The sequence below is a fragment of the Pogona vitticeps genome, chromosome 5 (assembly GCF_051106095.1).
Source record: "Pogona vitticeps strain Pit_001003342236 chromosome 5, PviZW2.1, whole genome shotgun sequence".
Taxonomy (NCBI): domain Eukaryota; kingdom Metazoa; phylum Chordata; class Lepidosauria; order Squamata; family Agamidae; genus Pogona; species Pogona vitticeps.
The window spans coordinates 119259018-119331106 of NC_135787.1; the positions used below are offsets into that span (position 1 = coordinate 119259018).

Here is a 72089-nt window from a genome sequence, read left to right on the forward strand (position 1 = left end):
AGCCAGAGGAGTCCTTCTGCGTCTGTCCCCCTCCCTGATCGGGGGTAGGCGGGGTGGTGGGCCAGGCGAGGGTCACCCCGGGCCTCGACGAGGCGCTTCCGTCCCTAGATCGGTGTGTGTGTGCGTCTCTCTGCCTGTCTCCTCCCCCTCGCCTTGGTAAGCCGGTAGGTATAAGCCCCTTTGGCTGGCAGGCAGGCAGGCAGGCAGGCAAGCACAAAGCATCTTCCCTCCCTGGAGGGGCAAGTGGGGGGCGCGGGTGGGTGGGTGGGTGGGGGTGGTCTTCTGCTGCGGAAGATGACCCCGATGCTGGAGGGCACCGGGCGAGAGAAATGGAGCCGGTCGAGCGCGGCGGCGAAGAAGGCGGCGTGCTTGCTGGCTGCGGCGTACGGGCTGAAGCTCCTCTGCCCGCTGGTCTGCAGACGAATCAGGCGGGCGGGCTGCAAAAAGGACCTGCGGCAGCAGCGGCAGGTTGCTGGCCGGGCTGCAGGAGGGGATCTTCCCAAGGAGGAGAAGGAGGCGGTGGAGGCAGCGGCGCGGCTGCTGCAGAAGCAGGATTGCTCCGGACTGCCGGCCGGCAAAGCCTCGCCGGCGGCCGATGCGGAATTTTTCCGGCAGCTGCTGGAACTTCGCAAGATCCTCTTCCCTAAGTTGGTGAGCCCGGAGAGCGGGTGGCTGTGCCTCCATTCGGTGGCCTTGGTCTCCCGGACCTTCCTCTCCATCTACGTGGCCGGTTTGGACGGCAAGATCGTCAAGAGCATCGTGGAGAAGAAGCCGCGCAGCTTCGCCTTGAAGCTGATCAAGTGGCTCATGATCGCCATCCCGGCCACTTTCGTCAACAGCGCCATCCGCTACCTGGAATGCAAGCTGGCCTTAGCCTTCCGCACCCGCCTGGTGGATCATGCCTACCAGACCTACTTCGCCGACCAGACCTACTACAAGGTGATCAACATGGACAGCAGGCTCGCCAACCCGGACCAGTCCCTCACCGAGGACATCATGATGTTTTCCCAGTCGGTGGCCCACCTCTACTCCAACTTGACCAAACCCATTCTGGATGTGGTGCTCACCTCCTACACCCTCATCCAGACGGCCAGGTCCAGGGGAGCCAGCCCCATCGGACCCACGCTTTTAGCCGGCCTGGTCGTATATGCCACTGCCAAGGTGCTGAAAGCCTGCTCGCCCAGATTTGGCAAACTGGTGGCTGAGGAAGCCCATCGGAAGGGCTACCTACGTTACGTCCACTCGCGAATTATAGCCAACGTGGAGGAGATTGCCTTCTACAGAGGGCACAAGGTAAGATGGCCGGGAGAGAGAGAGAGAGAGAGAGAGAGAGAATGAGGGCCAGCTGAAATGCCAGACCGAAATCTCTGAGATGATAGAGACCAGTGTGGCAGCAGGCTGACATCTCTCTAGGGCTGTGGAGCATATGCTCCACACCTCTCTCCCTGTGGTGCCTCCTCTGTCCCCAGGAGAGCTGCAGTCCTCTGATACCCAGGCCTGTTTACCATGTAATAGTTGGTAAATGGGCCTCTGCTGGCTTAAAGAGCAAAAAGTGCTCACATCCTACCAATGAACCTTGTGTGTCTACCAGCAGACCCTTGAGATCGGGAGAACTTGTAAGGCAGCCGTTGGCAGTAACTGCTTGACATGGATCAGCTATCCCTTCATACTGTACTGTATAAATACCCCTTTACTTCAAAAAATTCTGTTTACTTTGAAGGGATGTTTTAATTGCTGCAACTCTGAAACATTTCAGAATTGTTTCAAGATTCATCTCTCCAGAATGAAAACAAAAGGTATCCCTATGTGGCTCTCATTCCCTATTCTTCCCATCAAGTGGCCCTGCAATAGCCTATTAATGTTTCTCTTTAGGCAGGTTAAAAACATAACACAGCTCCTTCGGAGGCTCCCCTTGTCTCCTTCTCTTCCAGTCCTTTTAATAATGACAGTGCAGTCTTGTAGACACCTACTTAGAAGTCAGCTCTATTGAGCTCAGTAGCACTTAACTACCACAGGAGTAAATGCAGGAAGAACATACAGGATTGCAGTAAGCCTGATCCACCACAAAACTCCTTTTCCCAATGAACGATATACACATTTTCCTCCTCTAAAATGTCAGATAAACTTAGCTAATTTTTCTTCTTAAAAATGGTTTATGAACAGCATAGTCCCATGAGTTCAGCTGTTGTTGTTTAGTCGTTAAGTCGTGTCCGACTCTTCATGACCCCATGGACCAGAGCACGCCAGGCCCTCCTGTCTTCCACTGCCTCCTGGAGTTGGGTCTTAATGGCTATACAGTATTTGAATGCATTTCTTAGGGATCATTTCTGCTTTTCTAAACATGTAGCTGCTTTCATGAGACAGCTTCTTTTGCTTTCTCCCTGATCAATGTGCTGATAATGTTACCCTCAGCACATGGCAGCATGAAAAAACTTTGGTCTGCCTTAGACAGCAGAGCAACCTTCGATACTGCTCTGCACAGCTAAGCAGCAGTGCAGCCCTGCAGAGTCTTTAAATAGCACAGGTCAGGAGGCAGTGTGCTCTAACAACGACAGTTACATAAAATGAATGAGCCTTTTAAAATGAAGAGGTGTCAAACATATGTAATAAAAGGTCTTTCAGTACCTTAGAGACGAATAGGTTTTATCTGGCTGTAATGAATGGCAGCCCACTTCATCAGGTGTAAAACTTGCTTTTGTCTGGGAATGAACAGAATTTTGTTCCCATTACATTCAAGGGAGAATAGAAGGGATGGCTTATAAAAAGTATGGCTCCTTATTTCTGGAGCAAAACCAAGAGAAGGGTCACATCTTTGAGAAACAGAGGCTTGCTCACTTGAAAGTGTAACGTCTGCCAGGAAATTTGGTACACATTAAGTGCTTAGAGTCAAATGGGGAGAAATTAGAATTGCACTGCCCTACAAAAGTAGGATTGAAAATCCTAACATTTGCTCCATAAGAAGGCTTTCCTTGTACAGTATTTCAAGAGTTATAGCTTGAGCTGGGTTGTGAACATTCTCTCTCTCTCTCAATGCTTCCTGTTTTTGAGATGATAATCACTATTCTGAGCTTCTTTTAAAAAAGCACTTTAGACTCTGGCCTGAGTAAGGTGTGCAGCTTGTGAGTCTAAAAGGAGACCCAAACTCCACAAAGCTGTGAAGTTATGATTGACATTCAGGTTATTTATGTTTAGGCTATTGACTTGCTCGTGTTTATTTTAATGGAGTAAAAATAACAACTTGATGTTTCAATGCTGAGGATGGGGGCGGTTACTAAAATGATTATTCATTCACTAATAGTAGTCCTGATCCATAACCATCTGTACTTGCCATAAGTGTATTGTTATTATCCGTGCTCTAAATGATTGGGTTAACATTGGGTTTATCTGGCCAGATGTTATGCTGGTGTATATTGGCATAAGTTCCCTGAGCCAAACAGTTTCTAGATATTTGAAGGATTATCATTTATTCCAAAGCAGACATGTATCACAGAATAAACAGTGAGTATCTGTTGTTTCAGAATACTGGTGCTTTTAAAAACCCCAGGGCACATTCCAAAAGTATGTGTTCTATGCTGATGTTGACTAAGAAGTTGCAAAATGTATATAGCTATAATTGCATAGTGTGATCACAGGAGCTGAGCTGAGTGGTAGAATATGTATGAAATCCCATGTTAAAATTTCAGTATTTCTATTGAAGATGAAAATGCAAAGTTGGGATGTGCTTCTCTGCCCTTGAAGTCTTCCGTCAGTGGAAGTTGGCAGTATCTGAGCACCTGCAGGGATTGCCAAGTCTGCCTATTTTGGTTCCTTTGAGTTTCTCACATTTATAGCCTTCATGCGGCCCTGATTCTGCATTGCTTTGTGGGCATTTTAAAAGTCTGTGTAAATTTATATGTATTTATCATAATATGTACATTTTAATGTGTAAATTTGCCCAATATATGCAGCTTTGCAAGCAGTTTTCCCTAACATAATTCAACTTTGCCTACCATTTCCCCATTTTTACCCATTTTATACATTTTCTTGTCAGAAAACTGCATCCTAGAATTTGCAAAATAACTGCATTATCATTCATATACTGGAAATAAACATACATTTTTCTCAGTGAGGTATCATTGGCATAAGAAAAGTACAGCTCGTACAAAATTTATATATGGCAGGTTCATGTGGACAATAGTTAGTGTAGCTGCCTCCAACTGGGTGCCCACCAGAAGTTTTGAACTTTGTTGTCAGCTTCAGCCAGCAAGGCCCTGGCCAAGAGTCCTGGAAGCTGTCGTGCAAAACGCTTGGAGGCCCCTCTGTTGTGGAGGGTAGAAGTAGAGGTTTGAGCTTCGATTGTGGAAGTCCTGTGAAGTTGCCTATATGACCTTGACCTGGTTAACCTCTTGACCTAATCAACTTCATAGAATTGTTGTGAGAGTAATAGGGATGGATCATGAATGCTGCCCCAGTGCTCCATGGAGGAAGGGTGAGATGCTAATGTAGTAAAAAAAATAGTACTCTTATTACCTTGTCCCTGTCTTATAAATCTTCATAATATCCAAATAAAGCAGGACATCTGTGTTCCCTTTTTACCAATCAGAAATGGAAGTTGGAATATTGTACTTTACCTTGTGCCACTGCCACATTCTAAAGTGTCCCCTTAAGATATATAATGCAAGCAGTCCCTGCCTAGAACACATACGTACAGGTTGCAAACTTCATATTTGTTGTCACATTCTGTAGGTACACTTGTCATAGAAAGTGGATTATTTGCAGAAGTAGGATTATTTACAGTGGTACATTTTGGTAGCTCCCGTTTTCATCTGTGAAATGTCTTGGTTCTTACATTTTGAATCAGATCTCTGGAAGCTCATTTTATTTTAGCATACTGATGTCAAACCTTGCCTTAAGGGTCTCTGATTTGACACAAAGAATCACAAGTGGTTATCTCTTTTAACATGCTTCTGCATCTTCTGTGAAGTCTATAAATAAGGAGCATATCTTTCCTCCAGGGAGACAACCAACCCAACTTGCTTTTTTTTTAAAATAGTGATCGGAATTACACAGAATACAGTATACCACCTGAAACTCTGCTTGGATGTGTTCCAGTGAAACCTCTAGCTATTGCTAGCTATCTGATTGATTGTAGATATTTATCTATGTGTCTCTGTCTATCTATTTTGATGTATATAAACAGATATACATACATATGGAGTTATGCAAACTTATTTGTCTTTACGCCTGTAAACATTCCTTATACATGCGTATGTCTTTCAGATGTTTGACTGTCAAAGGTATTATACTGTGCCAGTATATTTAATTTTGTTTTAACTTTAGGTAGAAATGATCCAGCTGCAGAAGAGTTACAAAGCTCTGGCAGATCAAATGAACCTCATTTTGTCCAAACGTTTATGGTACATCATGCTAGAACAGTTCCTAATGAAATATGTCTGGAGTTGCAGCGGTTTGATTATGGTGGCTGTACCAATCATTACTGCAACAGGATTTGCGGATGGTGGTAATAACATTTTTTTAAAATTCAAAACGCTTTGTGTGATGCCATTGTTTGATTATCTGAAGAGGGGACAAGAACCATGTTTACATATTCTTAGCTGCAGCAATGTTGTATCCTGTACTAATATTGCAAAAAGGTGGTAACACAGTGTAATTTCTTCTTTACCAAGCAAAGAAATCAAATGTATTCTTGAATGTTTTTACAGCCAGGATCCGATGGTTGTTGTAGGTTTTTCGGGCTGTTTGTCCATGTTCTGGAAGGTTTTCCCCCCTAACGTTTCCACAGTCTCTGTGGCCAGCCACAGAGACTGGGGAAACGTTAAGGCACTGGTTCTTAACCTTGGGTTACTCAGGAGTTTTGGACTGCAACTCCCAGAAGCCTTCACCACCAGCTGTCCTGACTGGGGTTTCTGGGAGTTGCAGTTCAAAAGCATCCGAATAACAAAGGTTAAGAACCACTGCGTTAGGGAGAAAAACCTCCAGAACACGGCCAAACCGCCTGAAAAACCTACAGCAACCAAATAATTCAAACCTTGTCAAACTGTAAACTCCAGAAATGAGGATTGTCTTTCCAAATAGATTCTCCAGGGGAAAACCTTTGAGTAGCACACCAACAGTAGTGTGCATGGCATGGTCTCCTTAAGAGACAGGCTTAACTAGTGGCTCCAGCTCTTTAGAGATCTGTGCGATAACTGGCTTGGAGGAGTTGGTCTGCTTTCTGTTGACTTCGGATGCTTGCTTTTTGCTTTGTTATTTATGCAGTGGCTTTTGAAAACATTTCTTATGTTAAGTCATTTGATGAAGACAGATTTTCTTTTCCAACACAGATGTCTATGTGTTTGTTACTTTAAAAAAAGAAGAGAAATTCACAAGTGGTGGGGATTACTCTTTGGTTTTAAGCAAAAAGATTATGGTTGAAGCTATATCCCCTAAAGCAAAGAAATTCACTGAACATGTGGACACATAGGTAAACTCTTCCCCCCCTCTTAATTTCCACCCCAAGTAAACACAAGGAACGTCCATTATTTGATTTCCCAAAGAGAGAAAAATAATCTTGTGCTCACCTAAGACTAAGCCCCTTAAAAGCAATGAAACTATCTTCCCCCACCTACCGCTCAGTTGGACTAGACAGGACTATAAACAAATATGTAAGTGTTGGTAGAACTGTGAAGTAGTTTTGTTGTTGATAGATGTCAGCACTACCAAAGCCAAAGTTTCATTTCACCTTTTCCACACTGTCAGTGATGAGCTATATAGGGAGAAGAAGTAGGAAGTGGGATTATGCCATAGTGTACTAGTAAAAGTAGCGTGGGACGTGGTGGTGCTGCGGGTTAAACCGCAGAAGCCTCTGTGCTGCAAGGTCAAAAGACCAGCAGTCGTAAGATCGAATCCACGCGACGGAGTGAGCTCCCGTTGTTTGTCCCAGCGCCAACCTAGCAGCTTGAAAGCATGTAAATGCGAGTAGATAAATAGGTACCACCATGGTGGTAAGGTAACGACATTCCATGTCTAGTTGTGCTGGCCACATGAACACGGAAACTGTCTATGGACAAACACTGACTCTATGGCTTGGAGACAGAGATGAGCACCGCGCCCTAGAGTTGGACATGACTGGACTAAATGTCAAGTGGAACCTTTATCTTTACCTTACTAGTAAAAGTACAAAAAGATGCATCAGTATTCCCATGTACTGAGTTAGGAATGTTGATCTCTGCCTGAATTTCTTTCCTTTTAGGGACATAGCTTCAGCCATAACTTTTAGCTTTAAATCATGCTGGGTTTTTTTTCTTTCAGCACACTTTTTCTTTTTTTCTTTTTAAGATTTTTCTTCCCTAGGAGGTGTTTTCTACAGTTGGCAATAATTTTGGATAATTGCAACTGGAAGAATAACCATTGGAGTCATGACGGATGGTTGCTAATTGTATCCATGTTTGATCCGTTCATTTGCCTTTAGGAATACCTGAGGACATGTAGCATATATATATTCCTGTCAGTCCTCAGATATTGTAAAGTGAAGACTAAGCCAAGACATTTATGTGATTAAGAAAAAATTAAGTCATTTTCAGTTTCTAAAATATATCTAGCTCTTTCCTATAAATATCAGTGACACTCTTGTTTTGTAAAAGTGGAATGTGCAGCCACATGTGCTGTAATGCCAGCTGTTCTGTTATTCTCCTGACTAAGGGCGATATGGTGTTTTATTTTTCTAGCATACTGTATATATGTTGTAAGGAGAAAAAAATCCAGGGTTAATCCCAACCTGATATAATTTCATTGATTTACACTAATTTGGGTTCAATTGTACCTGTCAAAAGAACCCCAGTTCCAGTTATACTGTTTTGGCCATTATTTGGATTGTTTCAAAATTTTCCATTCACCTGACACATGGCTAACATAGATTCATTTGCCCTGGCAATTGGTTTATTTCCTCCTTGCAGGGAAGGTGGTTTTAAATTGTAGTAGTGATGTATCAGTTCACTCCTTATCATTTCATTGTGTGTGAATGTTACTGTCAATTTATTTCCTTTGCAAAGGGATTCGGGTTTTGGGCACTATGGCCACTTCATGGCCACTGCACTTGTACCCTTAAAAAAAACCTTTTGAAAAAAAAGGGATATTGATAAATCTCTAATAACAGCCTCTGGCAGCATCACCACAGCAAACATTGCTCAGAAGACAGCCCTCCACGCCCTCCCTTTCAGGTGAAAGCGGGCTTGAACCAAGAAAGGGACATTTCCTGTTTTGAATTGTAAAGAAGGAGGAGGCATATCTCTTTTTTTAACGTGCTCTTCACAATACTTTGCAAGACTTAATACCCACTTCCTTTCCCCAATGCTGTGCAAAAGGGAAAAGAAACATGAAAGTCAAGAACTGAGAGGGAGAGACACATGGAATTAAGGAAAAGGGGAGGAGAATATAAGGCTCACACACTCTATCGATGTATCACCTTTGGTAATTTAAAAACGAAAAAGGACAAGGCCTGATTGCCTCAAGAAAGTATAGAGAAAATGAATCGATATAAAAGAAAAGAGCAGCGTAGCATGCTATAACAGTTCAAATAGAAGGTAATGAATCAACACAGTTCTAAACAATGTCAACACTCCCACCAATATATATACCACATGACCACTGGAAAAAAATGAATCAGTATAAGAAAGGGATGAAAAGGATCAGTATAATTGGGATTCTTTTATTTGTTCGAGCTCTCTGTTAATAAATTGAAAAGGCTTGCATAAGCATGTGTATCATCTGTATGATATCATGTATCCCTCTCTGATATTGGAATGTAGCAGTAGTACATGGAACCTAGAAGAAAAGAGCAATAGTGTGGAGTGGGTCCCTTCAGTGTTCCACTCAGCCATAGATGACCCATGTCTTCCCCCCTTTGATGAGGGAAAATAGAATTAATCTTTTCAGGGCATCCATGTTTGAGTGATTATATTTTCATAGCATGGATTTTGCTCACGTAGGTCTCATTTTTTTACATGGAAATTTTGTCTTGCCATATTATATGCTCCTTTTGCTCCATTTAAGTTTCCTGTTTTGCTTTTAGAATTAGATGATGGTCAGAAGCATGCGATGGTCAGCGAGCGGACAGAAACCTTCACTACTTCTCGCAATTTATTGGCCTCTGGAGCAGATGCCATTGAAAGGATTATGTCTTCCTACAAAGAGGTAGGGGATGAACTTACTCGTAAGAGGAAAAAAAAGTATTGTAGTGGCAATTTGGTGTACAGAGTCTTAAATCCAGTTGTACCGTTGGGGCAGAGTTCACAGCAAGCTTTTAGAATTCTTGGGTGTGAGGATTAATTACCAGAAAACAGTGTGTTCAATGAAAATTGTTGGGGCTTCTTTTTAAAATGAATGTATTGGTTTGGATCCTAAGCTGGCCCTTCACTCACATATGGGAGAGGCTGGTTTCTGCCACCTTGTATTTCACATATATCATACCACATTACACACAGTTCCAAGTCCCTCTCCACAAGCTCTAGGGCCAGCGTTTGGGAGACATGGGGTTGTGGAGAGAACATGAACATGAGAAATCAGCATTAAGTTGAATGCTTCTGAACATGGGGAAGAAAATTAGGATCCAAACCGTGTGTGTCTAGAACGAGCAGTAGAGGGAACTATTTTTTCCAGCTGTTTAAATTGTGTCCCCATATATATTATCTGAAATTGAAGATGTTGGTAAAATGATTAAACTTTTCTGTTATGAACAATTGTGTCTATTCTCTGTGCAGGAAATACTTTAATCTAATATTGGGTGGAGGTCCAGGCTCTCAAGCCCTAGAGTAGGATAACTCTGGTTAATTTGGTAACCCCTGAATTTGGATAACCACCTTTGCAATCTATTGCGTTAAAAGATTGATTCTTTTCTACAGATTTTTGCACATGTCATGTTGACACATAACATATTAGCACATAGTTTCAGCACATTCTTCTGAATATTCCAATAATCTTTATGGTTCTGTATTTTCTATAAGCGTAGCTGAAGTTCCTGTTAGCCTGATTATCAGATTCCTGCTGTCAACTAAAATGACAACTTCAGCTTTCACAAAGGTTCAGCAAAATTAAAAATGACTCACAAGGAGCTCGACTGTTTCACTGATGTCACCCCTAATGGCTTCTGCAAAGCCTACAGAATCTAGTGGCTGCTTGGGCTTAGCAGAAGCAGATCAGCATTTCCCAAGGAATTTTGTATTTCTCATTGCCAGATTTTGGACAAAATACTATTAGGATTCTATGTTATTGTAATGCAATTATTGTCATGTTTGGGGACAGATTGCTTCAGATTGCCACATTACAACTTATTCATGCCGTCACCAATACTGTGATATGCAGTGATGTCTGTACACACATGTATTTACAAAATTTCCCCTTTTCTGAAGGAGAAAGTCCACCAAATTCAAATAATCAAACCTATATTGTATGAAAAAGTTATTTTTTTAAGTGGGTGCTTAGAACACAATACATACTGAAACCTCACCTTACTCTTAAAAATGAACATTTGGATAGCAAGGGGAGAAGAATACAAAATAATGCAGTCATGATTTTGAAAGATACTTAGACATTACTGTGTATAATGGAATGTGGGCCTTATTTGGGCAATAAGCCTCAAAGGACAGTAGAGCTGTAATTATGACAGTGGATGGGGCCTACATGTAAGCCTTACTTTACACCACTTGTGTAGGTTATCAGAACTCCACCTGGCAATGGAAACACAACAGGCATGTTTAGCTGAATATGCTTGTTATTGACCCTGAAGACTTTTGCAATGAATACACAAATGCCTGCCTGTCATGTGGTACAGGAACATGATGGCTGGATCTTGCCACATCCCCCACACCCGTACACATTCAGACTTAATACCTGAACAGAGCTATGGAAGGATGCACATTCGATTGCACATTTGAATGTGTGTTCCACTGAAACACTATATGTTGATGGATGGCATTGCCCCTCACGTTGATGTGCTTTTGGATGCTCTTATCTGATCTATATCTGTATTTCCTGGTTCAACAGTTTACATGTGTGCAGCGTTCCTTATCTGGATTGTGGTACAGATTCTTCAAAAAAAAATTGAGATGTTAGGGCAAGGGCTTTTCTCAGTCCTGTCAACACAGAAAGAACCTGTGGTGAATATGAGATACAGTGGACCCTTGACTTACAGACGGCTTGACTTACAGACTTTTTGAGTTACAGACTTCTCTGGCCGCAAAATTTAGGTTTGACTTGCAGACTGAGATTTGACTAACAGACCAGAAAAAAACCAAAATGGAACAAAAACGGCCTGTTACGGGATTAATCGGTTTTCAATGCACTGTAGGTCAATGGAGACTTGACCTACAGACTTTTTGACTTGAGAACCGCCTTCCAATACGGATTAAGTTCTCAAGTCAAGACCCCACTGTAGCTTTCTTAGTGGCTGTTCCCACTTTGTAGACACTCCCACACATACTTCCAAAGGTTCCCTCACTGGTGTTGTTACGAACACATTTTTTGTCAGGAGGGATTTAGGGAATCCCTGTGGTTAAGGAAGGGGCTTTTAATGGGCAGGTGCTGGTCTTTATAATGGGCAGGTGCTGGCCAGCAATATATATATATTGCTGTGCAATTCATTTGTTTTTAATCCAGTTGTCCAATTGCATATTAGTATTATGGTTTTGCATGTTTTTTATCTATATCCTTTAATCCTGCTGTAGGCTGCTTTGAGTCAGAGTCTTAGAAGGAAGAAGGATATAGACCAAATAAATGAATAAAACTGTGTCATATGAATTGTAACAATACTCTTCAAAGTTATAGTGGGCCCAAATAGCCATGCCTGATTTGCTGCCCAATTTTTCCTGTGATGAGTTCTTTCAAAGCTATGGAGAGCCCATGATTTGGCATCAGAATTGTTGGAATTATAGTAACCTTCATCTTTTGCCTTTAGGAGGTTCAGATGGGAGGGACTTTGAGGTTGTATGTCAATCACACTGTAGCAGCCAATTGTTCCTTCTCTACCTCAGATTCCTTTTTCCACCTTTTTTTACTTTGTGTCAGGATTCGGTTGAGTGTCAGAGTTTGACAGTTATGAAATCAGCAGTTAGAATCTGAGTGAAGAGTTTATGTAACTAGTCAGTTAGTTAAATAATGAAGTTAACCGGCTAAGATCTCATACTATGTAGCAAGAAAATACATTCTGCATTCGCGAAGGCTTTCACAGCCGGGATCTAATGGTTGTTGTGGGTTTTTCAGGCTCTTTGGCCGTGTTCTGAAGGTTGTTCTTCCTAACATTTTGCCAGTCTTTGTGGCTGGCATCTTCAGAGGTTAAAACGACTGCTGACAGCTGGTTAAAACGACTGCTTTTTTAAATTTTCTGTAAACGTATGAAGCAAGTATACTTCAGATCAGCAGTTCTGATTGCTGTGTCTGAAAGAGAGATTAAAGCTGGAAAGATGCAGGAAGAGTCAATAAAAATGATCAGTTCTGATGAATTTACATGTGAGAAGAAGCTGCAATATCTGGAACTTTACTTATACAGTGGTGCCTCGCTAAGCGACGTTAATCCGTTCCAGGAAAAATGTCGCTAAGGGATTTTTAAAAGCCCATAGAAACGCATTAAAACGTGTTTAATGTGTTCCTATGGGCTTGAAAACTGACCTTATGCGAAGATCCTCCATAGGGGCGGCCATTTTCAGTGCCTCTAAAGCGAGGCAAAACAGCGGGGGGCAATTTTGTTTACCCGGCGGCCATTTTGGAACCGCCAATCAGCTGTGCTAAAACACGGGCTTTGCGATGATCGCGGGGAAGCGATCATCGCAAAGCCCCCTCCGATCAAGCCCCCATTTTATGCACAGCTGATCGGCGGGGGCTTTGTGATGATCGCGGGGAAGCGATCATCGCAAAGCCCGCATTTTCGCACATCTGGTTGGCGGGGGCTTTGCGATGATTGCATCCCCACGATCATCGCAAAGCCCCCGCCGATCAGCTGTGCGAAAATGGGGGCTTTGTGATGATCGCATCCCCGCGAACATCGCAAAGTGAATTTTCCCCATAGGGGCCATCACAAAGCGATCGCTCTTGCGATGGCAAAAAGTCCATCGCAAAGCGATTTCGTTGTAAAACGGAGCAATCGCTATGCGAAGCACCACTGTATAGAAAAGACAATATAAGCAGAGTGGGGGGAGTGGGAGGGTGTGATAAAACCATTTATAATGTAGTTATAACACAGAATTTTTAATCATATATATGAGATGGAGAAAATGAATATTCACCAGTTTTGTTCCATTTTTCATCCTACTTTATTTCTCATGTAAAAATGATTAGCAAAAGACCCACACAGACAAAATAAATTACTTCTTCACACACATGTCCAAGCTTGTCCTGTCTGCAGGTAGTGAATGGGATATGTAGTGGCAGGGCTAGCTTTGACATTAGACAGAGTAAAGCTAGGGCCTCAGGTGGCAAATGTTGAGGTAGAGTAGTGGCAGCACAACGAAAATCTAAACTATATGTGCTGGGTACTATCAGTGTTGCATCCCTTAAGTGTTGCTGCCCTCAAGTGCAGGGGAGAATGATATCCTATAATGGGTGTTCAGATAGCTTTTAACTGTCAAGACAGTAGATTTCTGTATGTGAAAGGCAAGGGCCAGACTGAATTGCCAGGGCTCTTATCTTAGTACCATTTAGCAATGGCACCCTTAAACCTTGAGCTGTTGCCATCTGTGAGGCAACACCCCTACTTGTACTTCATATTTGGCACTTTGGTTCTTTTTGGTATGGCAGTGGTCAGATCACGATTTCTACTTGCTGCTGCCTTGACCAAAAACACCAAACAAATGCTAAGATGAACCAGACAGGAAACCTGCTTTGCTCACAGAGGGCAGTATAGAAATAATTCATAAGACTGCTGGTGTTGCCTTGTCCCCACTCAGACTGGCCGACTTTTTCATATCTCCGCCTTCTGAAATGGCCGTTCTTCCTGTTTCAGTGCACATAACATAGAGTCATCTGTGAAGAGATTAATTTGTCAGCCCTAAATCAATTGATGGAATTTTATTCCTAAAAGCCATGGGGATGGCTTCTAGTTTAGATGGTCTGTAAAGAGCACCTGGACAGATGCAGGAGGAAGCTATCAGCTGCTACTCGTCACAATGGCTATATGGAGTCTCTGGGTTCAGAGATACAATGCCTCTGAAGAACAGTTGTTATAACAGCATTACCTCTAAGACGTTCTGTTGGATTTCTAGTAGCATCTGGTTGGCCGCTATGAGAAACAGGCTGATGGACTAGATCAGACCTGGGCAAATTACGGCCCAAGGGCCACATACAGGAACAGAAAGCCCTGCTGTTTTTTTCCTTTGAACAGGGGGGTCTTTGGCTCACAAAACATTAATTCAGTGTAGGCATTTGCTGTCATGCACTGAGTCACACAATTGGTGTGCAACAGTAAATGTCTGTGTCATCTTCCTAATTTATGATAATTCACCACAGAGATTTACACGGATGGAGTTGTGACAACTGGAGTAAGTAAGAAGATTCCGGCCAGTGACTTTTAAATAGTTTTGACCATGACAGCAACCAGTTGTTTTTCTGGGCCTTGGAACTAAAGTCGTCACTATATGGCCAACTTTGCCCTAAGTAGCTCACAGTTGACATGACTTGTTCAAAGTATATCACATTGGATGGAGGAATGTGATTTTTTAGAAAACCAAATGTTAGTAGATATTTAAAAGGAAAACGATGTAGCAAGCATGGAATAAATTTAATATTGCAATTAAATAAATTCCATGTTAGGATGAAATAATTAAGAATTAAATAAAAAGTAAAAATCACAAACTAAAAAGAACAATACTAACCCTCAGTAGTTTACCGTTGCTGAGTTTTCCTACCAGGCGGCTAGTTCTCTTTTCTTTTCTTGAGTGGTCCAAATGTTTTGGTCTTCCTCTTCTCTGCCAGCAGATGGAGACTAGACATTGCAGTTAGGGCTGGTCTCATTAGCCAGCCAGCTTGCCAGGCTTTTCCTTCCCTTCCAATTTCTTTATAAACCTGGGTATGACTTCCTGTATTGTTTAAAGACGGGCTAAACAAGGGAGAAAGGGCTGGTGCTGCAGGCACAAGAATAAATCCAGCAAATCCTGCTTGCAGAGGAGTCGTCGTCATCTGCCGTCTCACAGGGCACTGGGTGAGAGACAGTGTTGCTGCTGCTGCCGGCTCCTAGCTTCCCCTGTGGGATTTTGGCTCCTGACTCCTATTGCCTTGCAGAACTGGAACCCTGCAACTGGCTGCTTCTCACCCCCTTGTCAACACCGGCCACCCGGCTCCAAGTCAGAAGGGACCTACATAAGCAGAGCCTTTTCAGCAATGGGGTGGATTGGTGGGGTGTTGGTTGGTTGGTTTGGGGATTGAGAAATAAGGGTGAGGACCATTCTTCTTGTCTAGAGGGCTTCCTTTTTAATGGCCTGCCTGTTGCTGTCAGTCCGGGTGGTAGGGCTATATCTTTCAAATAAGGAGGTCGACGAGGGGGAGCAGGGAGCTGCCATTGGCATTATGCTGGGTAGAGGGAGATACGGGGGGGGGGGAAGGAGACAATAAAATCATTGTAGGAGAGGGGGAGGGAAGAGGATCTTAATCACCCCCCCCCAAAACTGTCTCCCAGTTTAGACAGCCTGGATACCCATGGCAATAGTCCCCCTGGGTTAAAGAGGCTGCAGCTGAATGCCAGGTCGATAAAAGAGAAAACATCAGCCATCTAGGACCCAATCCTCAAGGAGCAGGCTGACCTGGCCTGTATTACAGAGACCTGGCAGGATGAAGTGGGGGGGGGGGTAGTCTCTCCCGGCTTTACCCATCTGGGTTCTCTGTGCAGCAGCAGCAGGCCAGACCTGAGGGTAGGGGCGGGGAGGTGGAGTTGAAGTAGTTTATCATGACTCTATCCCCCCCCTCACCAGGTGCCTTGTCCCGCAGTTTTCTGGGTTCGAGTGTGTATACTTAAAGGTGGGTGCCTGGGGCAGAATAGGGATTCTGTTGGTGTACCGTCTCCCTTCCTGACCTGACTGAGTTGGTATCGGAGGTGATGTTGGAGGCTGATAGTCCTGGGGGACTTCCATGTCCACGCTGAGAGCAACTTATTAGGAGCGGCTGAGGACTTCATGTCCTCCATGACAACCATGCGTCTGTCCCAAGTGGTTTCTGGCCCCCACACCTATAGCAGGAGACACTCTGAACCTTGTATTTCCTTCTGGGCAGGATGATGGTGATTTGGGTGTGGAGGAGCTTTCTGTAGTTCCGTTGTCATGGACAGATCACTACCAGAACTCTTAATCTCTGCAGGGGTGGAGGACCTATTAGGATGGTCTGCCCCAGGAGACTGATGGATCCGAGTGGTTTTCTGATGGCTCTTGGGGAGTTTCTTGTTGCCTCGGCAGGCGATCCTGTCAAAGCTCTGGCTGATCTCTGGAACAGGGAAATGACCAGGGTGATGGACACAATCACTTCTAAGCAGCCTCTCTCACGAAGTAGAGCCAGGTAAGCCCCCTGGTTTACCAGGGAGCTGGCAGTGATGAAAAGAGTGGGACGGAGACTTGAGCGACGATGGTGGAAAACTCAGAGTGAACCCGACCAAACACAGGCTAGAGCCCATTTGAAGGCCTATTTGAAAGTTCTTTGCTGCTGCCATTGCATCTGCACAAAGTTGTCCAGCAGAGTTGTTTCGAGTGATCAGGGCCTTAGTACATGCCCCACCAAAAGAACAAAATATTGACCATTCCACAAACTGCTGTGAGGAATTTGCATAACACTTCTCAGATAAAGTCACTCAGATCCGCTCTGATTTGGATGCTGTAATTGATGCAGACCCAGTGGATGTAACTTTGGCCCTGGCTTGTCCTGTTTTCAATTGGTGCAGCCTGATGATGTGGACAGGACTCTTGGAGAGGTGAATGCCACCACATGTGTGCTGGACCCTTGCCCTCCCTGGCTCATAAAAGCAGCTAGAGGAGGAATGGCCGATGGAGTATGGGGAGCAGGAAATACCTCCTTGCAGCAGGGTAGGATCCCTGCTTGTATAAAAGAGGCAGTAATAAGACTGCTCCAGGGATTCCTGGAGGAAGCAGATTATCTAAGCCCATTTCAATCTGGTTTCAGGCCTGGCCATGGGACAGAGACAGCTTTGATTGTGTTGGTGGATGACCTATACCGGGAACTGGACAGTGGGAGTATCTCCCTGTTGGTTCTGCTGGGTCTCTCAGCGGCTTTTCATACCATTGACCATGGTATCCTTCTGGGCTGTCTCTCTAGGATGAGACTCAGAGGCACTGATTTACAGTGGCTCCAGTCCTTCCTGGAGCAAAAAACTAAGAAGGTGGTGCTGGGTGACTCCTGCTCAACGCCCTGGCCATTGGCTTGTGGTGTTCCTCAGGGTGTAGCTTTCTCATCCATGCTTTTTAACATTTACATGAAATCTCTGGGAGAGGTTGTCCGGAGTTTTGGGGTTTGGTGCCTAGTATGCGGATGACACCCAACTCTTATCTCTCCTTTCCACCTAATTCCAGGGAAGCTGACTCTAAAACAGTGCTTGGCATCACTAATGGGCTGGATGAGGGCAAGCAAACTGAATCTTAATCCAGACAAGACAGAGGTGCTCCTGGTTAGTCGGAAGGCAGATGAGGGAATAGGGATACTACCTGTGCTGGATGGGGTTACACTCCCCCTGAAAACCCAGGTCCACAGCTTGTGTGTACTCCTGGATTCATCCCTAAGCTTGGATGCCCAGGTTTCAGCAGTGGCCAGGAGTACATTTGAGCAGCTAAAGCTGGTGCGCCAGCTGCGCTCATTCCTTGAGATGTCAGATCTGGCTACAGTGACAGATGCCTTAGTTACATCCTATTTAGATTACTGTAATGCACTCTATGTGGGGCTGCCTTCAAAGACGGTTTGGAAACTTCAGCTGGTGCAAATCTGACTGGAGCCAGCTACAGGGAGTATATAACACACCTATTACAAGAACTGCATTGGCTACCAGTCTGTTTCCGAGCCCAATTCAAAGTGCTAGTCATTACTTATAAACCCTATACGGCTTGGGTCCAGGCTACCTGAAGGACCGTGTCTCCCTATATGTGCCTTCTCGGTGATTAAGTTCAGTAGAGGAGACCATTCTCTTGGTCCCATTGCCAGTACAAGCACAGCTGATGGGGACACGGGAGAGGGCCTTCTCTTTGGCAGCTCTCAGTGTAGTAGAATATCACCTTGTTGAACGATTCTGTAGTGAACTTTGTTGTTTTGGGGAGAGTGGGAACCTTGAAGTATACATATTTTAGGCCTTGGAGGCATACATAGATTGAGAGGAAGGGAGCCAAACATCTGAACGGCATTCATGGTTGAGGGCAGTCTAACCAAGAGACCACAAAAGACTGCCTCCATTTCCCAAATGAGTTTAAATTTCATTCATCTAAATAAAAACCAAAAGAAAAATTTTAGCGTCATAAGGAGGAAATGAGTCCTAAAATATGCCTAGCTTGAAAGTAAACAAATCAGCAACAAACTACTCTTTTGGTGGATAAAACTCCCCCCTCTGTGGCTGGCTGTTGTTTAAACACCTGATGTTTATTTATTTAAAAGCAAAGCAAAAAACGTGCTGCTTATATACCACCCAATAGCTCTTAAAGCACTCTCTGGGCAGTTGATAATCTCAATATACAGGCTACACACTGCCTCCCCCCTCCAGCAAGCTAGGTACTCAATTTACCAACCTTGGAAGGCTGAGTGAACCTGGAGCCGGCTATTAGGATTGAACCTTAGGTCGTGAGCAGTTTTGACTGTGGTACAGCAGCTTAGCCACTGCTTCACAAGGCTCCTATTTAAAATACAGTGGTGCCTCACATTGCGACGTTAATTCGTTCCGCAAAAATCACTGCAGAACGAAAACGTCACAATGCGAAATAAAAAAGCCCATACAAACGCATTAAAATGCAATTGATGCATCCCTATGGGCTTAAAACTCACCGTTCAGTGAAGATCCTCCATAGCACGGCCATTTCTGGTGCTTCTTAAGCGAGGAATCCGTCCCAGAAAAAGGCGGCTGGCCATTTTGTTTACACGGTGGCCATTTTGAAACTGCAGATCAGCTGTTAAAAAATCATTGCTTTGCGATGATCAGTGCCCGAAGCAGGGAACTGATCATCGCAAAGCAAAATTCCCCCATAGGGAACGTCGCAAAAAGTTCATCGCAATGCGGTTTTGTCGCTAAATGGAGCGCCCGTTAAGCAAGGCACCACTGTATTTTTTATCCCACCTTTCTCATCAAAAAGGACCCAAGGTGGCTTACATCATTAAAAAGGCAACATTTAAAAGCTAAAAACAGCAAGTATACAAACATTATACTTACTGTTAATAATTTTTAGAAATGTACAAGGCACCTTAGAAAATTGTGAGTGTCTTTGTGGATGTCAAGCAGGAGAACTGCATTAAGACTTGAGTTCCTTTCCCTGTCCGTCACCAGACACCAGCTGATCCCAAGTGAATGACACTGCACGTTTAAAGAGGCTGACATGGAAAATGAAAGAGAGAAGGAGAGTGCTTATTCTTCCTTTGAGGTCATCTCTGGCAACCTTATCCCTTTTGGAGCTTAGCCATGTTTTATGCAGCTGCATGGCCTATATGCCTGCAGAATTTGCTAGATAGCATGGTCCTCAAATCACCAATGGTCAGCTTAAATCAATTGGATTTGATGGCAGTAAGCCAGCTAAGGTGTAAATGTGCCAGCCAAATTAGTTAAATTGTAGACCTTTGTGTTGTAAAGTTGTGTGCTACCCATCTATACAGTACATAAAAAAAAAAAACAGCCACTGTGAAGCTTCTGCTCTCTTGCAATCTGTGGACGATAGCACCCCAATCACACCATGCAGTGATTGAGAACATGACCTTTTGCAGTTCTGTCCCTGCCTTTAGGGGAAGAAAATGGCAGGGTATGTATTAAGTCTGGATTCTGAGATTTCATGGGAGCATAACTGTTGTTCATCAAGAACTGAATTCAAAATTATTTTTGGTGCAATAATAATATATGTGGAATATTACTTTTAAAAATCTACATCATAATATTTGTTGTCTTGCAGGTCACGGAGTTGGCAGGCTACACAGCCCGTGTTTACAACATGCTTTCTGTCTTTGATGAAGTGAAGAGGGGCATTTACAAAAGGGCAGCCGTTTCTCAAGAATGTGAAAGTAACAACAAAAAGAGAGATAAAACAGAACGACATATTGATGGCCCCTTAGAAATCAAGGGTAATTAATACTACATTTTGAAAAGCCCCTTTTAACAACAGTTAAAAAGGGTTAACTCTTCTTAATGTGCAGCTTTAAAGTGAAACAGTGGAATAATTGTATAAGTAGATTCTTTGAACTCTCAGTTCAGTTCATTGCCATTGCTTCTGAAAGCAGTCCTGACAAGCGTAACTGGAAAAAGAAGGTAGTCACCCCATGGGACTTTTCATCTTGCAAACTGGCTGCTCTCAAATGCTGAGAAGCAAACTCTGTGTTCAGTATATTGCTTGGCTCCTGTACCTGTATCATTTCAAGATTTGAAGGTGAGAATATACCGGCATGTTCCACTTAGTCAGAATTTCCCTGCTTATGGCATGCTAGCACATCAAAGGGATGGTTGTAGTTTAGATATCTCCCTTCCATGCTGGTTTTGGACATTTTGTTAACTCTTCTATTTTATGGTCTCAAATTGGTGCAATCCAGGAATTGTGCATGTACAATTGGTAAACATTTGTGCCTCCCAATTTCCCTCCACCTTTTCCTGTCTCCCCTTTTCATGTTCACTATTTCCCACAGCATATGGTACTTCTTTTCTCCCAATATTCCTCTCCTCAGATATCTTTGTGGCTCTCTGCAATGAAGTGGAGACTTCACCACCAAAAGACTTTCTCTCTCCCATGTAATTTCCTATCCAGCTTGGAACATTTCATTTGGTCTCTGTCCAAGAAGGGTTTGCAAAGTGTTGTACTCTACCTTTTCTTTGCTTCCGGTGTTCTAGCCTTCTCTCAGTTGGTGGCCCCAATGTGTTGGACTGGAATGCCCCTTATCCTGAGTCAGCATGGCCAAGAATATCTTGAGAGTAATAGGTTGGTGAAAGACCGTGCACCCTTTCCCTCCCCCCCCCCCGCCGCCTTCTAGTTAATTTTCTGACTATCCTTACTGCAAGGAAAGATCCCAGCTTGGTGTTTTAAACATTTTGGTTTTTAAAGTACTGCCTTAAATATTTCTCAGTTCCTTCACCATCTTTAAGCTGTTTATGAAATTAGGTGAGAATTCTCATCATACTCACATGAGTCTGATTCTGCTGGAAACAAGAGGAAAAGAAATTTGGTGGATTGAGAATTCCTTTAATTCCTAAGAATTAAACCATTCTTACAAGACTATAGTTGTCATCTAACATAAATACATATAAACACTCAGAAAAGCATAAAATAATAATTGTCTCAGCTCCTGTGAGTTAATGAGGGACAAATATGGGGGCACCTTTCCGAAAGGCAAGAAAAAGCCTTTGTTTATCCTATTAAAGTGGCAACTAACCACAGACTTCATAGCAGTTTGGATGTCCATGTTGTATAGTCTTTTAATAGTTTCTTCTCTGGTAGCCTTTTATTCCTTCCTGTGGAGGTTAGCTGAGGAATAGCCTAGCATGAATATAACTGTGGATATTTTAGCTGCTGAAGAGTCCCTTCACATTTCTTCATAGGCCAGTGAAATCAGCAGTGAGGCCATATGGTAAATTATCTTGATCCAGAACAACATAGCTGCTTTCTTAGCGAGAGTACTCACAGAATAATATGATGTCTCATAATGTACTGTGGCCATGGAGCATACCCCTAATGCTCTGGTTAAAAAATTATGTTAGACAGATTCCAATATTGTGATGTTTGAAAGAGCCCAATCCAAGGCTCCATAAAGCATCTGAGGAAACAATTTATCTTTATACAGTTGTATTAAAGGCACCACAATTTTTCCACCTGGTCCAGAAGAGAAACAATAAATAACCTTGGTGGATACCTCAGCTGGCAGAGCTACAGATTCTGAGTGATCTGACCATGGTCCTAAACTTTAAAATGTCACTCCAAGGTATTTGGATGAGTTGGTCTGTTTGAGCAATTTCCTGTTCAGCTGCCATCTGTATTTCTTCCTCCTTTTCCCAAAAAACCCCAAAATTTTGGTTTTGGTGGCATTTATCTTGTAGGTGTTCCTTTGTACAATAAGCACCCTAGGCCCTTAATAATTTTCTCATAGATTATTAATGAATAATTGACACCGTATATTGTGTGCACATTTTCCCTATTGTGTGCATTTTTGTGTATATTTTTCCAGTTGCTACTGATTTTTGTGCACATTTTTGTACTTTCAAACTGCATTCAGAAAAATTAGAGTGTTTCTATATGGGTGCAGATGTTGGTGAAGCTTCACAAAGTGCACATTTAGTTAATTAGCATTAAATGTGAACCCATCAAATTCTCACTTGTGCCCAGTTATACGTAGAATCTGGGTTCCTTTGTTTAGAATTTCTCGGTCACAAAAATGGTTGAATTGATTTCTTCCATGTTCCTGCCCTCCGGATGATCTTACAGACTTCCTCACAAATCTTTGGAATGAGATATCCTTCATTACTATGTTTGGGAAACTGAAACTATCCAGCTTATAAATCCCCCCTATAAGTATTTTTAGAATAATGAAAATTAAAAAAATATAGCATTCTGTGCATGTAGGTCTTGGAAAGAAACATGTGTATATATGAAGTGAATGATAATTGAGAGATTGGTTGTCACTTGTATTATTGGCATTAGTTTCTATATCGCCATGGTGGTATTCTCTAGGTTTGAGTCCCAGAGCAGGGAGTAGTAATATTAAACAACTAGCATAAAAATGCAATAAATAAACATACAAGAAAACAGTCAGCAGAAAAAACAACAGAAAATGCAGTGATATTAATGGCCTGTCATCAATATTAAATATCTAGGGAAAATCTTTGCCTCATACCAGAATGACAATAAAGTTAAAGCCAACTTTAGACCTCCTAAGAATTATAAGTGCCTCCTGGAGGAGGAAATTCCAGAAATCAGAGTGTCCCCCCGCAAATGCTATACATCATGCTGCCATGATCTGCTCTTGATTAATATACATTGCACCTTTATTTATTTAGAGTTGGTACCAAATATTTAGAGTAAACATCAACATAAGACAACATATTTGTGGTTATATGATTGGCATATGATTGAAGTTGTTAAGAGCAATTAAAAGTAGCCATAAACCAAGAAACAAAAAGACATGTTTTCATATTTTCTACCGTCACTTGAAACACAGTATTTTGCAATCGAAGCAGTTAATATTGATAATGGAAAGATATATGTGAACAAGTCTCCTAGGATAAACAATGTTCTATCTGCGCATTTCTGTGCATTTTGTGTATGTGTGCTCTTGTGTGTATGTATTCTCTGCTAACAAGTGTCCTTATGGTTTGTTTGTTTCCCCCCCACTTTTAGGAAGAGTGATAGATGTTGATCATGGGATTATCTGTGAAAACGTTCCTATTATTACCCCCAACGGAGATGTGGTGGTTTCCCGACTAAACTTCAAAGTAAGATGATATGCAAGAATCTTCTGATTGTTGCCATCACAGTTAGCACACAAAGAGCACAGAGTTCATATACCTTATGTTAAATACTTGGACAAGCATATGGAAAAGAGGGGAGATCCAGCAAGGTAGGCATAAGGCTTAATGGTAGAAGCAGGTTTGTGCAATGTATCCTGCTTCAGGAAACAGGGAAATGGGACATCAACACACTTTTATGTGACAGGGCATTTCTGTCACACTTACAGGCCCAATGTAAGGCTTTCCCTTTCATGTGTTCGACTCAATATATAGAAACTAGAAATGGGAACAGTAGTCATATGAAAGTAGGAGGTGGGGCCATCTCCTGGGATATCCCTTGCCTTAGTGCATCAATGTGAAACTGTTTAATTGGAAGATGAGAAGAAGCCTTTGCCTCCTTTTTCCCCACCCTGAAAGCATTCCTACTTTCAGAAAGTACAGTGGTACCTCACTAGACGATGATAATCCGTTCCACTAAAATTGTTGTTTAGCAAAATCATTGTTTAGCGAAAAGCATTTCCCCATTGGAATGCATTGAAACCTGTTTAATGCCTTCCAGTGGGGAAGAATTGTCATTGTCTAGCGAAGATCGGCCATAGGAAAGCCGCTTTGCGAACTACCGATCAGCTGTTTAAATCGCTGTCTTGTGAAGCTTAGGTCCTGAAAACACCTGTTTTGTGAGCGCGGAGGAAGCTGTCAAAATCATCGTCTAGTGAAAATCGGTTTGCGAAGCAGGAACCAAACATTGTCCAGCGAAATTCCCCCATAGGAATCACTGTTGCAAATCGCTATAGCAATTGCAAAAAGTCAATGTCTAGTGAAAAAACTGTCATGTGGGGTAACTGTCTAGCGAGGCACCACTGTATTTCTACTACTCCTATTTCTAGACAGATGTTCATGAATGATTTTATACATTAAATACCATAAATTTACATTTTAAAACAAGAAATGACATTATTTAATGATCAAAAGAGGTAGAATTAGTTAGCAGTGGATAGAGTTAACATTGTAACTAAGGGAGAAACCAAATATGGTTGGAACATCAGTGTTGGAACATCAGTTCCAAGCTGCTGCCACCTCCCTCATGCTCTAAAGCAGGCTTGTCCAACCTTGGCCCTCCAGATGTTCTTGGACTTCAACTCCCAGAAATCCTGGCCAGCAGAGGTGGTGCTGAAGGCTTCTGGGAGTTGAAGTCCAAGAACATCTGGAGGGCCAAGGTTGGACAAGCCTGCTCTAAAGTGCAGGTATAGAAATGCTTTATATAGCATAGTCTCTGGTTCCCTCCTGTGGCCAGTTCTGGTAATACATCTTGGAAAAATGTATTTCTGGATATTTTTTTAATTTAATTTTTTCAGGCAGCGGGTAAATGAAACTGTGAGTACTGGTGCCACGGATAAGGTGGTCCTACTGTATTATGTGATGAGCATTACTCTGCACTTTGTACGGAACTGACTGTTGGCAAAAAGCTTTTCATGATATTGTATTGTGTATTATATTAAGCTTGATATATGAAAGAATTGCATGTGGCATAAAGAGGCACATGTTTGCATAATGATAGCAAAGTGGTGGTTCTCAAACAGTAGTATGTGCTGCCACTTGGAGGCTAAATCACAATGATTTAAGGGAAGGTGTGCGTTGTTTTGGAAAAAAACATCCTTAGTACTGTTTTATTTGGAAAAATGTGGGAAAGAATTATGTCTACTGCTTTGTTAATATATGGTTAATTGCCTCAGAAGTGCACTTACTTTATTTCCTTTAGCTTTCTTCATTATAGAATACAGTTAGTTGTGTGTGGATTAAAGTTGACCCCATCAAATCTGACAGTCCCCATACTCCCTGCACCAGAAATCTAGTGGTCATGTCAGAGTCAACGTGGTGAGAGCAACGTTCATCCGCCCCTTTACCAGCCTCCCCGATCAGAGTACCAGTATTTCAGATTAAAATGCATAAACAACTGAAGGAGGGAGGTTTAAGGGGGCATTTTAAAAGGTTAAGAAACCATCCACACACATTTCTAATGGTTGAGAAAGACTACAGCAAAACAAGTCTGCTGGTTGAGAGGTTGGAGCTGGTAGTTCTGTTACATATTCAATTAATTACATTTACAGGTTGTTTTTTTTAAAAAAGAAATATATATCCATTCACTCTAGGCTAGTTGTAGGCAGATGGTCATATGATACATACATTGTCATGGCTCCCCCATCCCTTTTCTCTCTCCAGCCTCTCTTTCTTCATCAGGTGCTTCTTATGTATAGCTTTCTTGCAAGAAGTTACTTTTTGTCAGGTCCCTGGCAGAAATCTTCCCTCAGCTTCCTTCCACTCAAGACCAAGCTTCCCTCTCTTTTCCATGTCCTCAGATGGGGATGAAGAAGCTCTCTGATCCCACCCAGATCGCTTGGGAGAAGTTAGTTGAGTTCAAGACTGGGTCTCATTTAGGTCTTGGAACAATTTCATCATGAGTATGAATACTCACAGGTACTGAGGGTGGAACTCTTTGATCAGAATTCAAAAGATAACAGCATTTGTGAGGGAATCCCTATTTCGGTATTTCATTAGCGATAGCAGGAATTTCTGTTCCTCCCTGGGAATAGTAGGACATTAAGGGGCGACATTCCAGTCATCTGCAGGTGCCTACAGTATCCCTGGTTTCCCTTGCTCTAAATGTTTCCATGGCAAGTCAGGTTTCTGGATTCTGTACAACACTCAGTCCGAGCCTTAATTCTTTATTCTTTGCAGCTATTACAACATGATAGGATTTTCTGCTGTAGTAGAAGAAGCACTCTGAAACCTTTATTCCTTAAAAGCACAAATGCCTTGAGAAGTCTTGGCCATGAAAATTGGGATGTTTCACAGATTCTGAACAAGGATTGTGTATCAGCAAATTGATGCTGTTCCTGTTAAATCTAAGAGAAATGTGATCAAAGCTCTTCTGAGGAGTGAAGAGCAAAAGTAAAGTGCTAAAATGATACAAGGCAGAAACTGTGCCTTCTCTCTTTACTCCCATTAGTTTTCACCATGCATATTGGGAGTGGGCAGCACAGATTACACAAGGGTGCTGATGAAGCAAGGAATGAGCAGGACTCTTCCTCACTGATTTCCAACCAATCCAGGCCCTTTATACCTTCAAAATCCCAGCTCTCCCACTCTTGGATGTTCCAATTGGCCGCTGTTAGTAGCTTTCATAATGTGATTGCCAGAAGATGTCCCCAGATGATAGGCAAGGGATGAAGAATAAGTTTAATGAAACAGGGAAACACAACATTTTAATATATGTGGGGGATAGCTATTGTGATTTTTCTCTCATTAGTATTTATTTTTTAAGTTACTATTTTTGTTTAACTTAATTTAATTATTATTAAGTTTGGTACTGCTGGTTTATATGTTTTTATTGATGTACTTACTTTAGCTTTTTATTGTACTATCCTTTTTTGTATATTTGAATTAAGTTATTAGTTTTTTCTTTCCCCTTTTCTTTTTATTTCTCTTCTCGTCATGGAATGGGGTGCCTGCCCTCCCAGCGAGGGGCCACAAAACATCACTGTGATTACGGGTAGAGGGCGATATGGCGTTGGATCCGTCCCTACTCGTGTCAGAAGAACTATGAACAGATGTTTACAGGCTGTTCCTTGTTCTGAGACGGAAACCAACCCCCAATATCGAGGTAGCCAGACCAGCCGGCCCTCTACTCTACGCCTGGTGTTGTTGAACGCCAGGTCTGTATCTAATAAAACCCAACTGATTTATGATCTTATCTTGGAGGAAGATGCAGACCTGGTCTGCATAACGGAAACATGGATTGGCGGAGAGGGGGGTCCCCCCCTAGCTCTTATTTGTCCGCCTGGTTATGCTGTCCAACACCAGGGTAGACTGGAGGGACGGGGAGGGGGAGTAGCCATCCTCTATAAGTCCACCTTGGAGGTGGTTAGGCGCTCCTCGGTGGTAAAACCGGGTCTTGAGGCTCTCCACGTGTGGATTGGGGCCAGGGACGGTATTGGGATCTTGCTGGGTTACCGTGCTCCCCGCGACCCAGCCATTTCCCTACCGGAGCTGGTGGACTTTGTCTCCGCGGCACTGCTGGGTTCCCCGAGGCTACTAGTCCTGGGGGACTTCAACATGCATGCGGGGGCAGAAACGTCCGGACCAGCTCTTGAGTTCTTGGAGACCATGGCCTTCTTGAACATGTCCCAGCATGTCAACGGCCCTACACACGTGGGCGGCCACACATTAGACCTGGTCTTTTCCACCAATGGGAGCGAGAGTGGTCCAATGGTGACTGACCTCGAGTCGGTCCCCTTGTCATGGTCGGATCACCACCTAATAAAGTGTACCATCAAGATGGCTCTCCCCCCTCGCAGGGAGCAGGGACCTATTGTTATGGTCCGCCCTCTAAGGCTACTGGATCCGATTGGATTCCAGGATGCCATGAGAGGGGTTACGGCTGACCTGGCTGGCGCTCCTGTCGAGGCTCTGGTTGACGCCTGGTTCACAGCCGCGGCTAGTGCCGTAGACACGATCGCGCCTAAACGCCCTCTCAGCCGCAGAGATCGCCCGGCACCCTGGTTTAACCAGGATCTCCGGATGTCGAAGCGGGTCAGGAGACGGCTAGAGCGCAAATGGAGAAAGGACCCGACGGTTTTTAATCGCATAGCTGTTAAGGTCGCTACTAACCTTTACCAGGCCAAGGTAAAGGCTGCCAGTCGAACATACCTCGCTAACCGGATAAGCGAGGCGTCTAATCAGCAGGCGGAATTATTCCGTATAGTACGTGACCTATCCGGAATTGGCCCGGGTGATAGGCCTCCCCCTAGTTTTACACCGGACCAATTTGCAGCATTTTTTAAATCTAAAGTGGAGGCCATCCGCCGGGACCTCTCCCCTTTTTTGAATACAGTGAGTCGAGCTGAGATGTCCAGCGCTCCATCTTGTCCGGTGATTTTTGACTCCTTTCAGCCTGTTTCGCCCGACACTGTGGCCAGGACGCTTGATCGCTGCCGTGCTTCCACCTCCTCTTTGGACCCTTGCCCGGCCTGGCTAATCAAGGCAGCCAGGCCTTCAACAACGGAATGGGCTACTGTAATAATTAATGGGTCTTTCCTTGAGGGCAGATTTCCCTCTGCCCTCAAGGATACACTCATTAGGCCCATAAGAAAGAAACCTAGTTTGGCGGCGGACGAAATTGGCAATTATAGGCCCATCGCCAATGTTTCTTTCTTAAGCAAGGTAGTCGAGAGGGTGGTGGCCGATCAGCTTCAGGCGTTCCTGGATGACACAGATGCCCTGGATCCATTCCAATCGGGCTTCAGGCCGCGCCATGGAACAGAGACGGCATTGGTCGCCCTGTGTGATGACCTGTTGAGGGAGGCCGACAGAGGCAAAATGTCTCTGCTGGTCCTCCTCGATATCTCAGCGGCCTTCGATACCATCGACCACGGTATCCTCCTGGGGAGGCTCACCGAGTTGGGAATAGGTGGCCGGGCATTTGCCTGGCTCCGTTCCTTCTTGGAGGACCGTCCCCAGAGAGTACAGCTTGGGGAGAATGTCTCGGCCCCGTGGAGCCTCAATTGTGGGGTTCCACAGGGGTTGATCATCTCCCCAATGCTGTTTAACATCTATATGAGGCCGCTGGGGAGGGTCATCAGGGGGTGTGGAGCCCTGTGCCATCAATATGCGGATGACACGCAGCTCTACATCTCCTTTTCTCCAACTACAGGAGATGCCGTTCTGTCCCTTCAGCGCTGCCTGGAGACCGTTCGGGAATGGATGCAGGAGAATGGGCTGAGGCTGAACCCAGACAAGACGGAGGTACTGAGGGTGGGCGCTCCCACAGTTGGGGATTTGGGAAACTCCCTCATTTTTGGGGGAGTGACCCTGCCTGCCAGGGATGGAGTTCGCAGCTTGGGGATTCATCTGGACCCGGCGCTTAAGGTGGCGTCCGTGGTCCGCACCGCATTTTTCCATCTTCGGCGGATAGCCCAGCTGCGACCCTACCTTGATGTGGGGGCTCTCAACACTTTGGTACATGCGCTTGTAATCTCAAGATTAGACCACTGCAATGCGCTCTACGTGGGGCTACCTTTGAGGCTGCTGCGGAAACTACAGGTGGTGCAGAATGCTGCGGCCAGATTACTCAGTGGAGTGAGAAGATACCAACATATCTCGCCCACTCTGGCCGCATTGCATTGGCTGCCCATCCGATTCCGCATCGACTTCAAAGTGTTGATGCTTACTTACAAAGCCCTAAACGGTTTAGGACCTCAATATTTGGTGGAACGCCTTCTCCCACCTAGATCTACCCGTGTCACCCGTGCGAGCCAGGAGGTGAGGCTGAGGAGCCTGACGCCGAGAGAGGCCCTGAAGGAAAAGACCAGAAATCGGGCCTTCTCGGTGGTGGCTCCTCGCCTCTGGAACAACTTACCTCCTGAGATTCGTGCGGCTCCCTCGCTGGGCATTTTTAAGAAACAATTGAAAACACTGATGTATAGGCAGGCTTTCCCAACAGATAATCCCTGACGATTTTTCTTTTATATTCTTTGATTTCCATTTTTGTCTATTTGTAATGTTTTTAATAATTTTATTGTTGCTCTAATTGTAAGCCGCCTAGAGTGGTCTAGTATGACCAGATAGGCGGGATAGAAATAAAATAAAATAAATAAATAAATAAATAAACATTTTCACCAAATCCTCTTTCATTTAAATGAATCCTTTGTACAGTGGTGCCTCACACAACGATGTTAATTGGTTCCAAAAAAATCAACGTTGTGTGAAACATCGTTCTGTGAAACACCATTTCCCATAGGAATGAATTGAAAACCGGTTAATCCGTTCCATTTGGAACGGATTGCCATCGCTGAGTGAAAATCCCCGTAGGAAACATCGCTGTGTGAAACAATGTTTCCTTTATTGGAATGTATTGAAGCCGACTCAATACATTTCAATGGCTTTGCGAAGTCCTTTTTCACTCCTGTAAAAGTGTCTTACAATGTTTGGAAGCTGTTTTAAATGATTGCAATGGTTAGTCCACCTCCTGAAACCTATGCAAACTGATTTTGGTGTTGTTCTGACACTTTGTTAATTTATGATGATTTTTTGTTTTTTCCATTGGAAACCATTGGATGGTCTGTCTAATGGTTTCCAATGGAAAAAACAAAAAATCATCATAAATTAACGAAGTGTCAGAACAACACCAAAATCAGTTTGCATAGGTTTCAGGAGGTGGACTAACCACTGCAAGCATTTAAAGCAGCTTCCAAACATTGTAAGACACTTTTACAGGAGCGAAAAGGGAGATCGTTGTGTGAAAATCCCCCATAGGAAAAACCGCTGTGTGAGGCAGCAAATTTAACAGAAAAAGGCATCGTTGTGTGAATTCATCGTTGTGTGAGGCACTCATTGTGCGAGGCACCACTGTATTTTAAGAGACTGTCATTTAGGAACTGACAAAAGAACCCAAAAAGAAAAGTAGAAGTCTCCTCTTTTTTTTTTTAACCTTTATATTTTAAACAAAGTCTCTTCTCTGATTAATAATGTCATCCAATTAAATGAACATACATTCATGGCAGAATACCTCACTTGTTATGACATTAGATTATGTCATTTTAGCAGGCATTCCATAATACATGACCGACAATAATGATCATGACAGATAATAAAGATACATGACCCCTGTCCTTGCACGTATGTGGTTAACATTTTACGTGTAATTAGAGATCTCAGTCTTTCAGGATGACCACCTTCTGTAAACAGCTCACAGGTTCTCAGTCATGTCAATTCATGTTTATGGTTAAAATAGTACAAGCTTTTGATGGTAATATCCTGCACCATCTTTGTCAGGGAAGACATCAACTCAAACAAAGTTTAAATACCTCCAAATACAATCAAAACCATGTGTATGTATTTATTAATAATACCTGCAAGGTTTTCTGTGTTTTCTTTTAAATGAGTGGTATACAAGGGGTATACAAGGGAACTATCAAAATTCTAACAGAGTGAGCAAAAATATCAAAAGCAAATCTTTTAAAAAGGGTATCACTCTAGTTATGGTGAATTGAAAATAGATTCCGCCAGTATACGGTAAGTCTCAAAATTCTATTGCTCATAAAAATCACACTTCTTACACTAGTAAGCAGAAATTCACTATCCATGATGTTCTTTATGAGGTCTACAAATTTACCCAGTTTCCAAATTATCCAATAAATACTGTCAGAGATGTGTGTGTGTGTGTTGTGTGCTGTCAAGTCAGAAACAACTTCTTTGTAATTATTATTATTATTATTATTATTATTATTATTATTATTATTATTATTATTATTATTATTATTATTATTATTATTATTATTATTATTAAGTAAATGAGATATTGAAGGAGTAGTTTTACTAGTTCCACATCTCCAATGAGTTTCCATGGCTGAGCGAGGAAATATTGCCATAGATACAGCAAATTAGAAAGTACTAAAACTGACCCATTTTCTCCCTTTTCTCCAATTTCTGGGAAGGTATATCATATTTGTCAAATCTGGGGTAAAAACTGTTGGTGTACTTTTATTCAGGCAGTTGAGTGCTTGAGACTGCAAAAATGCCTCACCTTGTCCTAATCCTGTATAGGAGAAAGGAGGGATAGAAAATAAATAAATGAATGAATAAATAAATAAATAATAAGGCAACTAGGTCTTAATGTATTTTGCTAATGTATCTGAGCTTAGCTGCCATTTGCACCACAGACGGGAGAGAAGGGTTTTCCCAGGAATACTATTTTGTTACAAGCGCTCCCTCTTTGCATACAAATTATCTGAAGGTCACTTGGTCTTGAATGGGCAGTTAAAAGCCATTAATAGTATAAAGATTTGTTCCTCTTTGTTGATACAGAGCGATCCCACTGCCTGCATTTTTGGACTCTCCTTAGGCTGTGTGCGCACATCATTATGGAGGCTATCATGGGGAATGCCAGCACTTTCAAATTTACCATTGTGCCCAACTCACAGGAGAATTCCTCTAGCAATACAATAAAGCTTAGATTCTTCAATAGGCAGTATAGGAACCAGGAGAAGGTAAAGCATCTTTGTTGGTCCTAGACACTCCAGCCTCCTCATCTGAATTTGGGCCTGAAAGGCTAAGATGACGTGCGGGCACATTAACAATACATTGTAAGCAAGTACCCTACAGAACACCATTCTTAATCACCATGTGTGTCTGTTAAAGCATTGGCCCTATCTCCCAGTTTCCAGACTTTGTGGAGTGTGAATCAACTTGACGTAGTTTAAACTTTGGTCTTAATTTGGCCAGCTTTTTGAAATAACTATGTATTTAATAACCAGTATGCTGCTGTGATTAAAGCATCTGACTGGGATAAATGTAAAACCAATTTGTAATAGTGTCACCTCTTCTTTTCTCCATGGGACTGCTGTCTTCGTATGACTATTTCACCAAACAGATATATGTGTTTTCTGGTTGATTATGCTTGTGAATCAGTTCTGAGACAATTCATGTGTCTGAAATATTTTAGAGTACATCTTTGTCCCTGATACTTTCACCGTTGCAAATCCCTAATGGAATGCTGTACTGAGGCCACACTAGGCCACTGTGTGCACCCGACACATACTGCAAGCATGTAAGCAGTGAACATTTGAGCAGTTCTCACAGGAGTGGAGGGAACATCTATATGGACTGCAGTATTCTTGTTTCCATATGTGGCATGATATCATGCTGGACATGTGCCATCCCCGTACAGTGTATAAAAGAAGGAGGGAAAGGGAGAATATGAGACAGCCTGATCCTTCATTAACGTTGTAATGCTCCACATCAGTGTCATTTTTACATGTAGGATTTACATAAGAGACACTTTTCTTAGTATGCAGAAGACGGCGGAAATCCATGTTTACTTCCTCTTGTGTAATCAACATTAATTGGAAGCTGTGCTGCTAAAAATAAACGTGTAATTTTTCCTACCAAAATGCACCTTGCACATAATGATTGCTGTGCTCAAGACACAATGGAAAACAGCATTCTGTCTGAATGTCATAAATTCAACCTTAGTTTGTTCACATTATCTGAAGAATAGTGCTGTTTTTTATAAACACAACCTAAGAAATCCTGGCAGTTGGGACTTGACATCAACGATTATGTAAGATGTGTGGGCCTAATTTTCACACTCCAGTTTTCATAGGAACCAAATGTTCCTACTTAATATAGAGTGTAGTTCATTTATAGCCACTAGAGGACTCAGTGATTAATACACGAGTGAGTAAAACACAAGGTGCGATCCAGAAACCTGCTTGCATAGAACCCCTGTTGTTGGCTTTAATGGTCAGAGCTTCACATTTATGCTCAGGCTTCGTCTGAGCTCTCCTTTGGAGGGCAGGGGAGTGGCAACTTTTTGTATTTCTTTTTAATTAGTGCTAAGGTACCAGTGATGCTTTATTTTAAAGGGCTGTCAAAGCACTGCTGATTTGCTGTATTAACCAGAACCATTCAAAACAAATGGGAAGCTTATCTCCCTTTCCCTCCAAAGGCATGGAAGATTTAAAGAGAAAGTTCCTCATATCTCAGCTGAAGATTTCTCAACTTTTAAAAAGAAAATCTTTCAAAGCATTGCTGATATTTTAGCAGCAATTAGAAAGAAATATAAAGTTGGCCTTCAAAGGAGAGTTTAGAGGATGTTTTCGATTAAGTGGCTTCTCCAGCCAGCCACCTGTTTTGGTTCAAGCCGTGTGATCACACATGCTGGAATTGAACCAACATGAAATGATCCTACCAGTACCTAAAACACAGTACCCCATGACAGAGTCCCAGAACGGTGCAGGAAGGAGTGTTTGGGCTGGTTTGGTTTAGCATTTATGTCATCTGATCTCCAGCAAGAGGAATGAACCAACCCATTCCCACAGCAGACCACACAGCGGATTAAGTCCCTGTGTAGTCACCCTTTTGCTCATTGTCCCTGGATCTCTCCCTTAAACTACAGTGCTCAGAAAAGAACAAAATACTTTAGGTGAGGTCTGTCCAAAGCAGAATAGAGTGGCACTTCTACATCCCATTACTGTTGATGCAGCCTGGAAGTGCATTCATTTTTTTTCCCTTTTTTCATTTTTACATTTTTTTTACTTATTTTTCCTGCTCCATCATGTTATTGAACTACAGTTATCCTGTGGTCCACTAAGACCTCTGGCTCCTTTTCATAGAACAATTAAGACTCGGACCACACATTTTCTAGAATAGTTTTTATCCCAGAGCTATAATTGCACTTAATAATGAGCTTAAAGACCACTAGTAGTGAACAGTTGGACGGTGTTGCTTAGCCAGTGGTGTAGATGTTTGTGTTCTTAGTGGGGGATTTTTAGTGGGTGGGGAGTGTTTGGGGATTTTTTATGTGTGTGCATGTGGGTCTGGTCTATGGGTGTCTGTGTGAATTCTGTTGTATGGGTCTGCTATGTATATACTTACAATGACTATTTATTTATTTATTTATTTATTTATTTATTTATTTATTTATTTATTTATTTATTTATTTATTTATTTTTATTTGTACTGATGCCAAATCACTGTCACCCATCCTATATTTGTGCATCTGGTTATTTTTCCTGACTAAACATAGAACATTGTATCTTTTGCTGTTGAAATTTATTTTGTTTCTTCTGGCCCCATTATTCAATCTGTTTACATAATCTTGATCCTGTTTTTCTGAAGTATTAGCTACCCTCTTCCAGCTAGATATTATCAGCTGATTTGGTGAGCACCCCCCCCCAGTCATTTATAGAAATGTTGAGCAGTACCAGGTTGAGGAGTGAGCCCTGCAGCATTCCATTTGTCACTTTTCTCTTAGGATGACAATGAACTGTTGGATAGGGCCTGTCAGCCAACGGTGGATCCAGCTAGCAATAGCATTATATAGCCAACATTTTACCAGCTTGGCCAAAGTCTTGTGAGAGGCCTTGTTAAAGGAACTTAATGAAATCTGTATGCCGTATAGTACCCTAAATTCACAGCATTCTTTTCATCTTACAAGCTTGTGACTCTGTCAAATGAAGAGATAAGATAAATATAGCATGACTGGTTTTTGGAAATGTATCCTTCATCTTAAATAGTCACCATATTCTCCTCTAAATGCACATAGAGTGATCTGTTCCAAAATCAAATTGACAGATTAGTAGTAGTCTACAGTGGTGCCTCACTTGACGATGTTAATTCGTTCCAGCAAAATCATTGTAGGGTGAAAACGTCATCAAATGAAATTTAAAAAAAAAAACAACCATTGAAACACATTGAAAACTGTTCAGTGTGTTCCATTGGGCTGAATACCTGCTCGTCCAGTGAAGATCCTCCATACAGCAGCCATTTTCGGTGCCTGTAAAGCAAGGAATCCATCGTAGAAAATAGCGGGGAGGGGGCATTTTCTTCAGCCGGCAGCCATTTTGAAGCAGGGAACCGATCATCACACAGCGAAAAAACCCCATTTAAAACATCGTTTTGCAAATCTGGAGGAGTGGAGCAAACTACATTTATGTGAAGAATATCAGCAATAAAAATGATGATCTTACCTAAACTCCTATTCCTGTTTCAAAATCTCCCATTGAATTTTAAATACTTCAAGGATTTGGACAGATTAACATCAATTTTTTTATGGAAATCTAAGAAGCCAAGCATAAAACTTAAACTGCTACAAGATCTGAAAGAAATGGGGGGAGTGGGCTTGCCGAATTGGTTATTATATTATAAGGCCTGTGCGATGACCTGGATTAAAGAATGGATAACTTTAGAAAATCAAAGACTTATGAAACTAGAGGGACACGACTTAAAGATGGGATGGCACGCATATGTATGGTATGGGAAATATAGGGAACACTCACAGTTTGGAGAACACAGTATTAGGAAGGCCCTAGGGATGATATGGCAAAAAATTCAAGCACAAACTTATGAGAAAATCCCATTGTGGGTGGCACCCATAGAAGCATTTACATTAAAAACCCTGAACCAGAAAGGAATGCTAACTACATATGAAAACCTGTTAACTAATGAGCAGAAGATAAAGGACAAACAAGAGCTTGAAAAAATGGGTATAGCTGTTGATTGGTGGTCAATGGTAAAATTAGAATCAAGATACAAAAAAGATAGGATGGTGGGTTTCTTTGAGGGTAAAGTACAAGTGGATAGATTGTGGATATATACGGATGAAAGAATAATAAAAAAAAATCTATAATACTTAGAATATGATTTAGAGGATGAGAGGGTGAAAGAGACAATGGTAAAATGGGCAAAAAATATTGGATACAGTGTGGATCTTGATGATTGGACTAAGATGTGGAAAGAAAGCTATAAGATGCTTAAACCAGCAAATCTTAGAGAAAACATCCTTAAAATGTTCTATAGATGGCATTACACACCTGTAAGATTAGCAAAAATATCAGAGGGTAACAGCAATATATGCTGGAAGTGTAAAAAGAATGCAGGAACTTACTATCATATGTGGTGGACATGCAAAAAGGTCAAAAATTACTGAACACAGGTATGGGATATAGCAAAAGAAATTACCCAGCAGAAATTAGATATAAAACCTGAAATGGCATTATTGAATGTCATATCAGGCATTAATGATAATAAATTGAAGCATTGTCTTATATATATATATACTCAAAGCAGCTAGACTACTCTGGGCCCAAAAATGGAAAACCGAAGAGGTTCCAACGATAGAAGAGCTATTAAAGAAGTTATGGGATATAGCAGAACTGGACACTCTATCAGAAGCACTACGGGAACAACCAAGAGACTATGTAAAACAAAGCTGGGAACTAATATATTCTTGGGCCCAGAAGAAGACAGGAGTGTAGGGCAAAGTTTATGATGTATCTATATCTACTTAGCATTAAATTTATTTAATTAAATTTTTTCTTTTTCCTTTTCTTAACTATCATTTATTATTTTTAGTATGCTTGTTAATAATGGATGTTCATGGATTCATATTGTTTTAATTGTATTTTTTTTCTGTTGTTAGCCGCTCAGAGTGGTATAATTATACTAGATGGGCGGGATATAAATCAAATCAAATAAATAAATAAATAAATAAAATAAGCACATACGGGAAATGAAATTGGGGGAGCAGATGGGTTAACGAAGCTGGAGTCTTGGACTCCAAAGGGGGGTGGGGTTAGTTTTAGGGGTTAGTTCTTTTTCCTTTTCTTTTTTTCTTGTCTCTCTTTGTCTTGTTTTCATTTCTGTGTGAATAAATGTGTGAATTTAAAAAAAAACATGGTTTTGCGATTGCAAAAGCGGATTCATCGTAGAGCGGGGTAATCGTCCAGCGGGGCACGACTGTATTTCTTCTTTTTTCCATGTTTTGAAGATAGGGATGACATTTGCTCACCTCCAGTCTTCTGGGGTAATATCTGTTCTTCAAGAATTCTCAAAGATGATAGACAGAAACTCTGAGCTTACATCCAGAAGTTTATTTAGTACCCTTGGATGGAGCTTATCTAGCTGTGCAGAATGGCTGTCTTTTCAGATAGTTAGGTGTTTACTTATCTTGAGCAGTAGCCCCCTCGGTGCATCCGTTATTGAGTATATGTATGTTCAATTAGGGATAGGAAATGTGGCTTTTCAGAGGTTGTTGGACTGCAGTGCCCATCAGCATACCCAGGAGTGAGGAGTTGCATGGCAGCAACATCTGGAGCATCACACTTCCGCCTCCCCGCATCTGATCAAAGGGTTTCAGATAGCGAGCAAGAGCATACTACTAATCAAGTCAACAGACCACTGCTTAGAATAGCTCATATCCATGCTACACTTCATCTGAGGGGTGAATCCATAAATTTTGACTCCAGATTTGAGCTACAACTCCCATCAGCCCCTCTCAGCATGAACAAAGTGAAAGTCTATGGAAGTTGTAGGCCAAAACATCTGGAGGTTCTTCATCCCTTCTGTACGTCATTATTCCTTTGTTTCAAGGATGTAGATATATTAGCAAAAATATTTAGTATTTGAATCAGTGAAGCAGAATGCTGGTATGCCTTTATTTGGATGTAGCAGTTGTGACACACCCCGTTATTTTGACAGAAATAACTGTCTTCTAAAAAAATGCTTCTATTTCTCATTCTTGTAACTTGTAGGTGGAGGAAGGGATGCATCTTCTAATCACTGGGCCCAATGGCTGCGGGAAGAGTTCTCTCTTCAGAATTCTTAGTGGTCTCTGGCCTGTCTATGAAGGAGTCCTCTACAAACCACCTCCTCAACATTTGTTCTATATTCCTCAAAGGTTTGTGGTTTTGTTTGTTTATTACTATTCTGCCTCTCAACAGATAGCGCTTACAGGTGGCTAACTAAACAAGTAAGAGACAATTAAAAACTAATCACCAGTTATCACCTAACACAGCATGCCTGCAAAAGTCCTTGGCTTCCCAGATTAATTGCCTAGTTTTTAAAGAGAAAATACAGTGGGGTCTCGACTTACGAACGACCCTACTTGTGAACAATTCAACTTACGAACTTGCCCTATAGGGGAAATAAGGACTCGACATACGAACTTCGCTCGAGTTACGAACAGGAAAAAAGTGCCCATTCCCTCCCCTTAGAGGCTTCTGGAGGGGGGGGAAAGGTCAGAAACTTAAAAATAAATAAAAGAAAGTCACTTACCAGGCCTTGGTAGCCCCCAAACAGCAGGAAAAAGAGCAGGAAATAGCTAAAAGCCCACACCAGAAGGGAGCCTGGCAGAAATTTTGTGCTTTTCCCGGCTCCTGCACCCTCCTCTCCCCACCTATCAGCTGATCGGCTAGCTCTGAAGAGGCTTGGGGAGGTTTGTCAGCACCTAAAAAGCCTGCCTGTGTGTCTTTGTGCTGAAAAAATCAGCACAACATGCTTTAAAACATGCTATAAAATTGGCTTCATTGAAAAAAAAGATTTCTAAAGTGCTTTGCAAACTGTTCCCTGCCTTCCCCCTCGTTTCCTGAACCTAAGGGAAAAAAAGAAAATATATCCCCCTCTAGTGGCAGAAGGCGGAATAGCAGCTTCCCATTAGTTTCTATGGACGGAAAAGAGCAGATACAGATTAAATGGTTTTCAATGCATTCCTATGGGAAATGCAGATTCGACCTACGAACTTTTCGACCTAAGAACCACCTTCCAATACGGATTAAGTTCGTAAGTCGAAACCCCACTGTAAGACGAAATCCTAGAACTCAATCTAGTCATGGACATCTGCTGACAGAATGGTGGATTTCAGTGGAAGGCAGGCAGGTGCAGTCTCCTCTTGCCACTGCAGCAGCACCACCACCACCACCCGCCCAAGGTCTGCTCTGGAGGACTGGAAAACCCTCGCCAACTGGTGTTTAGTCCCCTCTAAGGGTTACAGGGAGGAAAGAAGAGAAGTTTCATTGTGCTGGCTTTCTGACACTGAATATCTATCAGCCTTAGTTAAACAGTTATGAGAAAACTTTGTTTTGAATGCTACAAACAAACCTTCCACCTGAGCTAGACAGTCGATTAGTGAAACGCTTGAAGGTCACAAGGAGGGTGGGGACACTTCGGATGGCCCATGATGCCACAGACACCAGCCAATAAGAACCTGAGGCATTCATGCAACCATAATATAAACAGCAATTCCATTAATATTCTTTATAACAAAATGTGATTTTCCCACAGGCGATGTTCTAGTTTAGAAAAGAGATTGGCAGAAGGTAGATTAGGATCTCCTGGCAGGCCTATAGTTAATTTGGTTGACATAATTATTGTTATTGATTTATTTTATTTTATTTTATTTATATGTCAGCCTTTTCAAATCTGACACCCAGTATGGCTCCCAATATACTTTTTAGAAAATTGACTCCAAATACACCCATAATACCTTAATTAATATTTCACATTCTTCCAGCTTCCTTTCAATGTAACTTGGGCTACAGTATTTTACTGACTTACATGGGAGTAATCCCCATTGAATTCTGGAGGACTTACTGTGATGAGATAAGTTTAAGATTCTGCTTTTAGACATAAAACACTTTAGCTGTAGTGAAGTTGATAGGCATAAGCCTCCACGAGACATTCCGGTGGGTATATGAGTGAAATAAAATGGACTGATGCATGAAAACCTTGCTTTGGTTTGTGGCCATTGTTTGAAAACACCATACCAAAATCATTTTAATATCTGGCTTTTATTCAGTATAGTTTATAAATGCAGTAGTTTTTGCTGGTTCTTAGTAGGCAAGTCCCTACCTGCTGACGAACAAGATGCTCTGCTGTTTTCCTGTGATAACTAAATGAAGCTGTGCTTGGTTTTACCCATATAAGGATTGCCTAGATTTCTGATGTTTTAACCAAGAATTTGGCTTGCATCCAAATGGCATATGGACCTCAAGCAAACCTATTTCGTACACTTTTTAAAAGTGTGTATTAGGTACAGTGGTGCCTCGCTTAACGAGCGCACCGCTTAACGACGAAATCGCATAGCGATCTGTTTTTTCGGATCGCTAATGCGATCGCTTAACGTTTTTCCTATAGGGCTCAATTCGCTTTGCGAAGACCGGTAAGCGTTTCGCTTACCGATCTTCGCAAAACGAAGCCCGACGATCAGCTGTTCGGCAGCCAAAATGGCCACCGGAAGCCCGGAAATGGCCCAAAATGGCCGCGCGCAGCGTTTTCGCACCCTCGTTAAGCGAGGCGAGGGCGCGAAAATGGCTGCCGGCCATCCTGAAGCTTCGTTGAACGGTGAGTATTTGGCCCATTTGGAACGCATTAAACCATGTTTAATGCGTTCCAATGGGCTTTTCTGTCCCGTTCAACGATGCTTCAGCATAGCGAAGGTTAATCCGGAACGGATTAACCTCGCTATGCGAGGCACCACTGTATATGTATTAGGATAGGTATGTGTATAAGATATGAGTATACCTAGTAAACATACTTCATACACTTCTCTTAAAACTCTGAGAGCCTGTCCGAAGCCTAATACACATTTTAATATGCTTCTTTTTGCCTTGTCTTAAAGGGCTAGTTGAGAAACTGCACTCAGCTGAATCCACAGTGGCAGATTTGGCTGCAGGCAGTTTCTCGACCAGCCCTATAACACAAGGGAAATGAAGTATTTTTTAAAAAAATTAATAACTGATGCAGTGTATTTATGCTGCCTTAATGGAGTCCTTTAAAAAAAAGAAAACCAGTTTCTCTGCCTCTCCTCAGGAAGTCTTTAGTTCACCATTATCCTGAAGTGGCTCTCTTATTAAGCCACTTCACAATCTTTACAAATCAAAACGGAAAGGCTTTTGATTCATTCCTAGCGATCACACAGACTGGGAATGAACCAAAAGAGAGCAATCCTACCCACACCAAAAAAGTAGAAACCCTTGACAGGGGCCAGAAAGGTGCAGGTCAGACCACTTGGGGGGGGGCTGGTTCATTCCAGCAAAGATAACATCTGATTGTCATCTTTAGGAACAAATCAGCCTGCCTCTGCTGTGGATCAAATAGCAGGCCAAATGCACATGCAGTCCGTCTCTTAGTCTTTGGACGAATGCTTCTTTAGTAGACAGGATGCACTGTTCACCTTGACATATAAATAGTTTTTTCTGCTGTTATAAATAGCAACAAGGCACAGAAGGTGATTGGAAAGATGGCAATACACGTTACCATTAGAAAATAGCATAGGAGTTTCCTGGGCAGGTCTCCAGAAAGGGAATATTGGCTTTAGAGATTAAACTGTCATGTTCTCCCATGCTGTCCAAGGAACTCTGTGACTATCAGGCAGACATTTGGGCAGACCGTTACCAGGGTTTAGGGTTATAGAAATCCCACATGGTCAATCTTAGATCAGTAGACAGAGATTATTTTTCCTAAAATACTTTGTGAGATGTTGAAGTTGATATTTTTTAAATCCCTTTGGCTGGGAGATTTGGAACAATAGAGGATTTCATCAAAGTTGAGGCGTGCATCTTAATATTTCTGTTCTCTGTATAAACACTGGTGAATCTTCACATTTTTTTTCATTGTGAAAGAGTGGAGGGAATGGATGGCCATCAGGGAAGAAGTTTGGTCTTTTCAATAATACTGACAGGGTAGGAGAGGATGAATTAGAAAATCTGCTTTTAAAAACTGTAGATTATGTCAGCTGGACTGACACAATTTATATACAATATAATGTACATGTTTTTGCTTTCAACAGCGGGTTGAAAGCAGAAGGCCTCCCTTATTACATTTTCACGGAGCTCAAAGGTGTCCCTTCTCCATCAGAATCTTTCCTTCCAACAACCTTGTGAGATTGGGTTTGGTTGCACATTTGTGAGTCACTGACAGTCATACGATGAGCTTTAGTGTTGCATGGAATTTAAATCTCGGTCTCCCCCGTGCTAGTCAGACACTCTGTAACCTAGCACTCCTTAATCCAGTGGTGTCCAACCTTGGCCCTCCAGATGTTCTTGGACTTCAACTTCCAGAAATCCTGGCCAGCAGAGGTGGTCGTGAAGGCTTCTGGGAGCTGTAGTCCAAGAACATCTGGAGGCTCAAGGTTGGAGACCACTGCCTTAATCTGATGCCTTCCATATGTATTGTACGGCCACATCTGTCTGCAGGCATCGTTATGGTGCACTCTGGGCTACATTTCTGGCACTTCCGGCAGTTTAGAAGTTTCAGGGCTACTGTCAAATGTGACAACTACAATTCTTCAGGTTGGTGGGAAACCATACAACTGCTTTACTTTCAGGTTTTTTTTTCCTTGCCCTGTTTCACAGCTTCTGCTTCGTGCTCACTGAGGATTACACTTTGGGGTTTCCGCGTGTGCAGAGTCAGTCTTTGGAACTTTTTAGGGCTGAGCTCCCTCCCTCTACCGTTTTGGTGAGAGCTCCACCCCCCCTCCACTGCGCATGTATAATATGCCCTCGCAGACTGCCATTCATTCCTTTTTGTACACCAGACCAGTCACATCTCAGAACATTCACTGAGCTACTGACTGATAATATTCACTTTCCTTTCTCCCTCCTTGCTCTGTGTCTCCCTCATATTCAACTTGTGTTATTCCCTTTTCTCCTGGTTTTGTCTCCCAGTTTGACCATCCAGTTTGTTCTTCCTTACTTTTACATTCTTTGGAACCATTGTGGGATGGGGAGAAACAATACACTAGGTCACTAAGGAAAAACCAGCAGGAGGGAACAAAGCAGGAGAGGGTAGCATGACCCTTCCTTACTATCTTTCCGCCACCAGGTGAAAAACTTCCTGTTTAAACTGACTTTTGATTTGTGAATGGCAGGGCTGGAGATACTAATGGGATGTGTGGCCATGCAACATATTTTGTTTTCATAATGTGTTTTAAATTTGCTTTGAACCAGTGATGTTTTTAAAACTGCTATAGGTGTAATCGTTTTTTAATATAAAAATTCATATTATTCTGATTTTAAATACATGCACACTTTTTTAGCTGTTGCATGCCTCCTTGAGTTCAGTCATTGGGAGAACCGTGGGGCATAAAGTAAATAAATAATCATCAATAAGTAATCAAGCCTATCTGATCTCTCTCTTTTTCTCTGCCACCTTCTCTTCTTTCTCCCTCTACCCTTCCCTTCCCCTTAGGAAGTCACCTGAGAAAGGACAGAGTTGCAGGGACTTACACTTGGAACACTGACATGCCTTAAAAATAAGCTAAGGGCCTCCTGAGAAAATGGCCAGGGCTTCAGTTTGCCTACCCCCTGCAGTACAGACTTGACATGTCTGAATTTGTGGATTTGACTGTCATTTGTAATTGCTACTGTCAGATATATGCATTGCATCATCTGATAATGATGCAGGTGGAGCACTCCTGTCGTGCCAGTTTTGTACCACATGTTCAGCCCATGTGCCATTTGCTCTGCAACTTTTCTCTGAGTCCTACACGAAGGGTCAGGAAGGGCAGGAAGTGTCCTGAAAGCTGCTTGAGATTCCACAGTGCTGACTCTTAACACTGATGGGCAGCATGCTCCTTGCTGTGTCTCCCCAGCACCCTGGAATCCCTGATGCAGGCAGTTTCTCTTTCATGACTCTGTTGTAGGGGGAACCAAAAGAAGGTTCTCAAAGTCAAGGCCCGCTTTGTCCCTTAGCTTCTGGCTTCTCTGAAGCCTCCTTTCCATATTTCCCATACACATTTAGAATTTTCTCTGGACTTTCTGTGGCACAGTGTTTATTGTGTACTATTTCTCCCTGTGATGGCAGCGTCTAATTATATTTTCTGCAAGGGAAGCTCTCAGCTCAGTGGCCTGTAAACTATGTTAGCCAGAGTAAGCTACTTATGTCTTGGACTGGTAATTGAGCTCCTTGAAATATTTAACAGACGCTCTTCAGTGCAGGAGAGGAATGCTTATTGCTGGTTATTTTAGGTGCAAATCTATTATTTATATCCTGAGAAAGTTGTAGAAAGTGTAGCTTGCCTTAAAACACCCTTGAGTTAATTTCAGTAGAGGGAGGAGTGCAGAAGGAGAGGTTGCTTTTCTTTAAAATATTCTGCTGAGCACATGTTTTAGTAGTGTTGAATGGTGTTATGAGGGGCAGATGTGCACAATAGAACTTGATGTCCACTTACAGCACATGTATAAAAAACAATACATGTTGGCTTTATCTTAGGTGAAAAGTCATGGTATCACCAAAAAAAGTAGTTCAAAGTGGCCATACATCCTAGTTTTCGGTGGACATTCTTCTATTTAGAAATGTCATTGTTTAGACCAAGCTGATGCATACATAGGAACAAATACTGGGGAAGTACAGTCGTGCCCCGCTTAATGATTACCCCATATAACAACGAATCTGCTTCATGACGATGTTTTTGCGATCGCAAAACGATGTTTTAAATGATTTTTTTTTCACTTTGCGAAGATCGGTTCCCTGCTTCGGGAACCGATTCTTCGCATTACGACGATCAAAACAGCTGATCGTCGGGTTTTCAAAATGGCCACCGGGTGCTCAAAATGGCTCCCTGCTGTGTTTTTGGACGGATTTCTCGCTCTACAGGCACCGAAAATGGCCGCCCCTATGGAGGATCTTAGCTGGACGGTGAGTTTTCAACCCATTGGAACGCATTGAACAGTTTTCAGTGCATTTCAATGGGCTTTTTTATTTCACTTTACGACGTTTTCGCTCTATAGTGATTTCGCTGGACCGAATTAACATCGTTAAGCGAGGCACCACTGTACAGCAAGGGTCTCAGAGTTGGCCATCCAGAATTGCTAGCATCAGGACAGCTGACTCAGCAAACATGCAGGTCACGTGGACACTTTTTCCCACTCTAATGAAATAAATAGATTGCACTGAAAATACAGTATTGTTTTCAAAATTTGTATCCACATATGTGATTGCTTACAAGATTTCTGCAAATCAGCACCTCTTTTCTCTTTTTTCATGCTGCATTTCTTTTTGGGGGGCAATGGGTAAATGGTGAAAGTGCTGTGAATGGAAGGTGCTTAGAATTCTTTCACAGGGATACCTGGATCCAGCCCTTCCAAAACTGTATTTCCAGAAGAGACGAGGTGACTATTCAACCCACTGAAGTCCGTAAAATGGATGCATCTGTAGCATTGTACTCTATTCTATGTGCACCTTGTTTGTTCTGCAGCTGTGATCATCCTTTTATAGATTAGCCTTGTAGATTCCAACAAAATAATTAAAATGTTACTTTACTGTTCACTTGCTGGATTGCATTATTGAAAAACTCCAATATTAGCCCAATTTGGATCCTTCCAAGCTCTGTGAGAGTTTTGCATTGACCTCTCCCTAGAGTTTTGAATTCAACAAATGGAGAGACCTTTCTGATATTTTCAGCAATACTTCACTGCCAAGTCCTTAGTCCTTGTTCTGATTCTATACCTATAAAAAAGGCCAAGTCCAATGACCATTAAAATTATCTTCACAACTCATCATAAGTATTTCAAATTCATATGGAGAGAAGATTTGAAAAAAATGAGGAGTTTTATAATAATAATAATAATAATAATAATAATAATAATAATAATAATAATAATAATAATAATAATAATAATAATAATAATAATAATGTGCTATTAAATCAGTTTTTCAGGGTTTTCTAGGTAGAGCGTATGCAGAAGCCATTTACCATTCCCTTCTTCTGAGGGTGCCCTGTAACTGTGCAGCTTGCCCAAGGCCATGCAGGCTGGTTCTACTGACAGGGGGCACCGTGGCAAATTGAACTTCTAACCTATGACTCTTCAGCCAGATACCTAAACCACTAACAATTTCCCCATTAATCTGTCAAGGTTTTGGGCAAATTTAGATTGAAATCCACATTTTTCTGGTCATGACGGTGTGACAAACCCAGACCTACTGGGATATGCCACAGTTTCACTAAGCTGCCACCAACCATTCCCTATAAGAAGTCACACAGACCAGGGATGGATTTTTAACAAATAAAAGAACAAGGTTTATTAAATAACACACAGGGAAAAATAAAATGATCAGGTGAATAAGATACAGTAACATGGCTTAGTCTCAATCATACATACACACAGTTTGGTTCACACAGAACACTTAACTTGAAGCACAGACCCTGAACCTATCAGTTCTGGCTAACCATACAGACACCTGAACCTATCAGGTTGGTACTGACTGACACACAGTAGTACCCTGTCTGACACACAGACTCCCACTCAAGCTTCTTCTCTCAGCTCTTCTCCAGCTTCTCCTTCAGCTCTGCTAAACTTCACACAGGCTTCACATATATATACAGTACAGCCCCTCCTCCTGATGTCCCGCCTTCCACTCCCCATAGGATGGAACTTTCCCTCCAAACCCATGACAGACAGGTAACATCAGTGCTGTATGTAACACCTCCCCTCTTTATAAGTTGTTTTGTAGGGGGAAAGCTAAGGTGCTTTTCACCAAAAAACAACCTGGACCCAAAACAAACAAAAACAGTCATATAATAACATACAATACCATACTTACTTATACTTACACTCTATTAGGCATTTAAACATTTACCATTAACAATACATCAAGTTACCTTTATTCATACAAACCAACGTGTTTAATAAACAGACACATTTGACTTTTTGTCATCAAAATATATACATAGTCCATGTTTCTTTCGCCGTCTTCATTCTTCAGGTCTTCTTGACAAGGCGTCAGCAACACAGTTCACTGACCCTCTGACCACCTTCACTTCAAAGTCATAGTCTTGCAGGTTTAAAGCCCACCTCATAAGTTTACTGTTGTGGGTTTTCATTGTCTTTAACCATTGCAGTGGTGAATGGTCAGTGCACAGAATAAAATGTCTTCCCCAGATGTAAGGCTTGGCCTTCTGGATCGCGTAGACTATAGCCAGGCACTCCTTCTCCACGGTTGCCAAATGTCTCTCACCTTTCTGGAGTTTCCTACTCAGGTAGGACACTGGATGCTGGTCACCATTCTCATCCTCCTGGCAAAGAACTGCTCCTACCCCGCTGTTAGACGCATCGGTGTAGATGATGAACTCCCGGTCGAAGTCTGGAGCACGCAGCACTGGATAGTTGATGAGGGCCTCCTTCAACCTCCGGAACGCCTCCTCACAGTCGCTGGTCCACGGGATGCGGTCATCAGCCTTCTTCCTCGTCAGATCGGTCAGCGGAGCCGCAATCTCGCTAAACCTCGGGATGAACTTTCTGTAGTAGCCCACCAACCCAAGAAATGATTTGACTTTTTTCTTGGTGTTGGGTCTGGGCCAATCACGAACTGCTTCTATCTTGGCCTCGAGGGGTTTTATCACTCCTCCCCCTACTATGTGACCCAAGTATTTTATTTCTGGGCTACCCAGCTGCAGTTTGTTCTCTTTACAGGGCCTAGGCCAAAGCACTTCCTCCCCTGGGTCAAAATGCCTCTCCCTGCCTTCCTGGACATCCCAAGTTTTCTTTCTGACCTTTTGAGCTTGCAGGGTCTCTGCTGCTAGCTCTAGGTTTCTCTTTAGGTCATTCCTTAAAGAGTCTATGTATGTCACAACGTCTTGTGGGTCATCCTGGGTGATCTGCTCCCAATTTTGTTTGATCAAATCAAGGGGCCCTTTCACCCTTCTCCCAAATAAAAGTTCAAACGGACTGAACCCGGTACTGGCTTGTGGCACTGATCGATAAGCAAACAAAAGGGATTGCAGCTTCTGGTCCCAATTGTTTGGATTCTCTGCCAAGTAAGCCCTAATCATGCGCATTAGAGTCCCATTGAACTTCTCAGTTAACCCATTACTTTCAGGGTGATAGGCAGTGGTTTCCTTGTGCTTAATTCCACAGATTTGCCATAACCGTTTCATGAGCTTCGATGTGAACGATGCGCCCAAATCTGTGATTATTTCTGAGGCAAATCCCATCCTGGACATATACCCCACCAAGGCATCTGCCACTGTGTTAGTTTCAATGTTAGTCAAGGGTATGGCTTCAGGGTACCTCGTGGCATGGTCCACAATGGTGAGAATGAACCTGTTCCCCCTCTTTGTGGCCTTGGGCAAAGGTCCCACAATATCCACCCCTATGCATTTGAACGGAGTGTCAATCACAGGCAAAGGGCACAACTTTGCTTTGGTCCTGTCGCGGCTATTCCCCTTCCTTTGACACACATCACATTGTTTACAGAACTCCCTGATCTGCTTCCCTATGTCAGGCCAGTAAAAATTCTGTGTGATTCTCTGCTGTGTTTTGTTCACCCCTAAGTGCGCAGCAAACATGTCAGAGTGCCCCCTTTGTAAGATCATGGGGCGATACTTTTCAGGTACCACTAGCTGACTTCGGATCCCATCTCCCCCTTTTGAGATATTCCTCAGGGTCTCTCTATACAAAATCCCCTTTTTCTCTAGAAATCTCACTGGGGTTTCAGGTGTTAGCTGGGCGTCTGTCACCTGTTCAAAACACTTTTGGAGAGTGGCGTCTGCCTTTTGCTCTTGGCCAAATCGGCTGTCTGTGGTTAAGGTTTCCACCACAGCTTCTGAACTCCCCTCTGCTTCCGTCTCTGGCTCATCAGTACCCCCCTGAACTGTCCCCGTGGTGGCTTGTGAACGTGTAATCACTAGCACCCGTTTCACATGTTCAGCCAGGTCATTTCCCACGAGCACGGCTGCTGGCAGAGTCGATGAAATCGCTAGCCGCCAAACTCCCCTCCAGCCTTGAAAGTTCACAGGTACCTCCGCTACTGGCAGTGAGATCACCTGCCCCTCAATCCCTGCCACCTTCATGCTCTCATTTGGGATTATATATTCCCTAGGAATAATATCTGGATGGCACAGGGTCACCTGGGAACAAGTGTCCCTCAGCCCCCGATACTGATGGTCAAGTATTCCTACGTCCACCCCTGCGGTTTCAAACAACTGAGAATCTGTTCTCACGAGCAAGCAGCGCTTGACCTCCACAAGAGGACCATTTTCCTCAGCCTGATCAGCAGATGTAACTGTTCCAGATTGAGTAGCCATGGCAACAGGCTCCCTCAGTGACAAGGGGCTTTGCTCTTTCTGGACACAGAACACAGCTTTTGGCTTGGTTCCACTCGAATCCTGAGGCACAATTCCTTTTAGCTGCTTTAATTTCTCACACTCTGAGATTAGATGGCCCTTTCCCTGACAGAAATAACATTTTCTGCTATATTTTGAGTCTTTCTCATCTTGTTTTGGTTTTCCCTCCAAAATCTGAGGTCTTGGTTTCATGTCTGAGGGCTTCCCTTCACCATGGGCCCCTCCCCCTTGCTGGCTTTTCCCTGGTCCCTGAGAGTACTTGCTGTAGGTTTCTTTGGGTTTATCTACAGATTTCCACTCAGCACCTAAGGGTTTTCTTATTTGATAAATAAAATCTGCAATCTCTGCTGCTTCGGCCACAGATTTCGGTTTCCTTTCCCTCACCTGGAATTTCAGTTCCCCATGCAGGACTGAATAGAACTGTTCCAGCGCTATCAGGTCTTTGAGCTGCTGAAAGGTCTCTGTCCCCTCCTGAGATAGCCATTTCTCTAGCAGCCTCACCAATTGGGCCCCCACTTGGGTAAAAGTCTGCTCTGGTTTCTTGGTGAGTGACCTGAATCTTTGCCTCAGCTGTTCCGCATTTATCCCATGTCTGGCAAACACCAGTTTTTTAAACTCTGCAAAATCTTTCATCAGTTCCTGTGGCATCTCTGCATAGACTTCTGCCAGGCTGCCACTGATTAAAGATCGCATAATGGTCATCTTCTCAGTTTCCCTTACTGAGAAGTCCACAAACACTCTTTCCACTAAGGAAAAGAACACCTCAGGGCAATCTCCCTTGTGGTACACAGGGAATTTCTTCAGGTCAGTTTTAGACAATTGGCCTCCCTCAGAATCCCTATTGTTATTATTGTTCTGATTCATCAGTTCCAATTTTCTTAACTCAAACGCCATTTTCTCTCTCTCCAATTCAAATTGCCTTTGCCTCTCCCTTTCCTGCATTTTTTCTCTCTCTAATCTTTCCTCCATTTCAAATTGCCTCATCCTCAGTTCATGCTGTTGGGCTATGAGCATTTTCCTGAGTTCTGGGTTCTGTTCTCCTGTGCTGTCACCCTGCACTGAGCCAAATTCATCCTCAGAACCTTGGTCAACCTGGGGGTCTTTCACTTCACCCATTTCTGCCATTTGGCTTCGAGTCAAGGGCATAATCCCCCCCCCAGAACAGGCTGCTTTCAAAAGTCAAGCCTCAAAATAAAGCGACCACTTTTTTTTTTCTTTTGCCTCAGAACCAGCTTTCTATAGATTACTGCTGTTCTTCAGCACTAACTTGCAACAGTTGCGAGCCAGAGTCTACCCCCCTCTGCTAGGCCTCTCAGCAGGCAGGCTAAATCACTTCTACTACACAGTTTTGCCTCAGCTTTTTTCCCGCCAAAACAGGCTGCCTCAGAGCTCCCTAATCTAGTCCCCAATCTGAGGTTACACGTTCTTCTACTAGCGCACCTCCCCGTGAGGTACACCTAGAAGATTACCTACGTGCTCTCAGATTGTCCCTGACTAGACCCCCCTTGCTCTGGGCACACTTGCCAAGGCTTTGCTGGACCACTGGACAACTGGACCAGTCGTATCCCACACGCTGGACACCAATCAATGTGACAAACCCAGACCTACTGGGATATGCCACAGTTTCACTAAGCTGCCACCAACCATTCCCTATAAGAAGTCACACAGACCAGGGATGGATTTTTAACAAATAAAAGAACAAGGTTTATTAAATAACACACAGGGAAAAATAAAATGATCAGGTGAATAAGATACAGTAACGTGGCTTAGTCTCAATCATACATACACACAGTTTGGTTCACACAGAACACTTAACTTGAAGCACAGACCCTGAACCTATCAGTTCTGGCTAACCATACAGACACCTGAACCTATCAGGTTGGTACTGACTGACACACAGTAGTACCCTGTCTGACACACAGACTCCCACTCAAGCTTCTTCTCTCAGCTCTTCTCCAGCTTCTCCTTCAGCTCTGCTAAACTTCACACAGGCTTCACATATATATACAGTACAGCCCCTCCTCCTGATGTCCCGCCTTCCACTCCCCATAGGATGGAACTTTCCCTCCAAACCCATGACAGACAGGTAACATCAGTGCTGTATGTAACAGACGGTACTTGATCTTTAATCAAATTCAACTCACATGACCAAATAATATTCATAACCCCCCATTCATATTCTAACAAGGAGATAGTATATAAGTAGATAGCAGGTTCAAATCCCTATCTGTTTCAAAAAGCTAATATTTGTACAATGACTGGATTTCACTTCAAAGCACCCCCTTCAGCACGTTAAAGACATTCTGGAAACTTGTCCCAGCATGAACAGAAAGTAGATATGCATGTGGAATAGTGGGCCATGTGAATTAGGCACATCAGCTTTGAATTTGCAGGGATCCTGCTAGCAGATTTAGTTACAGTAATTTCCTCTACATGTGAGATCTTGGGGGGACCAGTTCCATAGCCAGAGGTTTGCTTTCTGTTTGAGCTCAGTAGATCCTCTACTTGAAAGGCAAATACACCTTTGAATTACCACAGTGACCTGTTTCTTCTGCGGTGGCAGCTGCTGGTAATGAAAACAGGAAGCAATGTAAGCTTTCATTAGAATTTGGGTTGGAATGGGTGTTTTAAACTTTCTTCGAATTATATAAGTAAATTCTGATAATATTGCAGTCTTTATTATAAGTCTAATGTATACTTGAGTATTTTCTGCCATTAGCATTTCTTAATGGGCTGGGTCATTGAACATCTCATATGTGTTCACCTTATGAGGAAACAAACTCATTGCATATGGGATCATGGAAAATCACTGGTGATCAGTAGTAGAATTATTCCACAACCAAATCACACTGAGTAACTCTTGAGCGTGCTGTTCTTTACTGCTCTTTGCTTCCAAGATAAGTTGTCACCAAGGTTGCCTCTAAGGTGTGCGCGTGGCTCTGCCTCCCTCCATGCAGCTTTCCTCCTCTGTACAGCAATTATTTTCAGCCCCTTTGGTTCTGGTTGTGATGGAACCCCCTGTGCGTGGGACGGAGTCACGCGTGCATGCAGGGGTGAAGTCGCAAGAGAGAAAGGTGGAGCCCACCCAGCATGGCTGAAAATTAGAGCGTACATTGGCTATCACTGTTACATGGTGTGTCACAGTGACAGTTACAGCATGTGTAACACTTTCCGGGAAGAATTTTTGAAGGATATAGATAATTTCTTGTCATCCTAGTGGAATGGTCTTGCTCTCTGGAGTGTTCATGTTGTTATATGCAAAATCCATGTGAAGAAAATAATTTCTGATGCAGAAAGTTTCAGAGCAAGAGTTGAGAACTTTTGTTGTACCATATTTCTGTAGGGAGGGTGATCTGTTTTGGGGCACGTGCTGGTGGCATTCTGGATCTGAAAGGGAGTGTGTTCTGCAGCTGGGCTGTTTCAGGCTCATCCCTGAAGATCTGCTGCAAGTTGTCCCTCCCAAGTCAAAGTGTGAAGAATCCAAAGCCAGGCACTTTATCTTGATACATGAGAAGATCTCACAAGAACCTCTTCCTTCGTTCCAGGCAGTGAATAACAAATTGATTAACCAATTGACTTCACTGACCTTTTGTCACATTCAAAACCAGACGCCTGGCGGGTCACCTTCCACAGCTCTGTCTTGCCTTCTGCTCTCTGGCCTCTTTTTCTCCTCTGAAATTAGATCCCTGAGGGATGTAAGTTGATCACTCCAGGTCATAGTAAAATTTTGGTCTCCCTAGTTATCCCAATTAATGAACATCTCTAGTTTTTCTTATCCTCTGAAAAAAGATGCCCCGTCACATTGGGAAAATATTGAAACAGTTTTCAACTGTTTCGAGATTTTTGATTCTTGCATGAGAGTGGAGGGGGGAAGCTTTTTCTAAAATAAGCAGCAGCTAGCACAACAAAACCAAACCTTGTGTTTTGCATAAAACATGGCTTTAATGCAAATGAAGATTGTTACGCAAAATAGAAGGCTTTGTGTAAAAACACTTCCATTCATTTTTTTTACCACCGCCACCCCAAAAAGTCCTGGCTTGTAAAAAGTTCATGAAAATCTCCTGTAATCTCATGCAGGGAGAAATTGCTTTTGAAGTTTGTTGTTATAAACTGCAAGAATATTGGTCAAAGGACAGTGAGCACTGTCAAGGACGAGCAAAAGGCAGTTATAAGAGTGCAGCTGGGAAACCATTGTGCCAGAAGGTCATAGTCAGGGATGAAACCCAAGAAGTAAACCTAGAATGTAGCAGAGCTGGGAGGAGCACTATTGCCCATGCAAAATTGGAGGCCTTTCATAGTCCTTTCTCTTCAGGAGGACTCAGTTGCCATCCTGATGGAGCAGGATCAGTCCTGAGCTTGATATGCTTGTCTGCCCAAGAAGACCCACTGCTTCGACCCACATATGATCCTGGCACTGTATGGATCGGATGAAAGCTGAGGGTACCCAGGCCAAACCTTGGTAGCTCTTGCCAAATGTGTTAAGTTTCTTGGATAGATTGTACTATTTTGTAAGACATCAACATGATAAATTTGGGGAAAAATTAATGACTTCTGATAACAGCTTTATCGGATGTTGAGTGCACTACCAGCTAGAAATGGAGGAGAAAAATAGACTTGCAGTTGAGTATATATTTTACATTTTGTGTTTGCAGGCAAGATATTGCAAATCTGTTGTTTTTTATTGGGTATATTGTTCTCTCCATTGCTATCCTCTAATCATTTCTTCTACAAACAGTACATTGTTCATTGGGGTACATTTAGAAAAACAGTTGTTTTCAAATAATTACTGGGTTTAGAAATGCAACATTTAAAGCATTATGTAGTATTCAAAGAGCATCAGTCATAGTCCTAAATAGCAGGGTTGAGATGTGACTCCGCACTAGAGAGGACTAATTGAATTAATTTTCCTTCTACTGCTTAACAGGCCTTACATGTCCATTGGAATGCTGCGGGATCAAGTTATCTACCCTGACACAGTAGATGACATGCATGAAAAGGGGTACCAAGATGAGGATCTCGAGCGTATCCTACAGATAGTCCACTTGAATCACATCGTTCAGAGGGAAGGAGGTACACTTCTTGGTTTGGAGAAGATGTTTCCCTTTAGCTGGATTAAAGAATACTGCACATTGACACACGCATATTGTGTATATTGTCTTTTATTATAGTATTTACACAGATGCTTACTTGTGCAGTCACACAACACATACACACAGAGTATTACAGAACCATGTTTATCCAGACCTTTATTAGCAGTTCCCTTCCAGATTGCAGAAATACCTGGAGTAACACACATCATGACAAAACTTTAATTAAATACTTATTCAAATGTATGATTGCACTAGAGGTACATGAACAGGCAATTTAGTCTAGTACTGCCTACTTTCACCAGGTTTATAAACTTATAAACACACACATACACACACATACCATGTGTAACAGAAAGTATTGTGGCATGTCTAGTTTTAACTAGTGGAAATAAATCCATCCATCTTAAAACTGCCACAATACTTTAGTTTTATATTTTGTGATACTGGAAAATAGATACACTTTTTAATAACACTTTTTAATATATACTTACATACAAAGATGTCCACTTGTAATTTTACGTGATATCATAAAAGAAAAAAATTTAAAAGAGAAAAGATGTAAAAGAGCTGAAAAAGATTTTTGTGTTTCTCTTGTATCTCTTTAAAGGGTGGGATGCTGTGACGGATTGGAAAGATGTTCTGTCTGGAGGGGAAAAGCAAAGGATGGGCATGGCTCGAATGTTTTACCACAAGTAAGTCTGATGATCCATTCTCGAATCCATGGGGTGGACGAAGTAGCTTCACAGGCTGTGGAATTGTGGAAGCTGACCACTTTCTGAATCCTAGTTGTACTATATTTTCTAGACTTGAGATAATAACTTTCAACCCAGTACTTTCAGAGGATATGTGGAAGTTCCAGAGTGACTGCTGACATGAAAGCCAATTCTGTCCCTTGGTTTACCTCTAGAACTCACATCTCCTGGCCCTGCAGCTACTGAGAAGAGTTTGCTGGGCTCCTTCAAAACCTAAATGAACGACTATTTCTTTTTCTACTTCATAAGGCCAAAATATGCTTTGCTGGATGAATGTACAAGTGCTGTCAGCATTGATGTGGAAGGAAAGATATTCCAGGCTGCTAAGGGAGCTGGCATATCCCTTCTTTCAATAACACACAGGCCATCTCTTTGGTGAGTCTCTAAAGGGGATCCCCACTGCCTCTTTTTTGATTTTTTTTTTTTTTTAGTAGCTTGCAACCTGCTAAAGGGTGTAGGATTTCCAAATGTAGCTAAGTGAACAGTCCTTTATGGATGTCCTGCTCACAATTACAATGGCACAGAATTCCAGCTGAGGGCGAGCTTGGGAGGAGGCCACCTTTTGCAAGCAAGTGTAGCAGAGACACCTTCGCTCCCCCTAGTGGCCACAACGCCAGTCGGATGTAAGAAAAAGCTTAAAGGACTACCAGCATTTCTAAGACACAGTACAGGTTTTTTCCCCTGAATTACTTTTCCCAGCAAAAAGTCTTCTCACACTGACTGGCTGGTCTACCATCTGACTTCCCCACATTTGGAGGTGAGAGAAGAGCAAGAGCGACATGGTATTAACATATGGAAAGATGTTGTGCCAATGACATTGCATCCCTCCTGTCTCCTTGATAGCAAACCCCTGGAAATTTCCCTTGTTTAGAAAAGGTGCAATTCATGCAGCTGCCCAAGTTATCAAAAATTATTTCCAGAACTGGTTCTAAGACACTGGCTGAAATCCTTTTGTGCAACTTTATGCCATGTAAGTAGGATGATGTCATCATCCGGCAACTAGGATATTTGATTTAAATTAACTGAAAGCTTCCTATCCTCCTGTTTCAGGTTCCAAGTCTCTATCGGGCTCTCTTTTGCCTTGGAGAAGCTCTTGGGAGCCTTGGGACACCGTAAGGGAATTCTTTAATAACCAAAATGAATGGCTGGATCACTGCCCCTGGGATCGGAACCATGGATGGCAATTCAGCAGCAATTTTGGCTTTAAGGTGTCCTCCCTAACGCAATGGAACTCCCAAAGGCTTCCTCAGTGCAAAAGGGAGGCCTAGGGAGCCTCAGAACTGGAAAGGGGGGGATGATATAGGAAGTGTTCAATTAATTTAAATTAAACATCCCAGTTGCTGCATGATGACATCATCATGTTTACACAGTGTAAGTTATGCAAACCATAATCCAACCACGATATCCCTAATTTTAGTCTCCAGATTTTGTTGGGCTGCTTCTATTATTTCCCTGCCAGCATGGCCAGATATGGTGAGATTTGTAGTTCGCTTGGTGTCTTCAGATCCAAAATGGGAAACAGTGCTTTTGAGGGCCTGGTGTCTGTTTACAGTAAGCCGTTCAGGGGAATGTTGCTTTCCCATCATTAGACTTCTCAGTGTTTCCTCTCTTTTTTTTTTGTCCTGCAGGAAGTATCACACACACTTACTACAGTTTGATGGAGAAGGCGGCTGGCGTTTTGAACAGCTGGACACTGCAATCCGCTTAACCCTCAGTGAGGAAAAACAAAGACTAGAATCCCAGCTTGCAGGCATGCCAAAAATGCAGCAGAGACTGAATGAACTTTGTAAAATCTTAGGGGAAGATTCTGTGCTTAAAACCATGGATAAAGAGGAATAAATGTTTTAGTTTACAGTTTTTTCCCCATTTTTTAAGAAATCGCTGTGAATGCACTTTGATTTTTGAGACACTGTGGTTTGCATGTACTGTGATTAGCTTAGCGTGTACAGAAATATAATTGGCAACAGGCTCAGTGCTTTAGAAAGCCATCAGTCTTCTAATGTTCCAGAAGACCGTAGTCAAATGAGGGCTGTGCTGAACTCGAGTGAGTTTTGAGTTTCAGTGTGAAAACGGAATTCTTGAAGATATGAAAACCATTTTCCAAAACTTCCTCTTGCCTTGGCAGTCTGTCGTGTTGTTTGTTTGCCCCTGTTTGCATTCCTGAGATGCTCCTGCTTTGACACCACTAGTGGGGATTGCAGTGTTCTTCTTCAAGGTCTCTGTGAATTACACAGTTGGGTTTTGCACCTGCTCAAAAGCCCAGTGGGAATGTTCCAGAATTACAGAGCTGAAGCTAAAAAATTTTCTCCACCCCCATTATGCTGTGCACATGCTCCAAGCTGCCTCCAGCTCAGTTTCTCTCCATTCACCCTGCAAATGACAGCTCAGAGAGAGCATTCCAGACCATAATTGTTTACCTTCTCTTGTTTACTTACCTTTCTTTCCTGTTGTTTCCTTTTTCCTCTTTAGTGTCCTCCTCATAACAGAGAGAGAGAGTAAATTTTCTCCCACTTTTTTGTTATTGCTACCCTATTCTTTATCCATCCTGGCCCCCTTTACCCCCCCCCCCAAATATGGCCTCTCCAGCACTATTAAAGAAGGGCATTGACTGAGGGGTGAAAATTCTCCATAGCAACCAACATTCTAGGTACCTAGGAGACAAAATTATCCCAGAACTGCTCAGTTTGTGAGGCGTCCACTGAGTTCTCTCTGATGAATTGGCAGTCACAATGAAATCTATCTCTGGCTGAAGGCTCTCCAGGCTGTGGACTCCATTGGCCAACAAACTGACTCCACTTCATTCTCCAGTATGCAATCCAAAAAAATACGAGTCACATTTAAGCTTCTCAAAGACTATTATGAACTGAGTCACAACTTGCTCCAAGTTCTGAGTCTCAAAGCAAAGCTATTTCAAAACTGAAATCCCTTCAAAAATTGAAGAAGAGATATAGAAGTGTGGGGTCAGTGGTTCCAAAGGCTGCTAAGAAACCAAAGTAATCTGATAAATCTTTGGTTTTGAAGTCAACAGTGTTGGCTAGCCAGACCTTGGCATTGGTGACTAAACCTGATGCTTCAAAGGGCAACTGACCAGATGTCTCCAGATTTATCATTACAGTACTTTTTTCCAAGTGCAGATTATGTCCTTTACCTGGACTCAATGTCAGAAGCTCTCTATCTCTTGCTGTTAATCCGCCTCAATCTTCAAGCCCAACACCATCTTGGCAACATACTACCATTTGTCAAATATTGTCTTTCAATGTTAGAAGCTGCCTTGGGTCCTTTTCAAGAAGAAGGGTGAGGTAAAAATATTGTAAATAAATAATTAAACAAATTGATCTCAATCCTCCTCACATTCTACAGCACACTTGAAACTGAGATTGAGGTCTCTAGTTAGACATTGAGCTGGCAGACCGGGCCATGACTTGAGGTCTTCCTCAGTATAAAGGGGACTGAGATTCCCTACGGTGGATACAAGGTATAGGAGAAACTACCCTTTTCCTCCTATGTATTTTATTCCTCCTTGGAACTACCATGGCATTGAGTGGAAATCTACAATATTGTGAAGATTTGACTAATTTGGGAACCTCTTCTCAGTTCCATGAGGTTCAGAACTGATCTGCAAGGAGGAGTAGGAGAGTACTGGTCTGTTCTCAATCCTCTTCTGGCAACCAGCATCGATGCCATTGGTCCCAATCCAAGGAATTGAGGAGGCTTTGCATTCAAGGTCTCATACCACTCATAGGGTTCATAGATCACCACATTCTATTGAGAGAACCCCTGCTAATGTTACTCTCTCTCAAGAACAACCTTCTTTAACTCATCCTATAAAGTTCAAACAATCCTGCTCATTCAGAGGCATCACTTTCACCTTATCAGACCTGTCAACCATTTCATGCAATAGACTCATTAGTGCACAAATTCTGACCTGGTTCAACCACCTACAGAAGCAATTATCAAGGATTCCAAGAAATCTTTGGCACATTCTCATAAGAAGTTGAAAGACATAGCCTCTCCTCATCATGCAGATGTCCAGCTAAGTGACTCTTGAGTCAGATGCTGATTCTGCACCACACTCTCCCTTTCCACTTATTTCTTCTCCTGACTTGGAAGCTGGGGATTTGTCTCCTCTTTCACCATCAGATGATATCCAACAGTATAGAGATACTGTTTTGAGAAAGGCAAAATCTTCAAATATTCAGACTTACGTACCTGCTAAGCCAGCAGCCAATCCATTTTTTGCTGAAGTACAACACTATGCTAGTGGTCCAGTGCAACATTCTGTTCTACAGACTCTGACTGACGTAGTCATGCAATCATAGCTCAGACCTTCATGGTAGGAAATCTGTATCAAGTTCAGGAAGAGTAGCCATCCTTCAGTCTCAATAGACTATGGTAACATGCTCTGAATAGAGGTCTTGGAACAGCATCTAGTATGGCTGAGGAGGCCAATTTCCACGCCAAGGACAAATACAATCTGTCCCCTGTCCAGCTCCCTGATTTTGCTGGTTTCGGGACTGCCTCTTTGCCTTGGCCTGCTGAACAAGTGTCTCTTCAAGTAGGATTTTCCATAAGAAATGTGTTCACCAAGATTTGGAATGGAAATTTGTTGTATTTATTTCCCCTGTGCCCACTCATTTATCAGGTAATTGTGAAGATAACTCAGGATGGGACCAATGTAACTCTTTTAATCCTGTAGTGGTCTTGACAACCCTGGTTTGCAATCCCATGGCTGATGGCATCTGACAGTTTTCTACTCCCAATGTGGGACGATGTACTAACACTTCACAAGTGTCTAGTTCAACATCTGGACACAGACAAGTTATAATTGGCAACATTAAGGATTTCCTCTCCTTAGAAATTATTCTACAATCCTCCAGGAACTCATCCACTTGTGTTCCTAGAATTACAAATGGAAAAGGATTTCACAGTTCACAGGCTTCATTCAGGCTTGGACTCAACCAGTGGAACATCATACAGTACTTAGTTTTCTTCTTTATTTAAGGGAATCTGGCTTATCACACTCGTCATTAAGTGCACCATGCAGCCATAGTAACATATCAGCCTCCAAAGCACTCAGCTAGTAAATCATTTCAGGACTGTACTGTCAAAAGTTTCCTAAAAGGCCTGAGAAATCTCTACTCTGATATACATATACCCTTGACTCCATAATCACTCGCTCTCTCCCTCTCCCCCCCCCATGTTGAACTAGTTAACAAAACCACAATTTGAGCCACGAGCAACTCGGGCTACTGATTTTCAAAACGATATTCTTAGTAGCCATAACATCAGCTTGTAGAGTGAGTGAAATTTCACCTCTTAGGTCAGATTTTCCATTTCTACAGCTTCATGACCTTATATGCAGGCTTCCTGCCTAAACTTTGTATTGATTTTTCATTCTACTCCACCCATTATCCTTCTGACATGTCTTCCTTTTCCTCACTTACCATTAGAAGGAATTATACACTCCCTTGATGTTAAAATATCATTTGCCTTCTACCTTTCCAAAACTAAAGAGCTTAGGAAATCGCTCAAACTTTTCACCAGTTATCACAGTGCTAAAAAAGGCTAAGTGGTTTCCACATGCTTGTCTAAGTGGATGGTGTCTGCAATCAAGTTCATGTACGATAAGGCGAAGGTTGCCTTACCATCTACAGTCATCAGCCACTCAACCAGAGATCTCAGTACTTCAACAGCTTTCTTTAAAGGCGTTCATATCCAAGACCTACTCAAAGCAAACACATGATCCCAACCAACGTTCTAATTTTTAGCCCTGCAGGGCTGTCTCTGCCTGTCATGTGTGGCTCTCCGCCCTGCCCCCACATGTGACTTCACCTCCTTGTGGGAGGTTCTGCCACGACCAGAACGCAAGGGGCTGGAAATGCTTCCTGTGGGTGTGCGAGGGAGGAAGGCTGCATGGAGGGAGGCACAGCATTGTTCACCCATGCAATTTGGAGGGAACGTTGGTCCCAACGCTCCACTTTCATCAAGCATTGTCAGTTGATAAGGAGTAAGAAGTGATGCTTCTTTTGGCTGAGTAGTGTTATCTGCTGTGCTCCATTAATTTTACTTTCCGGCATGTCAACCCTCCACCGATGTTGAATCTGGTAAGTCATCCAATTGTGTGATTCATGGAGACCACGAAGAAGAGGTTTTTTTACCTGTAACTGTGGCTCTTCAAGTGGTCATCCATGAATTCACACAACATTCCCTTTTCCTGTTTTTTTCTGCCACATCTTTCTCATCTTTTGGGTGGTGGATGAAGGAGTACTCAAGGGAAGCTGGAGGCAGCTTGGAGCATCCTCACAGTATAATGGGATGGAGAAAAGCTTTTAGCTTCAGCCGTGCAATTCTGGAACACTCCAATCAGGCTTTCATGCAGGTGCAAAATCCAGTTGTGTGAATTCATAGATGACCACTCAAAGAGCCATTACAGGTAAGCAACCTGTCCTTGTTTTTGCTGCATGGTCTCAGAAAATTGGGGTTGAACATCAAATAATATGATTGTGGATTGACAAAGCCTTCCTAATGCAGAAGGTGTAACACTTCTGCTTTGCCCAGTCAAATGGGCTTAAGCTTTATTGCCAATCAGTTCTGCATGGCAAGATTTTTGTCCTAATCCAGCTATAGCAGATTGTTGTATACAAATATGTAGAACAAAATGTGCATCAGATACAAAACCAAATGTTACATTATAGCTCAGTGCTGCCCTTCAGGCAAAAAGCTGTATTGCAAAGGTTAACACAAGTGCAGAATTCCAAATAATATACATTACAACTTAGAGAACTTTAAGACAGGAATATCTCAACAATATTTCAATAACATCTCAATAACCCAAATTAGAAATATGTCCTTAATCTACTGCAGAGGGGAAAATAGGCTCTGTTAGCAAGTCACCAGTTGCAGTGATTTTTTTTGGAAGTTAAACATTTCTTCTCTGAGAGTTCTGAGGCTCTTGTGTAATCACTTTCAGCAACCAGAAGCCATTGGTGGTTGTGGGACAGGAGAGGAAGTCTTTAATTGCTGGGAGTTGCCATCACTGGGATGACTTTACCAAAAGTGGCAACTTCCCACTGCCATCCCTCAGCTTCCAGTGGCTGAGGGGCTACGGGGACCACAAATTATCAGTCCTACTGTCTGCAAAACAGTGTTCAGCAGTGATTCCTGTTAGGACACTGGGGCCCCAGAAGTTGGCTGAAGGCATTACTTGCTGATGCTGGGATGGATCAGGGAACTGTCCCTCTTCTAGCACCTTGGTAACTTTTGGGCAAAGAGGTGGAGAAAAAACGTAATGTAGGAATGTTCACAAACCACACTCTGTTTCAGCTCAGCACTGGGTTGCGTCCTGTAAAATCAGTATATATCAGCTTTGTATATATAAGCAATCACTGTCCCTAGCTATAGATCCTGATCCAATGGACTCCCATTACTCCTGGGAAGTTACTTGTGTGGTCAGGTTATCTTGACAGATAATCTTGCTTTGAAGACAGCAAATAGAATATGCTCTCCCACTCATCTGCCATGTGCATATGATATGCCTGTAGTCTACAATGACTTAGGTGTTTTGCCCAGGCATGGAGCAAAGGCAGGGCTGTGGTGAGTCTGCTGTGGTAAGTCTGCAGATGCATGACCAAAAGAAAAGAAACAAAGAAACAAAGAGATCTAATCCAAACATGGGTGGGGAGGGGGGAAATCAATATAGAAATGATCTCCTGTTCTCCCTGCTGATCACTTATGCATGTCAATAGCTGTACTTTCGTAGAAGATAAGAAAACAGGCCAGTTAGAAAGTAGCTGCCCTCATGGAGGTGGCCCAGGTTTCCATTCTATGCAGAGAAAATGACAAAGCAGACATGCAGCATGTATAAATGGCAAGTGTGCTATCAGGCAGAATTTTGGAGAATATTTTCTCTTTCACTAGACTCTGCATTGCACTGTGCTTGAATCTGGAAGATCTTCCTTGTTTCTCTTCTGCCGTGTTATCTTGAGCGGCCTCTGCCAAACTTTGCCCAGTACAAGTTTCCCTAAGTCAGCACCATCCAGATATGTTGGACTACAGTTCCAATCAGTCCCAGCCAGCAGGCCAGGAGCTGGTAGAGTTTGTTGTCTGACGTATCTGGATGCTGGTGACTTGGGGAAACTTGGCTTAGTCCATCACTGGGCTAGAGGACTATGTCTTCTCCATGTTTTAGTATGGGTCCTATTTATGCATTATGATAAGATGAATCAGAATAAACTGGTACATCTCCCCCTCCCTTTGTGTGAGATAATTGCCCTATTTTTTCAAAACAACATAACGTATGTGGCTTTAGAAACTAATTATAATATTAGGAACAAAGGAGGGATAAGGCATATTCTGGAGAAATTAGCTCTGCCTTGCAAGTTTTAATCTTCTCAAACAATGGCCAAAATCCTGTTGCTTAGTGTAATAAATTGCACTAGAGTGAGCCCATTGAATCAATGAGGATTTGGTGAGTCAACTCCTCCATTGAACCAAATGTACCTACTATAACTCTGATTTACTTTAGCATAATAAGTCACATATACAGTAGGACCATTCGAATCAATGGAATTTATGGAGAAATTGACCCATCAAATCCCCATTTGCTCAGTGGAACTACTCCAGTGTGATTTACTACACTGGGCAACAGGAATTTGGCCAATAAGAATTTAATGTTTCACATTTACAGCCTTATCCAAAACCTCTTAATTTAGAATCAAGGCCTATTGATTACTACTGTACTGGATTTACATTTAAGCAACAAAATTCTCCAGACATGTCAGGAGACAAAGACATATACTTTTCTCAGTAGTTTACAGTGAAACTATTAATTTACTCTATGGAAAGTCACCTCATTTTGATTTTCTACCCATCGTACAATCAACGTACACAAGGTGTTGGCAGTTCCTTAATAATTGATTGGTAAATGGCTCAAGAAATTGAACTAATTCTCAGGGCCAGATTAGGGTTATTGCTACTGTGGAAACAGTAATTTTGATTCAGAAGAAGCATAATTCAAATTAGGGAGAGTGAAGGGTATATAAAATTAGCATGAATGCTGTTGATGCTGTATAAACAATGTGGAAAAAAATAAACCAAATCCTAAACATACATTCGACAAAACTCTGTTTTAGAAAGCTGACGTCTGACTGCAATTTCTTACTGGAACCACACGGTGGTGTTGTGCACTGTTCGTTCGTTCGTTTAGTCGTGTCCGATTCTTTGTGACTCCATGGACCAGAACACGCCAGGCCCTCCTGTCTTCCACTGCCTCCCGGAGTTGGGTCAGATTCATGTTGGTTGCTTCGGTGACACTGTCCAACCAGCTCATCCTCTGTCGTCCCCTTCTCCTCTTGCCTTCACACTTTCCCAACATTAAGGTCTTTTCCAGGGAGTCCTCTCTTCTCATGAGATGGCCAAAGTACAAATAACCAGGGCCATATTCCTGCACATTTGTCACCTGAGATTTGGTCCCACTGACTTCAATAGGACTTAATTCTGAATAGATTGTTATAGGATTACACGCTGAATTCTGATGAAGTTCTGGGGTATGGATTTAGGGGATGGGGGAGAGAAAACCACTGCCACTTGCACAGGGTAGCATTGATCCTAATCTGGAATGGACAAATGCCAGAATAGGATTTACCTTGATCTGGCTGCATATAAATACGGAAAAAACATTCTGATTGCAAGTAGCTTCTCCTTAGTAACATGAAACATAAAACCATATTCTTACTCCATATTTAGAGGAAATATCCTGATACTTTCCACTTTTATTAATAAAAGTCTTAGACCTGGAATTTCAGAATGGTTTTCACAACAGAAGGCAGAAGCATCATCTTCCTTGAGTGGTGCTTGTTTTCTTTCTGAACTTCTTTGAAATGCAAGACTTTGAAGAGCTGGGGTGTGCTTAATAGGCAGTGCAGCTCCACTACACCATGTGGAAGCATGCGGCCCTCCAAATTTGGCAGATAATAGCTCCCACCATCTCTCACCATTGGCTGGATGATTAGGGTTGATGGGACTTAGAGTCCAATATCTGGAGGATCACATATTCCCCATCCCTGATGTAGTGTGTGGTATTAGGTTACCGTGATGGTTAACAAAAGAAACAATATTTGGTTTAAATTTTAACTCAGCTAGGCCTTCTATGAGCTCTCTCTAAATTTCATCATTATGCATAATATTGGAATAACATTTACCAGCCTTATATGATGATAATTAGAAATGGAGATATTCATATATGAATACAAATATCCCTGACGCAGCCGTACAGGGGGCCTCGTCCTCCCGCCCCCTGCCTTGAGCGGCCAGCCGAGCAGGAAGGGAGCAGAGTCCAGGCCCCATTGGCAGGACCAGCACTGCAGTAAGGCGAGTGAGTGGACGGTCTGGTCCTGGGGGCCAGACTCTTGTTATGTCCAGCTGTGTTGGGGATATTCATATTAGTATACGAACATCCCCATCTCTAATGATAATGTATTCAGAACCACCATGGTTGAATTAATAAAAACAGCTTGTTCTGCTTAATGTCTTTTATGCTCAATCCTACACAGGAAAGACACCATTCCTTTGTGCCGAGTTGTTATAATTCCTGTACAGAATGGCATCTTTCCGGTGCAGAATTCAGCATAAAAGACACCAAGTGGTGCAGACTTTTGCAATTTCTTGCATGGAACAATGGTGGAGGGGGCAATATAAAGAAACAACAAGCCCAAAGTAGCCAGAAAATCTCCCTGATGCAGGATGGAGTCTAGGTGGGGGGCTTTCAGAATGGCAAGATGAAAAAAGTTTCCAAGAATCAGTAATGTTCTGAATACTCCTCAATCCTTAGGCTGATATATGAAGTTTTATGAGCACTTATATTTTACAAGTTCAGATGGTAGCAGTGTCACCATCCGGGATCATCTTTCCTTTACATGATAGTTTAACATTTGAGAGTGGTCATCCGACCAGATAGGCAGGGTAAAAATGAATGAACGAACGAACGAACAAACAAACGAACAAACAAACAAACAAACAAACAAACAAACAAACAAACAAACAAACAAACAAACAAATAAATTTGTGTAGAATTCACACTTTATTCAGATTTAAGTTTCTTTCATTCCCTTTCCCATATCATAAGTAATTTATAGGTACACAAAGCTCATAGTTACACATAAACAGCACAAGCTACTTTTAATAATTCAACCCTGTTTGTTCCTAAAGATTGCCACTACTGAAAAACCCAGTGCTGTCTTATGATTATTAATATATTTAAAGTCTAAGACAATGGTGCCCAAAGTTGAGCAACTCAGGTGTTCCTAGGACTGCAATTCGCAGAAGCCTTCACTAGCAGCTATGCTGGCTGGAGTTTCTGGCAGTCCAAGAACACTTGGATTATCCAAGGTTGCGAACCACTGATCTAAGAGAAAGTGGATAATCTCTGAAAGCTTAAGTCTCAATGTTTCTTAAATAGGTAAAAGTAAAGGTTCCCCTTGACAATTTTTGTCCAGTTGTGTTCGACTCTAGGGGGCGGTGCTCATCCCCGTTTCCAAGCCATAGAGCCAGCGTTTTGTCCGAAGACAATCTTCCATGGTCACATGGCCAGTGCGACTTAGACACGGAACGCTGTTACCTTCCCACTGAGGTGGTCCCTATTTATCTACTTCCATTTGCATGCTTTCGAACCGCTAGGTTGGCGGGAACCGGTGACAAGCGACGGGCGCTCACTCCGTCGCGTGGATTCGATCTTATGACTGCTGGTCTTCTGACCCTGCAGCACAGGCTTCTGCGCTTTAGCCCGCAGCGCCACCACGTCCCTTTTGTTTCTTAAATACTTGAAAGTAAAATGGTGACAGGGTCCTCTGATTTGATTCAGAACTCAACTGACTCATTCATAAATTGGACTGATTCAGTTTGGACCCAAATCAAAATGCAGAAATATGTGTCTTTGCACCTACCACTGGTTTGCATTGGGAAATTAAAATGGCTGTAGCTGTTTTGTTTGTGTGTTGTCTTTGTGGATATTAAGACATTTGGGGACATGGTACCTGCCCCAGAGAGGATTATTCCTGCCAAACATCGATAGAACTGGAGCAATGGCTGTGCCAAGTACATCTTAGGTTTTCCTTTTCAAAAGCCACAGTTGTTTGCTTGTTTCACATAAGTATATCAAATCTGGAGGCATTGTAGCCCCTTCTGAGCTGCTGACTCCTGGCAGGTTTTGTACAGGTACTTCCAGTTTTGTGCTACCCAGCTTAAACATTAGCCTTAATATAATTAAATTTATGTTGTTTTTCCATGTTGTAATGGTATTTGTGATTTATGTGTGGTGCTTTCTGCTAAGATTTTGTCTACAAAGACAGAAGAAATACCGACTGGAATCAAAATCAGGCATAACCTAAAACAGCAGAGCCAAAATCCATGCAGGTTGTAGTGTAAGGATAGCGGTGACATGACACTATTTAATATATTTTTTATTTTTATTATTATTATTATTAGATTTATACCCCGCCCCTCTAGACAGAGTCTACTCGGGGTGGCTTACAAAGAAGAATAAAACATTATAAAATACAATCAAATAAAAACCATCAATATATATAAATCAATGACGTACTGTAATTATATCAACAAATTAGAAGATCAAGATGGAAAAAAAACTAAAGAAAAAAGAGAATCAGGTGTTAACTGGAGGGAAGGCCTGCCTGAAGAGCCAGGTCTTTAAATGACTCTTAATATGAGTACTACTAAACCAACACTGAAACTACTAAGCAACAAATGTAAAGAGTAGGGAAGGATGAGACTGTAGTAACTTAGGAGAAGTGAAGATTTGATTCTGATAGGATGAATGAAAGGGGATCACAAGTTAAAGTGCACATAACACTACCATGAAACCTCAGCGAATTTCCCCAAAAATTTTTATCAGAGACCTGTATTGAGATTTTTTGTCTGCCTCAGATTGGAAGCTGAGGAGTCTGTGTAATAAATTAAAATCTAAAGAAAAACAAAAGAATAAAGAGATTTGTGGTCAAATTGGCTGTATACTGTGGGTGAGATCACATCGTTCCTCTTTGTATGCACGGTGCTTAGCGAATGATGACAATGGAAGCTACAGTGTTCTGTAAAGTCCAGGTTCCCTTCCTTCCTCTCTTGCCCCACACCCAGGGCGTTTTCCTTATCTGATACTCTTCCCCCCCCCAAAAAAAACCCCACCAAAAACCAAAACAAAACATGGAGATAGGGCCTTGCTTTCTTCATTGTCTGAAGTATTCAATCAGCTTGGTAAAATTCAGACTGATATGCCTCTACATCAAACCCAATTCCAATTGGTCTAATCTGTTTCAGGCCTGATTTGAGGTACAGCCAGACATCAGGAAAGGCACATGTCCAAGTGATCTCCCTTAAGGTGACCCTTCTTGCCATCTCAGCTTCCAAAAGTAGTAACCCCACAGTGGAACCAAAAGATTTCAGCTTGGGCATAGGCTGCATTGCCATTCCCCATATGTCCTATGATCATAAGGGAATAGATTGCACCAGAACACTCCACAAGCAGTCCAAAACATGATCTATTTCCCTATGTGATCTCACTCTATGTTTGTAAAAACCTTGTAAAAGTTTAAGAGGAATAATTTGCAACTTCAGATTTGGACTCTCTTTTGATTTTATTAATACTCTGGGAAAGGTGAGAGGTTTAAATGCAATAAATTTGCTTTATTGTGCTTGAAATTTAATTTAGCAATAAACAAACTATGTTGTACTTTATCTTGATGCTGGAAAGTTTATTAATCATTTGAAGAGCAAGATAGAAGCTAAACAGGTTTGATGAGGTCTGCTGTTATGACGCAAGAGAAACACCTCAGCTCCATAAATCTGCTCTGCAATCCTGCTGTCTGCTCTGTAAGTCTTGAACAAATGTGAAGATTTCAGTACATGCTTTCAAGAATTTTGAGAGATAAGCTGAGGAGCACTATGGGCAGTCAAGACTGACTCAGAGCAATACTCAGTTATACGTTACTTCAGCTAAACATTTCATAGTCAGGTAATTCCAAGAGACCAACATCTAGTACAAGTAATACGGTAATAATAAATCACCTCCTACAATAAGGCAATATGAAATGTTTTAAGTTGTTTCTCCATGCATTTTGTTTCAAGAACGTGATTTGAGGTACTCCATTACATCTGACAGTTTGATTGTTTTCCACTATACACAGTCCACCACATCTTGATTAGATTCAGTTCCTTGAATACCATGTCATCTCCAATGATACAGAACATCCATACCTATTTCCTTAAAATGTGTGCTCGTCAAAGTAAAACAGCCTTCTGCAGTTGGTGTCTGTGATGGGCTGCAGGCACACACCCCTGTCTGGCCCCAGTCCACAGGTAACAAACAGCCTGGAGTGGGCAAGTTGCCTCAGGATCAGGCTGGCTGGAGAGAATCCCAGTAGCTGCAAGAGAGGTATCATCCTGATGGGAGACAGCTGGAGGAGGCAGGGTCAAGAGAATGAAAGAGCAGAACTGGGAAGGTTAGAGTTGGTTGCCTATCTTGGAAGAAGAGGACACCTGCGAGAATGGCAGAAACTGTCCACTTTCAATGGTACTGGAGAAGCCAGCCACACACTTTGACAAGGCTGTGTTAACCTGGATGCTCCAGAGATGCAAGTGAGGGAATGACAAGCAGCAGAATTGAGTTCTTGTGCTCAGCTCTTGTAAGTTATTGTATAAACAAGCCTTCTCTCAAAATTCTGGATGATATCTCTCTTCTCTTTCCTGCCTTCTAGAATCTGGACTCCAGGGGAAATTTTAATGAAACTAACTGGGCTTCCAAGCTGACAAGTAGTTTAGAGATTGTAATCTGACCCTGCGGGACTGTGAGGAAAAAGCAGAAGGAACCACTGCTGTAACACTAATAAAAAACTGATATGAGTCAGGAAGCTGAGCAGGAGCCCACTGAGTTATTGACAGGGAATCCCAGCTCTGCTGGTAAGCGGGCTAACAGGGCACACAATGTTTTGTGGTCTCATTTATACTTGGAGTGTGCAGATGGTTTTCTAATTGTTTTAATATTGCATCTAAAGCACCAATTACAGCTGCAATAATTTTAGGGTTGGTTTTTTTTTTTTTGGGCCATAATCACTCAATCTCGATCTATAAATCTAAAGCCTTTGAGAATACTATAAATCTGTATAAAACTGCCATTATATGATTTCTCAATATGAGTTTTTATTGTTTTTGCATACAGTGCTTTCTCTTATACTGCAAGTATAAGCCCTTCAGTTGCTTTCTACAATGTTCCTCTTGTCAGCCCTAGATATTTTAAAGGTAAAGGCCATGGAGTGCTTTATTTTGTCATCATTCTAATCACAGAATTATCTCTTTTTGATAGGCTCCCCTTGCTTCTTTGGTCTTTAATAATTCTGCTTTGCCAACTTTTCTTAATGCTGCTTCTTGATTTTCCCTGCTATCTTCTGTCAGACTTCTTTTTTTTGCTCAGCTATTGTTTAACTTCATACGTTCTATGTCGACCTTCATGCCATGGGCAATGTCACTACATACATGCAATGCATGATAGATGGTAGTTAGTTTTCTAGTTCTTTAAAAATATGCAATTCAGCCTGCATCCTGTCTGTTATGCCTGCAGTGCATCAAATAATTGGCAATGCTCAGATGTTTATAGCTTTGATGGGGGTTTTTAAATCATTAAGCTATGATTTTAGGATTTTTCTAACCCTTCTGATATATTCCTTACCAATTTTACTTTTAGCTTCCTTGTCTTTTCTTCTCGCAAGATGTTGAGGTATTTATAACTTTCTTATGGTGTAAGACTTTATCTCATAGCTATTTGGCATTTTAACATCATTACTATTTCCCAACTTTGCTTTGTTTATTACCAAAGTCCAAAGATCATTGCTGCATCACTGGTATACTTGCTGTATTCAATAACAACCCAGTTCCTACTGACTAATCTCCATAAGGTTTTTAATCATCCATATAAAGTGTAGCGGGTTTGTTGATAATCTTGAAATCTGATAGCATTGCCTTGTTTTCTTTAAGACTGATGACCATGGAATTATTGTTATAATGCAAAGTTGTGGTGATAATGAAATAGTCCCCTACAGATGTTAACTTGGTCCACTTTTTCACCATTTATTACTAATGTTGTAATTTACTATTACATTTGCACTGCTTTCTTAATAAATTCTCTGATATTTTCACTCATTCCAGTCATTTCCAAACACTTATTATCT

The 72089-nt window shown here is 42.3% G+C and overlaps 1 protein-coding gene and 1 long non-coding RNA gene across 3 annotated transcripts in view; both read left to right on the forward strand.

Annotated features, from left to right (window-relative positions):
* The first annotated feature begins 260 nt into the window (after window positions 1-260).
* On the forward strand, window positions 261-57717 carry ABCD2 (ATP binding cassette subfamily D member 2). Of its 2 annotated transcripts, XM_020797010.3 has the most exons (10): window positions 261-1293; window positions 5320-5500; window positions 9050-9171; window positions 20091-20259; window positions 23514-23608; window positions 38713-38858; window positions 54946-55091; window positions 55719-55803; window positions 56113-56238; window positions 57492-57717. In XM_020797010.3, the coding sequence occupies exons 1-10, from the start codon at window positions 295-297 to the stop codon at window positions 57700-57702; spliced, it is 2280 nt and encodes a 759-aa protein (XP_020652669.2). In that variant the 5' UTR covers window positions 261-294; the 3' UTR covers window positions 57703-57717. The 2 variants fall into 2 exon arrangements, with proteins under 2 accessions (XP_020652669.2, XP_072856743.1); XM_073000642.2 differs by lacking the exon at window positions 56113-56238 and having other exon boundaries at window positions 262-1293.
* Window positions 57718-70470: 12753 nt separating this feature from the next.
* The window catches only part of LOC140707402 (uncharacterized), a 2671-nt gene continuing 1052 nt past the window's right edge, over window positions 70471-72089 (forward strand). The window contains exon 1 of the long non-coding RNA XR_012087444.2: window positions 70471-70550. This is a non-coding gene — a long non-coding RNA (uncharacterized LOC140707402). The remainder of the gene's footprint in view (window positions 70551-72089) is intronic.

Bases quoted from the DNA above. Each gene is read 5' to 3' on its own strand.
- ABCD2 (XM_020797010.3), top strand. From the start codon at position 295: ATGACCCCGATGCTGGAGGGCACCGGGCGAGAGAAATGGAGCCGGTCG. The intron at 5,501-9,049 runs GTAATAACATTT...TTTTGCTTTTAG, and splicing joins AACAGGATTTGCGGATGGTG to AATTAGATGATGGTCAGAAG. The intron at 38,859-54,945 runs GTTTGTGGTTTT...ACTGCTTAACAG, and splicing joins TTGTTCTATATTCCTCAAAG to GCCTTACATGTCCATTGGAA.